The following is a 72,089-nucleotide window of genomic DNA, read 5'->3' on the forward strand; positions in this document are numbered from 1 at the left end:
CGTTGTTTTGCTTCTCTTCCCGCTCTCATTTGCGTATTTCAGCCACCATATATGCTAGTGCTTGCTGTAGCTCCACCTCACTACCCTTTCCTACCCTTTAAGCTTAAATAGTCTTGATCGCGAGGGTGTGAGATTGATGAGTCCTCGTGACACACAAATTACTTCCAAAAACAGTTGCATGTGCCGATGATAATCGTGCAAGTGACGCAACCGAGCTCAAGGAGGAGCTCGATGAAGATCTTGTTCGTTGTGTTGTTTTGTTTCCAGTCGATCATTAGTGGAGACCAGACAGGACGATTGGGGATCTATTGCATTAGGGGTTGTCTTTCTTTATTTGGTTCCGTAGTCGGACCTTGATTGTGTTCTGGATGATGTAATGCTATATTTATGTATTGTGTGAAGTGGCGATTGTAAGCCAACTCTTTATCTCTTTCTTATTCAGTACATGGGATGTGTAAAGATTACCCCTCTCGCGACATGCCTACTATGCGGTTATGCCTCTAAGTTGTGCTCCGACACGTGGGAGATATAGCCGCATCGTGGGTGTTACATCCTTTCAAGCATCAATTTCATCTGTGCATTGTTTCCTCAATTGTCTCAACCGGTGAATTATCATCAAGTTCATTGTTGTTCCTCTCGCATTCAATTAATTCGAGGTTGTCACCTCATTCCAGTCTTTCAATCGTTCCAGTGCGTCATTTCTAATTCAAACAATCCTTTCCAACGGTGTTTCTTTTTAGTGGACCCTAACCCATAGGTCATTTCCCAGGATCTTATCTGACTCTTCTAATTTTCCTGGAGTTATTCTCAAATTCTTTTCGAAGTTTGACGTAAGAATGAAATTCATTAGTCAGATGCATTTACAAGATCGATTTAAAATTGTTCTCATTGTTGGCTCAACCTCTTTGCTTTTAATTCTCCCAGAGTATCTCAACAATTTTTGGTGATGTTTCTCATCGTCATTCTCAACATTTGAAGACTGAAGAAGAGTTTTCCTCTAAATCTTGCCCGTTCTCCCAGAGATTTGTTGTGCTAGCTTGTTGCTATCCTCTTATTGTTTCTGATCGTGTGATTTTTTTCTTACCTATCCGGAGTATTTCAGGAGTTGTTTTTCATTTTCGATTATCCAGAGGCCTCTATTTCAGAATATCTTTTCGTTCCAAGTTTTTAGATTCGTTCTTTCCCATATTTGAACAGGTGCTTCATTCAAGCATTCTTTAATCAGTTTGCGATATCTTCATTCTCTTGCTTCTTGATTCACTCAAGTATCTTCGTTTGTTTTCTAATTCTTTCCGTTCATTCTCTTCTCTTCGTTCGTCTTCATTACCACAGTGGCTCGTTTAAGATTTTCACTTCGATTCTAATCATATCAATTCATTCGTTCATGCCAGTCCTACCGGTGGTTCATGAAGACCTTCCCAAATTTTGTGCTATATCTCCCCTAATATTTTCCAACGTGAATAAGTGGTATGAAATACATTGCTTCTCATCAGTTTAATTCATGAAGGATAAGCATAACATAATTCTTATTCTTCTTTCATCAAGTTGATTAATTCCTTCCTTCAGAGATTGTTCGTCATGAATAATCACTCAGTTCTAAGTTGTTCATCCTTTCTTTCCCGGAGTTCAAAGTTTCCTCGGTCGTCTCGTCGGAACCTCCATCTAAGTCACTACAAGGCTTTAATCTTATTCTTTTCATCCTTGAATTCTATCTCATCATCCTTTTGTCACCAAAGTTCTTCATGGTGGTTCAGCAGGATTTGATTCATTCTGCAAGTGTTCATCAAGGTTCTTGTTGGAGGAGCTCAAGTAACTTTTCTTCTTGCATCTCGAAGTGCAATTAATTCTCCATATTCTTTTGGATTTCTTCATTCTCAGCTATTCAATCATTTGGGTAGTAGCATAAATTCACCTCATGTTTTGAGATGTTTACATAAGCCCACGCAAATCAATTCTTTTGTTGTTGTTTTTCTCAACAACTCTGTTCAACCCTTCCCTCTAAGATTACTTTCAAATTTATTTGTGGTAGAAGTTGTTATTTTCTTCTCCGTTCTTTTCATTCCACTTTTTCAATTCTTCCAAAGGCATTGTGTTGTTCCTCTCATCAAGTATATTTCCATCTTGTCAAGTTCCTGTTCTATTCCATTCCATATTCAACCGAGATGCTATAATAATTCTTTCGTTCTTATTCCCGTCTTGTCTTCTTCTAACTCGAGTGGTTTCAGAGTCTATCTTGTTCCTTGAGCTTTTGATTCTCGTCATAATCGTCGTTCCTCTTTTCTACCTGAGTGCTCTCGACTTTGTTCACCTTATCTCTTGCATTCTTGTCTCACCTCATCCTCTTTCTCTTCTGTCTCGTTCCTAAGATCTCAGGACGAGATCTCTTGTTAGTGGAGGAGAGTTGTAACGCCCCGAGTCCGATGCGCGAGGTGTCTTCAAGTCATTCGCCATCATTGCCATGTAATTTGCTTGTGTGTTGCATTTTGCCATGTCATCATGTGCATTTCATCTGCATGTTTTTCAAAACTTGCATCCGTCTAGGTCCCCCAGTTCTCCCCGTCAGCTGTTCCGTTCCCTTTCACTCTCACATGCACCCGCCGCACCTTCCAGATCTCGTTTTGTGTGTGGGAGATAAACATTCTCAGAATGGGCCGAGATTTGTCGAGTGGCCTTGGTATATCACCGGTTGACCGCCTGTCAAATTTCAATCCATTTGGAGGTCGTTTGATGCCCCAATGGTTAACCACGTTAACCGCCCCTTTTCTCTTTGCAGCCCAGCACCCCTCCACAACAGCCCACTAGCCCATTTAAACCCCCTCCATGCTCTCCATCACGGGATCACGATCGTGTGGGCGAAAACCCATGTCATTTGGTCTCTCCTAGCTCCCTCTACCTATATAAACACCCTCTCCCCCGAAATTTGTGGGCAAACCCTAGCCTCCTCTTCCCCGCGCCACCGGACGCGTACGCCTGCACTGGACATGTTTGCCGACCACGCCGCCCGGCCAATCACGCGTCGCCACCTTAGCGCCAGCAGCCACCCCCGCCAATCGCCAGCCGCCACGCACTACTAGGAAAATGCTTATAGATAGGAGTTTAGCAATAGCGCCTGTTTAAGCACCCATGATACTGGTATTTACGGGTAGCACCTGGAACAAAACACACTACTACTACTAAATAACAGCAACGTTTGTTAGCTTGGGCCGCGCTGCTGTTACATGGGCCGCCGGGCAAAAATGGTAGCCCACTTACCTATAGCGTTTGTTTCAAATGGGCGCTACAGTTGGTGGTCTTAGCAGTAGCACCGGCCTCTACCCAGCGCTACTACTAGGGGAAAAGAAAAGCCTGAGCGCCCCCCGCACCCCCTCACTCTCACATTATCGATCCCCCTCCGCCCGATGCCGCCACCGCGGTTAGGGTTCCTCCCCGGCCGCCTCACCCCCGTCGATGGCGCCGTGTGCTGCCACCACGCGCGGTCACCTCTCGCCTCCTCCGACGATCCAGCCCCGTAAGTCCCCCTCGATCTTCTCCTCCCTGCGCGCGCCACCACCATCTAGGCTCCGATCGGTTCGCCGTAGCGGCTCGCCATGTTTTGGGATTTCGCATGGGGGAAAGGGATTTAGGGATTCGATGGTGGCTCCGCGCTTCGATGCGACATGTTCCAGGCTTGTTTCCTCGCGTGATTGGGAGAGAGTAGAGAGATGGGTTAGGTGAGAGAGGTAGAGGCTTTGTGTTGCTCATCGAAACTTGGGCTTCGATTCTTGATTAGAAGTTTAGCACGTATATGAACACCACTTGTTGTTGGAAGTAATCCAGATGCACAAGTTTGGTCAGCCAAACTTGGTCGAATCTAGGAGGCAGAAAAGGAAGCGGGTAGAGGCGGGATGGGGGGATTGAGGGCAGCAGAAGGGAGCGAGTGAATAGACCTGAGCGAGGGGGGATTAAGGGCAGTAGAAGGGCGGAGGCTTGGTTTCTTCTTTCTTGGTTGTTGTCCCTGGAGCAGTGGCGGCAGCGGCAGTGCCTAGTGTTCTAGGGTTTAGAGAGGGGTTCTCTCTCTCATCCTGCCTTGGCTTTTGTTTAGTGGTGTGCTGCTCGACGAGGGAGGGGCCGAAGAGGCGCAGACCAGGCCTCAGTTGGGCTAGAGCAGGCATATTAGATAGAGGCCAGAGCGGTTGATGCAAAGGGAAGCACCCAGCCGTTAATGGAATGATGGACCCAAACCGCTATCCATCTGATGTTGTTACTGAGCCCATTATTGGTAAATTTGAGAAAAAGAAAACACAGAGAGATAGAGAGTTGTATCTGATCTAAAAGGGGGTGTTTGCCTTTTATAGTTTTAATTATTGTGCATCGGATCCCAAAGGTGGAATGGATGTTTACTTATTATGTTTTGTAAATCTTGTGCCATGTTGTTTCGAAAGATTCTAAGCTAGTTCAACTTTTGGATGTGGGAATAGATAAAGTGTTCCCCTAGATTGAACTACTTTTGCTTGTCTTCTTGCGCAATAACGGCAATATGCCTTTTATCTTATTATTAGGCTCTGTTTGGGTTACATGATCTCTATTAGGTTATTGTCTAAACGGAACTACAATTTAGTTGTTATTTTGCTTGCCAGGTGAACCTCATGTGTATTCTCTATGATGTGAACATGATGTGTATATTTTTCAAAACCTAATGTGTATTGAAAACTTTATGTTTACCTTTTGTATCATTAATCCTTTAATCATATTGCTTTAGGGAAATGGCGCCACCACCATGTCGACGGTGCAACTCAATGTGCGCCAACAGCCTTGCAACTGGCACGTTGTTCGATATCTACTTCGAGTCTAGTTTTCTTCATGCGGCGGTAATAAATTATATGAAACTAGTAACCACTATTTTTTTTTAGTGTTATTGGCATTAATGCATTGTGTATATATCATTTTTCTTTTTGTACACAGATCGTCCCATGCAATGTGAAGTCAGAATTCAACAAGATGACCGGAGACTCTATGACCTTTGAGGCTCCTGGGGCCCCTATACTATGGAGGTCTAGAAAGGACAAAATATGACGTAGGTGGGAGGAGATGGATGGGTCCGTTTCATCGCCCACATGCGTATCACCGGTGGTGAGGTGATCAGCTTCTCCTTCAGAGCAGAAAGACCAAAGCTGGCTGTCATTTATGTCAACAAAGCAGAAGATGATGAAGATGATGAGGATGATGATGACCCACTTGATGAAGCAATCATATCTCAAAGAATGAGGTTGAGCGAGGAGGAGGTGTGCAACCTATGGGACATCATTCCGCCATGTGCTGACTTCGTCGGGGTGCCATTCGTGACCCGCCTGACCAGTACAATGGTTGATCGGCATATCATGGTATGTTGCATTTACTGTAGTAATTTGATGATATGCTTTATTGTTACACTTAGTGTAGAGTCCGATGATGTATACACTACTAGGGAAAACGTTATACACAGAACTTTAGCAGTAGTGCTTGTTAAAAACGCCCGCTACTGCTAGATAGCAGTAGCGAGTGCGAAATAAGAGCGCGATAGATGCATATATATCGCTAGCGCGTGTCGTCGAAAACTCGCTACTACTAAAATTCCAACCACTAAGCCGATGGGCTACACATAGTAGTAGCGATCTTTGGAGAACAGCGCAACCGCTAATATTCTTATAGTAGCGCGTTTATGTGTAAAGCGCTACTGCTAACTAAAAGAAAATAAAATGAAAATGAAAGAAATTAGAAAAAGGAGAGAGGAAAAATATAAAATGTAAAGAAAAATAAACGAAAAAGGGAAAAAGGATGAAGGAATAGCAGTAGCGCGTTTGCTAAAAGGCGCTGTAGCTAACTTAGCTATAGCGCGTTTTCGCAAACGCGCTACCATTATTTTTGACTTAATGCTAAAACGGTTTCCCCCCGGCCACCACTTCTGCCCCAAATCCCCTACCCCGCCACTTCCCCATCGTCTCCCCCTGTAACATCCCAAAGTTTCAATTTTGAATGTTATACATTAGATCATCATTGCATACCATATTTTATTTTGCATTTTGGTTGATCCTAGAAATTCTACGCAACTCAATGACCCACGGAGAGAGTTGGGGATTTCGTTATTTTCATATTTGAGTTTTCTCAAATTTTGAGAATATGATCATTTGATTTTATTTATTTTATTATCAATTATTTCTATTACAAAAATATGAGAGAGGGAATAAAATGACTTTCCCAAAATAAAGAAATATTGAGGATTTAATAATAAAATTAAATAGGATTTTATTTCGGAGTTTTTCGGTGTTTTATTTGAATTTAGGAAAAATGTGCGTTTTTCAAAATTGCATTTAGGTCCCAAATAAATGTTCACCTTGTGCGTCTTGATTTTAGAAGCCCGTGAAAATTTATTTCGGAATATTTGGAGTCCGTTTAGTATTTCTTTCTATTTTTTCTTCTGTGCACAATTATTTAAAAAAAATCAAACCGGCCTAGGGCCGTGTCCGACTAAGACTCCCGGCCCGTTAGGCTATTTAAGCCGGGGGGGAGGCCCAGCCAGAGCTAACCCTAGCCCGAGCCGCCCCAGCTCCCGCCGCCGCCTCGCCGCCGCACGCCGCCCGAGGTCCGCCGCCGCCTCGAAATCCGCGCAGGTTTTTTTTATTATTTTTTTTCGAAAAACCGTTCGGTCTTTCCGTCGGTTTTTTAGATTCTTTTTTTAATTAGATCGGTTTTTCTGGTTTATTTAATTTAGCGAGCGTGCGTCGTTTTTCTTTTCTCGGATTAAATCCGCGATTTTTCTGATCGCGATTCCTGATCCGATTTTCTTTTTAGTATAACTTTTCGCTCGTTTATCGGAATCAGGCGATTCAAGCGCCTAGAGTTTCGTCTCGAAACCCTCTATCCATTTAACCAACTTAAACAAGATTGTGCTACTGTTAAATTTTCCCTAGATCCAGATTAGTAGAATGAAGTTGTTTTCTTTTGCCGTTTGACTTTCGTTGCTTCGTTCGATTTCATTCTTTTGCCAACCGGAGTTCTTGAGTTGAACCTTCTGGTTAGATCTCTTATTTGAGTTTTACCTGTGCATTAGTTGAGTACTTATTGTATGCTTGTTTGTTTGTCTGCGATAGAATACCCGGAGTGCGCCGCTTGTTACTTCGATTCGCTAGGTTTCTCGGATCATCAGCAAGGCAAGTAACACTTTGATCATACCTTTTGTACTACCCAGTTTTATTGCATTAGATCAACCCTCACACATTGCATGGTTAGGATCTAATTAAATTGTGGGATGGGAAGTAGATGTGGTAGTACCTATTACCTGTTTATTATCAAACCTTTGGGAGTTACTTTTACGTTTGCTTATTATGCCATGCTATGCTAGTAGACGTGGATTGGGTGAGTGATATCCATGACAGATGTGAGTTTTGTTAATTAATGGTTATCTAAGGTGGCAACTTAAACACACATCTGGTTGGATTGAGGCACCTGAGTATTCAAGGACTTGCTTGTTTTCTTTTGGACCGCCACCCAGGCTCAAAGGGATCATGAGACTATTCATACTAGAAACTTCCGTGTGGAGCCACAAGCTATTATGGGCTCTAGCATAGTTGACTAAGTCGTGTGAACTCTTACAGTGGTAGACTAGCAGATGTAGGGGATGTATGTGGTACGGTCTACCCGATCGTAAGGTGCTAGCGCTTCTGAAAGACTATGTCTCGGTCATCCGTCTTCTCAAACACCATGTAGTGCGAGAAACCCAACAGAAGTGATCGAGTCTTTTGGGGAAAAGTGTGCAAACCTCTGCAGAGTGTACTAAACTAATCATGGTTAGCCGTGTCCCCGGTTATGGACATCTTGAGTATCTAGTACCTGAATTATCATGTGAATCTCAACATGTTACTCTAAATTAATTTTGTTGGGTTATGTGTAATGATAATGCTTAATTGGGATTGAGAATGCTGTCAACCATTCTCAATGTTTAACAACTACCATGATAGTTAAATAAATTTTATTCCTTTGAAGTAGGGAAAAATTGGCTTTACGCAAAACTATAACCATAGAGCTTTCCACCAGCCAAATATGCATATAGTATAGCTGTTTCATTCCATTACTCTCTATGTGTTACATTGCCAGCATATTCCATGTGCTGGCCCGTTTCGGGTTGCAACGTTAATGTTGCAGACTTTTCAGACAATGATTAAGGAGTTTTAGGTCGTGGTTCTATACTCAGTGATGCCGTTGGAGTTGATGGACTCACTTATCTTCCAAGCCTTCCGTTGTTATCGTTATTAGATGGCCTTAAGCCATATTTATTGTAATAAGTTCTCTTTTGAGACACTCGATGTAATAAGTGTGTGATTGCTACTCTGCTATAAATCCTCCGAGTACTATGTGGTGTCAGCATTACTGATCCAGGGATGACACCGGAGCACATAGATCAGACTGTTTGAGGTCTGGTCGCTACAGAGATGGTATCAGAGCACACGCTGACTGTAGGACACGACCACTAAGCTAAAAGACCTAGATCACTATTCACTCTCTTCTCTTCTGACTTCTCATCTTTCTACTCTTTTAGGACGGCGGATGCAAGGAACAAGTTCACGCAACTGGATGAAGATACAACCTTTGGACGTCACTTGAAGGAAGTCACTAGATACCTGAACATAGGAGTACCAAGCTTCACAGGAACCTATAACGCCACTTTACCTGAAGAAGAGCGCTGGATGATTCAAGTTCAAATTCCAGGAAGGATGTTCATGCCAGTCACTGAGCCCATAGAGTTTTCTTTTGATGCACCAACTTGGAGTCTAGGAAAGAGCATGGCAGCTCACATCGCCATGGGACGCATTTGAGAAGTCTACCGCAATAATCTCAAGGATACTATCTACCAGATTTGTGGGCGCCGAGATGAGCACTGGGAGATGATCAGCACCAGAAAGGATAGATCAATTGCAGCTTTTATCCAGGAATTAAACCAGCACATTCGACGACAGGAGAACCAGATGTGCGCCGACATGATAGATCTGAAGTAGGCTAAGACTAGAATCAAGGAACTGGAGGAAGAACTCAAGGCTGCACGTGAAGATTATGAAGAGGAAATTGAAGTATTGGTGGAGAAGAATGACGACCTGATCAAGAAGATTGGAATATTTATGGGAGGCCCTACGCCAGTAGAGGAAGATGAAGAACCCAAGGAGATTAGCCTGGAAGACTACATCATCATCGACGACACCGATTCGGATCCAGATAGTAGCGATGATGACTATGTTGATGAAGATGGAGCGGATATCATGGAGTCTACAACCGAAGAATATTTCTAGTAGACCACCTCATCAGTAGTAGTAGTCCACCATGTAAATATAGTAGTCCGAGAACTTTTCCGATAGATAGATCGATTGTATGCCCTTGTTTGATTGAATAAAGTGAATTGTTTGCTTTTGCCTCATGTGCATATGGGTAGTGTTTTCTCTTTAGACCCCCTCTATTCTTACATCTCATCTTTTCTAAACCCTCAGATGCCTCCGAGACGTGACCCCAGATTTTCCTATCCACCGGAGCTCACCCAGTTGATCCAGCAGCAGAACACATTGATGCAGTTGCTAGTCCAGAATCAGAATCAAGGGAACAACAACAACAAACCACCACCACCACCACCACCTGTTGATCACTTATCCCGTTTTCTTAGGCTGAATCCGCCGGTGTTTTCCAGTAGCACCGAGCCGATAGTAGCAGACGATTGGCTCCGCAAGACAGCTAGGGAGTTGACCACAGGAGGATGCACAGATGCGGAGAAGGTAAAGTTTGCCGCACATCAGTTAGAAGGACCCGCAACATCATGGTGGAAGAATTTCACAGCCACTTTCCCAGTCGACACTATCACATGGGACCAGTTTCAGCAGGCTTTTCGTACTGCACATGTTTCATCAGGAGCTATGGCCTTGAAGAAGCGTGAGTTTCACAACTTATGCCAAGGAGGACGAACAGTTGGCTAGTATGTAGAGGACTTTAGTAAGTTAGCATGTTATGCCCCAGATGACATCGCTATGGATGCAGCTAAGCAGGATAAGTTTCTGGAAGGACTGAATGATGAGTTGAGCATGCAGTTGATGGTAGCAACCTTCAACAACTACCAGGAGTTGGTAGATCGTGCTCTTATAATTGAAGGGAAGTAGCAGCAAATTGAGAATCACAAGAGGAAGTATGGAAAAGGGAAGTACAATTCAGGAGCTCAGCAGAAACCACATTTTACCCCTAGACCAGGAGGACATTTTCAGCACACCCATGGAGGAGGTAGCTCGCACAATCACAATGGCACCAAGAATGGTAATGGCAATGGAGGAGGCAACGGCCAAAACCGCACCAACCCATCAACCCCAGCCAAGAAGGACCTGAGCGAAGTCACTTGCTTTAAGTGTCAGAAGACCGGACATTATGCCAATGAATGTCCTGAAGGCCAAAATGGCAATGGAAGTTCTGGGAAGAAGCCGAACCATTTCAACAGGGGACAGGTGAACCACATTAGCGTGGAGGAGGTTGAAGCTCAGCCCGATGCAGTAATAGGTAAGTTTTTGGTTAAGTCATTTACTGCACTCGTTCTTTTTGATACTAGTGCATCGCATTCATATATCTCAAGGGGCTTTATGGATAAGTATAACCTATCAACCCAAGCCCTTAGGTCACCCATGTTAGTAACCTCGCCTGGAGCAGAGTATGTGGCTAGTCTATGGTGTGATCGGTTACCGTTAAGGATTGGTAACTATGTTTTTCCCTCAGACCTAATAGTATTGGAATCCCAAGAATTGGATGTGATATTAGGCATGGATTGGTTATCAAAGTATGAAGGGAATACTGAATGTGCTAGTAAGTCAATTTTGCTTACCACCCCAGAAGGGAGAAGGATCAAGTATGTATACCGGCATGTGCCAAAGAGGACTCAAGTAAATTGCCTAACAGGAGTTGTGCAGGAGGAAGTACCAGTGGTAAGGGATTTCCCTGAAGTATTTCCAGAGGAGTTGCCAGGCATGCTAGCGGATAGAGATATTGAGCTTTTGATTGAGCTATTGCCAGGCACAGGGCTAATATCAAAGAGACCATATAGGATGCCAGCAAAGGATTTGGTGGAAATTAAGAAGCAGATTAAGGAGTTACTGGATAAGGGATATATCCGCCCAAGTTCTTCGCCTTGGGGATCGCCAGTACTTCTAGTGGAGAAGAAGGATGGATCGTTAAGGATGGTTGTTGATTATCGAGGATTGAACGAAGTAACGATCAAGAACAAGTACCCACTACCAATGATTAATGATCTGTTTGATCGATTGCAAGGAGCTAAGGTATTTTCCAAGATCGATCTGCGATCAGGATACCACCAGTTGAAGATTCGAGAACAAGATATTCCGAAGACAACTTTTACCACCAGGTATGGGCTGTACGAGTATATCGTTATGTCATTTGGTCTGACTAACGCACCTGCCTATTTTATGAACATGATGAACAAAGTCTTTATGGAGTTTTTGGATAAGTTCGTCGTAGTGTTCATTGATGATATCCTGGTTTATTCGAAGAATGAGGAGGAGCATAAGGAGCATTTGCGTTTGGTACTTGGAAAGCTCAGAGAACATCAATTATATGCCAAGTTCAGAAAATGTGAGTTTTGGTTGAAGGAAATAGGATTCCTCGGACATGTTATATCTGGAGAAGGTATAGCAGTTGATCCCACTAAAGTTGATACCATGACCAAGTGGGAAGCCCCAACAACAGTTGGAGAGATCCGGAGTTTTCTTGGACTCGCAGGATACTACCGGAGATTTATTGAGAATTTCTCAAAGATTGTGAAGTCTATGACTGAGTTGTTAAAGAAATATACCAAGTTCATATGGACGGAGGAATGTGAGGCTAGTTTCCAGGAGTTGAAGAAATGCTTGGTTACCTCACCAGTGTTGATTTTGCCAGACCAGACCAAAGATTATGAGGTGTATTACGACGCTTCACGTCGAGGACTTGGAGCAGTGCTTATGCAGGAAGGGAGAGTTGTTTCATATGCCTCAAGACAACTGAAGCCTCATGAGTTAAATTATGCCACACATGATTTGGAGTTAGCAGCCGTAGTGCATGCTTTGAAAACATGGAGGCATTTCCTCATTGGAAACCATTGTGAGGTGTACACAGATCATAAGAGTTTGAAGTACATTTTCACATAGAAGGAGTTGAATCTCAGACAAAGGAGATGGTTGGAGCTCATCAAGGATTATGATATGAGATTGCATTATCATCCTGGAAAGGCTAATGTAGTAGCTGACGCATTAAGTCGTAAGAGCCATGTCAATACGTTACTGACGGGAGAAATACCCAAGGAGTTAGCAGAAAATCTTCGTGAACTATGTTTGGAAATAGTTCCGAGAGGTTATCTAGCAGTATTGGAGATTTAGTCAACTTTGATGGATAAAATCAGAGAAGCTCAGAAGACTGACAAAGAGATTGCTGCTATTAAGGGGAAACTGAGCAAAGGAAAAGCTAAAGGATTTCGTGAGGATGAGCACGATACCCTATGGTTTGAAGACTGCGTTTACGTGCCCAATGACCCGGAGATCAGGAAGTTGATTTTGCAAGAGGCATAGGACTCACCGTATTCAATTCACCCAGGAAATACCAAGATGTATTTGGATCTGAAGGATATTTTCTGGTGGACCGGAATGAAGAAGGATATTGCGGAGTATGTAGCAGTTTGTGATGTATGTCAGAGAGTAAAGGCAGAGCATCAGAAGCCAGCAGGATTGTTACAACCATTGCCGATACCCGAATGGAAGTGGGATAAGCTAGGCATGGATTTTATCACAGGATTGCCCAGGAATCGTTCCGGCTATGACTCGATTTGGGTTGTAGTTGATCGATTGACGAAGGTAGCTCATTTTATCCCGATAAAGGCCACTTACACCAGTGCTAAGTTGGCAAAGATATACATGACCAGGATCGTATGTTTGCATGGAGTTCCAAGGAGTATCGTATCAGATAGAGGAACCCAGTTTACCTCAAAGTTCTAGAAGTAGTTGCACGAAACTTTGGGTACCAGGCTATAATTTAGTACAGCTTTTCATCCACAGACAGATGGACAGACCGAGAGAGTCAATCATATTTTGGAGGATATGCTGAGAGCTTGTGCGCTAGATTATGGATCTAGTTGGGACGATAATTTGCCATATGCAGAGTTCTCTTACAACAACAGTTACCAAACCAGTTTAAAGATGGCCCCTTTCAAAGCTTTGTACGGAAGGAGGTGCAGGACACCGTTGTCATGGGACGAAGTTGGAGACCGCCAGTTGTTTGGACTTGACTTGATTAAAGAGTCTGAACAGAAGGTGAAGTTGATTCGCGATAGGCTCAAGGTAGCCCAGTCCAGACAGAAAAGTTATGCAGATTCTAAACGTAAGGAGACAGTTTACGAAGTTGGAGATAGAGCTTATCTTCGAGTATCTCTACTTCGGGGAACAAAGCGTTTTGGAGTTAAAGGGAAGTTAGCACCACGATTTGTAGGACCATATCGAGTTTTGGAGCATATGGGAGAAGTGGCCTACAAGTTGGAATTGCCTGAAGGATTGTCAGGAGTTTATGATGTGTTCCACGTTTCTCACTCAAAGGAATGCCACGCGGAGATGGCTGACATACCTTTGAGAGACACAGTGCCTTTGGAAACTATTCAGTTGGATAACGATTTGACGTACGAGGAGAAACCAATTAAGATTCTCGAGTTTTGCCAGTCGAGTTACCCGCAGCAAGGTTATCAAGTTTTGCAAAGTTTAGTGGAGCCACCACACAGAGGATGAAGCCACCTGGGAGCGAGAGGAAGATTTGTTCAAGGACCACCCTCACCTATTTTCTAGCCAACCCGAATCTCGAGGGCGAGATTCATCTTAAGGGGGGTAGGTTTGTAACATCCCAAATTTTCAATTTGGAATGTTTAGATCATTATTGCATACCATATTTTATTTTGCATTTTGGTTGATCCTAGAAATTCTACGCAACTCAATGACCCACGGAGAGAGTTGGGGATTTCGTTATTTTCATATTTGAGTTTTCTCAAAGTTTGAGAATAGGATCATTTGATTTTATTTATTTTATCATCAATTATTTCTATTACAAAAATATGAGAGAGGGAATAAAATGACTTTCCGAAAATAAAGAAATATTGAGGATTTAATAATAAAATCAAATAGGATTTTATTTCGGAGTTTTTCGGTGTTTTATTTGAATTTAGGAAAAATGTGTGTTTTTCAAAATTGCATTTAGGTCCCAAATAAATATTCACCTTGTGCGGCTTGATTTTAGAATCCCGTGAAAATTTATTTCGGAATTTTTGGAGTCCGCTTAGTATTTCTTTTTATTAAAAAAAATCAAACCGACCTAGGGTCGTGTCCGACTAGGACTCCCGGCCCGTTAGGCTATTTAAGCCGGGGGGGAGGCCCAGCCAGAGCTAACCCCAGCCCGAGCCGCCCCAGCTCCCGCCGCCACCGCCACCACCGCCTCGCCGCCGCCGCGCCGCCTCGCCGCCGGACGCCGCCGCCGCTGCACGCCGCCCGAGGTCTGCCGCCGCCTCGAAATTTGCGCCGTTTTTTTTAATTTTTTTCGAAAAACCGTTCGGTTTTTCTGTTGGTTTTTTTAGATTCATTTTTTTAAATAGATCGTTTTTTCTAGTTTATTTAATTTAGCGAGCATTCGTCGTTTTTCTTTTCTCGGATTAAATCCGCGATTTTTCTGATCGCGATTCCTGATCCGATTTTCTTTTTAGTATAACTTTTCGCTCGTTTATCGGAATCAGGCGATTCAATCGCCTTAAGTTTCGTCTCGAAACCCTCTATCCGTTTAACCAACTTAAACAAGATTTTGCTACTGTAAAATTTACCCTAGATCCATCGTTCGATTTGATTCTTTTGCCAACCGAAGTTCTTGAGTTGTACTTTCTCGTTAGATCTCTTATTTGAGTTTTACCTGTGCATTAGTTGAGTACTTATTGTATGCTTGTTTGTTTTCTGTGATAGAATACCCGGAGTACGCTGCTTGTTACTTCGAATCGCTAGGTTTCCCGGATCATCAGCAAGGCAAGTAACACTTTGATCATACCTTTTCTACTACCCATTTTTATTGCATTAGATCAACCCTCACACATTGCATGGTTAGGATCTAATTAAATTGTGGGATGGGAAGTAGATGAGGTAGTACCTATTACCTGGTTATTATCAAACCTTTGGGAGTTACTTCTAGGTTTGCTTATTATGCCATGCTATGCTAGTAGACGTGGATTGGGTGAGTGATATCCATGACAGATGTGAGTTTTGTTAATTAATGGTTATCTAAGGTGGCAACTTAAACACACATCTGGTTGGATTGAGGCACCTGGGTATTCCAGGACTTGCCTGTTTTCTTTTGGACCGGCACCCAGGCTCAAAGGGATCATGAGACTATTCATACTAGAAACTTCCGTGTGCAGCCACAAGCTATTATGGGCTCCAGCATAGTTGACTAAGTAGTGCGAACTCTTACAGTGGTAGACTAGTAGATGTAGGGGATGTAGGTGGTACGGTCTACCCGATCGTAAGGTGCTAGCACTTCTGAAAGACTATGTCTCGGTCATCCGTCTTCTCAAACACCCTGTAGTGCGAGAAACCCAACGGAGGCGATCGAGTCTTGTGGGGAAAAGTGCGCAAACCTCTGCAGAGTGTAATAAACTAATCATGGTTAGCCGTGTCCCCTGTTATGGACATCTTGAGTATCTAGTACCTGAATTATCATGTGAATCTCAACATGTTACTCTAAATTAATTTTGTTGGGTTATGTTTAATGATGATGCTTAATTGGGATTGAGAATGCTGTCAACCATTCTCAATGTTTAACAACTACCATGATAGTTAAATAAATTTTATTCCTTTGAAGTAGGGAAAAATTGGCTTTACGCAAAGCTGTAACCATAGAGCTTTCCACCAGCCAAATATGCATATAGTATAGCTGTTTCATTCCATTACTCTCTATGTGTTACATTGCCAGCATATTCCATGTGCTGACCCGTTTCGGGCTGCAACGTTAATGTTGCAGACTTTTCAGACGATGATTAAGGAGTTTTAGGTCGTGGTTCTATACTCAGTGATGCCGTTGGAGTTGATGGACTCACGTATCTTCCAAGCCTTCCGCTGTTATCGTTATTAGATGGCCTTAAGCCATATTTATTGTAATAAGTTCTCTTTTGAGACACTCAATGTAATAAGTGTGTGATTGCTACTCTGCTATAAATCCTCCGAGTACTGTGTGGTGTCAGCAATACTGATCCAGTAATGACACCGGAGCACAGAGATCAAACTGTTTGAGGTCTAGTCACTAAACCCCCACTTCGATGTCGCCTCCACTTCGCCGCCATCTCCTGCCGGCGTCCACGCCGCGCTCATCCTCACCGCCGCCGCCCGAGGCCGCCCAGCCTCACCGCCGCCGCCACCTCTCGGGCCGCCCTTGACCTCACCGTCGCTGCCCTCGACCTCACCGCCGCCGCCCTCGACCTCACCGCCCCCGAGCCCGCCCAGGACCACCGCCTCCCGATCCCAAGACCGCCCTCGCCGCCCCTACCTGCACCACCATCGTCTCTCCCCTCTCTGTAAGCCCCCCACCCTCCCCCACCCCCTCTAATCTCTTTGCTTTTTCTTCCTCCGCCATGTTAATTAGTACTATGGTTCATACATAATGATTTTTAGTAGTAGTAGTAGAAGATGTTAATTAGTAATAGTGATGGTACTAGTTAACTAGGGCAGTATGGTTAATAGTAGATGTTTTTTAGTTAGGGTAATAATAGATGTTAAGTAGTAGATAATGTAGATGTCAATTAGTTCAGTAGGGTTTAGCTTTTGAATTGAGTTTGTTTAACTAGATGTCAATTAGGGCAGTAGGGTTTAGTTTAGAGTAAAGTTTAGTTCAGTAGTTAACTAAATATAATCTATGTTTGGTTTTTGAATTGAGTTTGAGGGAGCATGATATTTGTGTAGATTTTCTTGAAGTGTCAAACGCTAGGACATGCAAATTTGAAGTGCTCGGGATATATGCAAATTCCTCAATTGTGTTCGCTCATGTTTCGATTGTGCCCAAGTGGACTTTTGTTGTTTCCAGGGAATGAAGCTGAGTGGCCTATGTTTTGTTGGAATGTTGATTCATTTCCATTCATGCAAATTTCAAGTTCTCGATTTTTCCACTTTTTAGCATAGGTCATGCCGAAATTTTCCATGAATTTCGGCATCACTTGTGCTACAAACTAGGACATATCGAGTGCCCATGATTTGCCACACCGGGAAGGAGTCAACTTCCTGCAAAAGATAGGCCTTTTTATGTCATTATTCATTTTATCAGGTCTAGAATTAATTGACTAGATTTAATCATAGGGAACATGGCTAGCAATGATGAAGGACATGGTTCTGTTTATTGCGACGATGTCTACCTGGCGACAGATGATTTGTTGAGCCTTGCCGATGATCAACCGATGTTTTTGTTGGGCCCATGGTCGCATCAGGGACTAAGACCAACAAGAAGACCGGTGCTAAGACTGAGACCGCCACTGAGACTGAGATCGGCGCTGAGACTCAGACTGGCATCGAGATTGGCGCTGCCTCGGGGAGCGGAGCCGGTGTATAACCGAAAGCAAAGAAGCCATAACTTCCTAACAAACTCAGGACTACTAGACTGGTGGTCACAAAGGTGGACGATGGCAATTTTGAGCCAATCGCGCCTGATGAAGCGCGCGCGTGCTATGGCAATCAAATAGGCTGCATCGTACGGACAACCTCCACCATCAATGATGAGAAACTGCAGAAGATAGATAATATGAGGCCCTCCCCCCTAAAGAAGTTGCACCAGCTATTCTTGTTGTCGGGCCGGAATGAAAAGGATTATAAAGATCTAGATAAGGACCCGACAATGAAGAAGATAAACAAACACGCCATGTCCAAGTTTAGCGACGCGTTGGCCACTTGGAAAGAAAGGGTAAGCAAAGATCGACAAAAAGGAACCCTACTCCGAGATTATAAAGGATAATCTGATAATCACGACAGAGCACTTTGAAATATTCAAGGCGGCTTGCAAGGCCGAAGTTGCCAAAAAAAGTTGAAGTACATGAAGGGGCTTCATCAGAGGAACAATGGGTCCCACCACCTCGGAAGTCGTGGTTCCAGCGGGAACAGGTCCATATGGGCCAAGGAGGACGTGGAAGCCGCGAGTCTAGGCATCCCAGACTCTTTGGCGGAGTTCACCGTCTAGCAGGAGCGTGACGTCCTCAGGGCCCGGAAACATTGGGACCCAGTGAAGAAGGTTTTCGAGACGAACGCGCTCATGACGGAGTTCATGAGACTACTGGTAATTTTAGTTTTTGATCAATTCCACTACACGTTAGTCATATTTGTAAACAATCCTTGTGCCTTTTGCAGAGCGAGCAGCACAAGATTGCGGCCGAAAGCGACTAGCCGTCTGAGGCAATGGCGAGGCCGAAGTGGGACACTCCATTCAACCGAGCATTGAACATATTGAAACGACTCCTGGTGGAGACTCGACCGTCGTATGGACGCGTGCATGGTGTCGGAGATGGCACCACATGGAAGAAGTACTACCATGAGACCACGGAGGAGAGAAAGGATAGACGGAGGTTAACTGAAGAAAACATCGACAAGAAGGTTGAGATTGCGGTTGAGAAGAAATCATCTCAGACAGTCGCAACAGCGGTAGCTGCTGTAAAACAGGCGGTTGTAGATATGTCTACTTGGTTCTGGCCGTTTTCAATTGGACCAGGAAAAATCCAGAAAAAAATGCAGCGGACTTTCCCCTTGCTTACTTCTTGGGGAGCAGCTCGACTAGCAGCGCACCAGCACCTACAGCTGCACCTGCTCCCGCACCGGCTCCCGCACCTGCTCCCGCACTGGACGTGCTCGGCGGTGCTTTGTCTTTGGCTGAGCTTGACGCCCTCATGGTATTTGTCACACCAGCCCCCTTCAATAAATGTATAATCTCCCGTTTTCATTGCCTTTCGGATGTCTCACGTCACAGACTTTTCTTTGCAGGCCGACGAAACCATGTGCACCATATTGTCCACCATCGGCGACTAGAAGGTGGACGTGGGGAAGGCGACAATAATGAAGCTGAAGGAACCATTGTTCCATAGCCGGCCGATCCCCTCGAACGTCTTCAAGGTTTCCGTGGCCAGTGTCAAACCAGGCCACGAGAATTTTCCTCCTCTGGTACTAGTGGGGGATGACAACGAGACCCCGCAGTGGCTTGGTGATTGTTGCAATGGGTGGGTCCTGTTGTGTCTAAAGAGTCTTCTTCGTCTGGAGGCAGCCGGGAGCACAGCCATGAGCACGCAGCCTCAGCAAGGTATGAACATCAACACCCCAACTACCCAATTAGCGTCGGGTGTCGGGTTGGTTGATAGCAGACGGTGTAAGGAAGAGGCTCCATTAGTAACTGATGACATCGCCATGGATGAGGATGAGGATGATGATGGCACACAACAGTATGTCTATACTAGTGCCTACTCAGAGTTTGAGCGTCATGAGTCTGTGCCTGAATTGCCGCCTCCGGAGGCTCAACGTATTATAGACGACCTTCCGGCAAAGAAGCCTAGGAAGGTACCGAGGAAAGGCAAGAAAGTTGATTCTATGATCCAGCCGCCTCAGCAGCCTTGGGTTCAAGACCGTATAAATATCCCCGGTGCGGAAAAATGGCATATCCCCGGTCAACCAATCCTACCTGCAATAGCGCTAGGGGCCAGATTCAGTGATCTAAGGAGACTTCATGACGATGTGCTGCGGATAGAGAAAGGCCTCATCGCCTCGAAAGGCCTCAAAGCCTCAGCAAGGTTTGAACATCAACACCCCACCTACCCAATTAACGTTCCGCGGCAATTGTCGTGCGTCGACTTCTTCCCCGCGGATAAGTTCTTCCTTCGATTTGATTACATATTCGACATGTTTCACATGAAGAAGCTGGATTTTATGTTTGTTCGCCTTTATGCCTTGCACATGCACTACATCATCGGGGTTGAGCAGATAGCTTAGATCTGTGTCATTGACCCATACGTCATGCACGAGGGCTTCTTTGGAGTCTTTACAAAGCCCCGTGAATACGCGAGGGAATACATCATCAATTTCATGCTCGCCAATAAGGACAATGAGGCAATTCTCGTGCCTTATCATCCCCTGTAAGTCATCCGCGCAGATATCCTTCCTTCAATTTCAATCACTCATTTGCACGGTGGAGGCTAATTAATTTGAGGTGTACTTATTTTGCGCAGCGGCGGGCGCGCCGTCCTCATCATCCTCTATCCCCGATACTCCCACGCTCTTTACTTGGACTCGTCGAAGAACATTAACAAAAAGGATTACACCCACATCAAGGATGTTCTCGACAATGCTATGTTTTACTACGACGCACAGGGTGGAGAGGTCAAGGACAAGAAGAGAAGGGGCGGTAGGCCCGCCTTTGGCCATAAGACCAACTTCTGCTGCATCCAGCAACCGAGTGATTCTCTTAATGATGGATTCTATGTCCTATACCACATGCTGGAGTACAGATGGGATCACTAGAACCATCGCATGTCACCTACATCCGGTGATGCCCATATTCTGCAATGGGCAAAGAACATAGGAGATATTGAGGATCATCGACTTAGAGCTGAGTTCTATCACATCCAGCGCGAACTTGCCCAACTCATCATGAAGGAGGTCGTCGGAAAAATAGGGATGTTCTATGAAGAAGTAGAAATGTCACGGGAAGACGTCTGAACACGGGTAGCCTCTCAGTGTCTCGACCTGAAGCCTTTCACTAGGCTCGGGGGCTATCTCCCTGACTTGGATGGATGGCACGACATGTTGGCGTGATTGTCGATATATGACAATGTGTCCGTTTAGTCCATACGTTTTGTATGACGAAACTTTGAGTTATGCACGACGAAACTTTATTTGTGATGTAATTAAACCGTCCTCCTCAACTGGCGACGATCACTCTAGTTAGGGCATTTTGGGTACGATCAACTTTGTTATTTATGCTTATGATATGTTGCTTCTATTTTTGCCAAGTGTGTCTCTTTCTGTTGCTCAACTATGTATGTTGCACATCATCGACTCATGTGACGATGCAGGTGCGTAGATCATCGATGGGGAAGAAGTGCTATGCCAGGAGTATATATACGACGAGTGGCCGGAGTGTCAGGCCCAGGTGTACCACTTTCCGGTTTCCGAGCGACAGGAGTAGTTAGTTTAGGTTCACGCTAATGCGAGAGAGGGATAGTTCCACTCTCACACAAAGTGATAGCTCTTCTCACGTATATCATTGTTTAGATATGGATGATGATGTAGTTGCAAGTAATAGAGACTTGTATCGCTATTTTCGAGATGATAACGAGAGACCACTTTGTGTTGGATGATTATTATGATGATGACATGATTTGATGAGACTAGTTGTATGTATATGCTATGGTTACATTTGTATGTGTATGATATGCTAAAGATTATTGTATAAAGCCTATTCAAATACAAAACAAATATGCAGAAGAAAAAAAACTAATAAAACTAGAAGTAGCAAGTGGAACAAAGTTAGTAGTAGCGCTTCCTTCTAAAAAGCACTGCAGATATTGGCAGCAGTGCTCTTCACCAAAGGGCGCTACTGCTATCCATGTATTGCAGTAGCATGGGACGACAGGCGCTACTGCTACACGTTAGCTGTAGCGCCTTATCAGTAGGGCAACATCCCGCGCTACTGATAGGCAAAATACCCGCGCTATTTCTAGGGTTTTGCCTAGTAGTGATATGCTCAGCGAATCTTATATGCTTAGTGAATCTTATATGCTTTATTGTTATACTTAGTGTAGAGTCCGATGATATATATGATTAGTGAATCTTATATACTTAGTGAAACCGATGATATATATGCTTTATTGTTATACTTAGTGTAGAGTCCAATGATATAGATGCTTAGTGAATCTTATATTCTTAGTGAATCCAATGATCTATATGCTTGGTGAATCCGATGATATATATGCTTCGTGTAGAATCCAAAGAACTGTTAATAGTGTAGAATCCATATATACTTATTAGTAGAATTCATGTTTAGTAGAAATGTAGTACTGTCTTTTGATAGTGTAGAATGTGTGAGGCCTCATATACTCCTGTGTTAGCCACCATACTTTGCTTAGCCACTGCTGCAACCTCACCACTTACCCTTTTCCTACCCTTTAAGCTTTGCTAGTCTTGATACCCATGGTAATGGGATTGCTGAGTCCTCGTGGCTCACAGTTTACTACAGCAACAATTGCAGGTACAGGTAATGCAATGATCATGACGTGAGAGCGATGTTTACTTGTTTTGGAGTCTTCTTCGTCTTCTTATTCTTCTACGTCAATATTGGGTTAGGTTCCTGGTTGGCAGCCTAGGCTCGCAGGGTGGATGTCGTTCGAGTTTTTGTTCGTGTTTTCATCCGTAGTCAGATGTTGTTCTCATGTATGATGTTTGATGTATTCTTGTGGCATTTGTATGCTCTTTGTATGTATCCCTGAACTATTATGTAATGGTACGATGTAATGATATCCACCTTACAAAATCATCTCCGATATGCGCCTCTATGCTTGGTGGGACCATCGAGTTCCTTTAGGTTAGAGTCGTATACTAGGCGTGACAATTATGGATGAGGAGGGTGAGCATGGGACTATCCCTTCAACCAAGGTGGCGATAGGAGTTGAGCATGGATACTTTTGCACCTACATCTCTCTGACTCCTACATATGATGAGACGACCCAATTCCCATGCAAGGAGAGCCACCACCACATGAGTGACATGAGTGACTCCATGATATGTGACATTGAGTGCATTTCCTATGAGGATGAGCGTGACCACAACTAGCCCCACATGGCATGTGAGGCCACTATGCTTTCTAACGACTTAACCTCTACTCCTAGTGTGTTTTCCTTTTTGGTGCTAGATCTCTAACAAGACGAAGCGCCAATCCTCGACGAGTCCAAACCTCCAATGGGAGAACCGATGGCCATGGTGGACGATGATGTACCCCCCACATGGTTGAAGGAAATATGCCCTAGAGGCAATAATAAAGTTGTTATTTATATTTCCTTATATACTGATAAATGTTTGTTATTCATGCTAGAATTGTATTAACCGAAAACTTAGTATATGTGTGAATACATAGACAAACAGAGTGTCCCTAATATGCCTCTACTTGACTAGCTCGTTAATCAAAGATGGTTAAGTTTCCTGACCATAGACATGTGTTGTCATTTGATGAATTGGATCACATCATTAGAGAATGATGTGATGGACAAGACCCATCCGTTAGCTTAGCAATATGATCGTTTAGTTTATTGCTACTGATTTCTTCATGACTTATACATGTTCTTATGACTATGAGATTATACAACTCCCGAATACCGGAGGAACACTTACTGTGCTATCAAAGGTCACAACGTAACTGGGTGATTATAAAGATGCTCTACAGGTGTCTCAGATGGTGTTTGTTGAGTTGGCACAGATCGAGATTAGGATTTGTCACTCCGATTGTCGGAGAGGTATCTCTAGGCCCTCCCAGTAATGCACATCACTACAAGCTTTGCAAGCAATGTGACTAATGAGTTAGTTACGGGATGATGCATTACGGAACGAGTAATGAGACTTGCTGGTAACGAGATTGAACTAGGTATAATGATACCGATGATCGAATCTCGGGCAAGTAACATACTGATGACAAAGGGAACAATGTATGTTGTTATGCGGTTTGACCGATAAAGATCCTCATAGAATATGTAGGAGCCAATATGAGCATCCAGGTTCCGCTATTGGTTATTGTTCGGAGATATGTCTCGGTCATGTCTACATAGTTCTCGAACCCGTAGGGTCCGCACGCTTAATGTTTGGTGATGATTTGTATTATGAGTTATGTGATTTGATGACCGAAGTTAGTTCTAAGTCCCGGATGAGATCACGAACATGACGAGGAGGCTCGAAATGGTCGAGACGTAAAGATTGATATATTGGAAGGCTATATTTGGACATCAGAAAGGTTCTGAGTGGTTCGGGTATTTTTCGGAGTACCAGAAAGTTATAGGAATTCGTCGGGGGAAGTATTGGGCATTCAAGGGCCTTAGTGGAAAGGAGAGAAGGGCCACAAGGGGAGGCCGCGCGCCCCCATGGGAAGGTCCGAATTGGTCTAGGGAGGGGGCGGTGCCCCCCTCTTTCCTTCTCCCTCTCCTCTCCTTCCTTCTTCTCCTACCTGGACTAGGAAAGGGGGAAACCTACTCCTACTAGGAGTAGGAATCCCCCCTTTGGGCGCGCCCCTTATGTCCGGCCCTCCTCCTCCTCCCCTCCTTTATATATGTGAGAGGGCGGCACCCCATAGACACACAAGTTGATCTTTAGCCGTGTGTGGTGCCCTCGTCCATAGTTTTCCACCTCGGTCATATTGTCGTAGTGCTTAGGCAAAGCCCTGCATCGTTAACTTCATCGTCACCATCACCACGCCATTGTGCTGATGAAACTCTCCCTCGGCCTCAGCTGGATCTAGAGTTCGAGGGACGTCACTGAGCTGAACGTGTGCAGATCGCGGAGGTGCCGTGCGTTCGGTACTTGATCGGTTGGATCACGAAGACGTACGACTACAACAACCGCGTTACTAAACTCTTCCTCTTTCGGTCTATGAGGGTACGTGGACACACTCTCCCTGCTCATTTCTATGCTTCTCCTAGATAGGTCTTGCATGATCGTAGGATTTTTTTTGAAATACTACATTCCCCAACAATGGCATCCGAGCCAGGTCTATGCATAGATGTTATATGCACGAGTAGAACACAAAGGAGTTGTGGGCATGGGTATATACATATTTCTTGCCGTCACTAGTTGTTACTTGATTCGGCGGTATTGTTGGATGAAGCGGCCTAGACCGACATTACATGATGGTGTTCATGAGACTGGTTCTACCGATGTGCTTTGCACACAGGTCGCTGGCGGGTGTCTATTTCTCCAACTTTAGTTGAATCGGATTCAATGAACAGGGTTCTTTGTGAAGATCAAAATGCAATCACTATACCATGTTGTGGTTTTTATGCAATAGGTAAGAACGGTTCTTGCTAAGCCTGTAGCACCCATGTAAAACTTGCAACAACAAAGTAGAGGATGTCTAACTTGTTTTTGCAGGGTATGTTGTGATATGATATGGTCAAGACGTGATGAGATATAAATTGTTGTATGAGATGATCATGTTTTGTTAAAGTTATCGGCAACTGGCAAGAGCCTTATGGTTGTCTCTTTATTGCATAAGATGCAAGCGCCATATAATTGCTTTACTTTATCGCTATGTGATAGCAATAGTTGCAAAAGCAATAGTTGGCGAGACGACCATGTGATTATACATTGATAAAGATCAAGATGATGGAGATCATGGTGTCATGCCGGTGACGATAGAGATCATGACGGTACTTTGGAGATGGAGATCAATTGTGCAAGATCATGATGGCCATATCATGTGACATATTTTGATTGCATGGTATGTTTATCTTTTATGCATATTATTTTGCTTAGTATGATGGTAACATTATGAGATGATCCCTTACTAAAGTTTCAAGGTATAAGTGTTCTCCCTGAGTATGTCCCGTTGGGACAGTTCTTCGTGCTGAGACACCACGTGATGATCGGGTGTGATAAGCTCTACATTCACATACAACGGGTGCAAGCTAGTTTTGCACATGCAGAATACTCGGGTTAAACTTGATGAGCCTAGCATATGTAGATATGGCCTCGGAACACTGAGACCGAAAGGTCGAATGTGAATCATATAGTAGATATGATCAACATAGTGATGTTCACCATTGAATGCTCCTCCATCTCACGTGATGATCGGTCATGGTTTACTTGATATGGATCACATGATCATTTAGATGACTAGAGGGATGTCTATCTAAGTGGGAGTTCTTAAGTAACATGATTAATTGAACTTAAATTTATCATGAACTTAGTCCTGATAGTATTTGCATATCTATGTTGTAGATCAATTGCTCGCATATAGCCTTCCCGTTTATTTATGATATGTTCCTAGAAAAAAACTAAATTGAAAGTTGATAGTAGCAATGATGCGGACTAGGTCCGTGATCTGAGGATTATCCTCATTGCCGCACAGAAGAATTATGTCCTTGATGCAGCGCTAGGTGACAGACCTATTGTAGGAGCAGATGCAGACGTTATGAACGTTTGGCAAGCTCGGCATGATGCCTACTTGATAGTTTAGTGCGCCAAGCTTTACGGCTCAGAACCGGGACTTCAAAAATGGTTTGAATGCCATGGAGCATAGAAGATTTTCGAAGAGTTGAAATTGGAATTTCAGACTCATGCCCGAGTTGAGAGGTATGACACCTCTGACAAGTATTTTTGCCTACAAGATGGAGGAGAATAGCTCAACCAGTGGGCATGTGTTCAGATTGTCTGAGTACTACAATCTCTTAAATCAAGTGGGAGTTAATCTTCTAGATAAAATAGTGATTGACAGAGTTCTCTAGTCACTGTCACCAAGTTACTAGAACTTCGTGATGAACTACAATATGCAAGGGATGACAAAAACGATTCCTGAGCTCTTCGTGATGCTAAAATCGACGAAGGTAGAAATTAAGAAAAGAATCAAATGTTGATGGTTGACAAGACCACTAGTTTCTAGTAAAAGGGCAAGGGAAAGAAAAGGAACTTCAAGAAGAATGTCAAGCAAGTTTCCACTCCCATTAAGAAGCCCAAAGCTAGACCAAAGCCTGAAATTGAGTGCTTCTACTATGAAGGAAATGGTCACTAGAAGCGGAACTGCCCCAAATACTTGGCCGATAAGAAGGATGGCAAAGTGAACAAAAGTATATATGATATACATGTTATTGATGTGTACTTTACTAGTGTCCATAGTAGCCCCTGGGTATTTGATACTAGTTCAGTTGCTATGATTAGTAACTCGAAACAAGAGTTACAAAATGAACAAAGACTAGTTGAGGGCATGGTAACGATGTGTGTTGGAAGTGATTCCAAGGTTGATAAGATCACCATCGCAGACTCCCTTTACCTTCGAGATTAGTGTTGAACGTAAAATAAATGTTATTTGGTGTTTGCCTTGAGCATAAAATGATTGGATCATGTTTATTGCAATACGGTTATTCATTTAAGTCAAAGAATAATTGTTATTCTGTTTGCATGAATAATACCTTTTGAGGTCATACACCCAAGGTGAATGGTTCGTTGAATCTCGATCATAGTGATACACATATTCATAATATTGACGCCAAAAGATGCAAAGTTGATAACGATAGTGCAACATATTGGTGCCACTACCGTTTAGGTCATATTGGTGTAAAGCGCATGAAGAAACTCCATGTTGATGGGCTTTTGGAATCACTTGATTATGAATCATTGATGCTTGCGAACCATGCCTCATGGGCAAGATGACTAAGACTCCGTTCTCCGGAACAATGGAGCGAGCAACTGACTTATTGGAAATAATATATACTGATGTATGCGATCCAATGAGTGTTGAGGCTCGCCGCGGGTATCGTTATTTTCTGACCTTCACAGATGATTTGAGCAGATATGGGTATATCTACTTGACGAAACATAAGTCTGAAACATTTGAAAAGTTCAAAGAACTTTAGAGTGAAGTGGAAAATCATCATAACAAGGAAATAAAGATTCTACGATCTGATAGTGGAGGTGAATATTTGAGTTACGAGTTTGGTCTTCATTTGAAACAATGTGGAATAGTTTCATAACTCACGCCACCCAGAACACCACATCGTAATGGTGTGTCCAAACGTCATAACCGTACTTTATTAGATATGGTGCGATTTATGATGACTCTTACCGATTTACCACTATCGATTTGGGTTATGCATTAGAGACATCTGCATTCATGTTAAATAGGGCAACATCTAAAAATCTGTTGATACAATACCATATGAACTACGGTTTGGCAAGAATCCTAAGCTGTCGTTTCTTAAAATTTGGGGTTGCAATGCTTATGAATTTTCAGCCTGATAAGCTCAAACCCAAATCGGAGAAGTGCGTCTTCATAGTATACTCAAAAGAAACTGTTGGGTACACCTTCTATCACAGATTCGAAGGCAAGTTCTTTTTTTTGCTAAGAGTGGATCCTTTCTACAGAAGGAGTTTCTCTCAAAAGAAGTGAGTGGGAGGAAAGTAGAACTTGATAAGGAATTGTACCTTCTCTCGAATTGGAAAGTAGCTCATCATTGAAATAATTTCCAATGATGCCTAGACCATGTAGTGACGAAGTTAATGATGCTGATCATGAAACTTCAGATCAAGTTACTACCAAACCTTGTAGGTCAACCAGAGTAAGATCTGCACCAGAGTGGTACGATAATCCTGTTATGGAGGTCATGTTACTTGACCATGACAAACCTATGAACTATGAAGAAGCGATGATGAGCCCAGATTCCGACAGATGGCTTCAGGCCATGAAATTAGAGATAAAATCCATGTATGAGAACAAAGTGTGGACTTTGGTGAACTTGCCCGATGATCAGCAAGCCATTGAGAATAAATGGATCTTCAAGAGGAAGACGGACGCTGATAGTAGTGTTACTATCTCCAAAGCTCGACTTGTCGAAAAGGGTTTTTGACAAATTCAAGATGTTGACTACGATGAGATTTTCTCACTCGTATCGATGCTTAAAGTCTGTCTGAATCATGTTAGTAATTGCCACATTTTATGAAATCTGGCAAATGGATGTCAAAACTACATTCCTTAATGGTTTTCTTAAAGAAGAGTTGTATATGATGCAACAAGGTTTTGTCAATCCTAAAGGTGCTAACAAAATGTGCAAGCTCCAGTGATCCATCCATGGACTGGTGCAAGCATCTCGGAGTTGGAATATATGCTTTGATAAGTTGATCAAAGCATATAGTTTTATACAGACTTGTGGTGAAGCCTGTATTTGCAAGAAAGTGAGTGGGAGCACTACAGCCTTTCTGATAAGTATATGTGAATGACATATTGTTGATCGGAAATGATGTAGAATTTTCTGGAAAGAATAAGGGAGTGTTTGAAAGGAGTTTTTCAAAGAAAGACCTCGGTGAAGTTGCTTACATGTTGAGCATCAAGATCTGTAGAGATAGATCAAGACGCTTGATAATTTTTTCAATGAGTACATACCTTGACAAGTTCTTTGAAGTAGCTCAAAATGGGACAGTCAAAGAAGGAGTTCTTGCCTGTGTTGCGAGGTGTGAAGTTGAGTAAAGACTTAAAACCCGACCACGGTAGAAAATAGAAAGAGAACGAAAAGGCATTCCCTATGCCTCAGTCAGAGGTTCTATAAAGTATGCTATGCTGTGTACCAGACCTATTGTGTACCTCACCATGAGTTTGGAAAGAGGGTACAATAGTGATCTAGGAGTGGATCACTGAACAATGTTCAAAATTATCCTTAGTGGAAAGATTTCTCGGTTATGGAGGTGACAAAGAGTTCGTCGTAAACATTTATGTCGATGCATGCTTTGACACCGCTCTGGATGACTCTAAGTCTTGATCTCGATACATACTGAAAGTGGGAGAAATTAGCGAGAGTAGCTCCGAGTAGAGCATTGTAGACATAGAAAATTTGCAAAATATATACGGCTCCGAATGTGGCAGACCCGTTGACTAAACTTCTCTCAAAAGAAAAATATGATCACTCTTTGTGTGTTAATCACATAGCGATGTGAACTAGATTATTGACTCTAGTAAACCCTTTGGCTATTAGGCACATGGAGATGTGAACTAATGACATAAAGATGTGAAGTATTGGTGTGAAATCACATGATGATGTGAACTAGATTGTTGACTCAAGTGGGAGACTAGAGGAAATATGCCCTAGAGGCAATAATAAAGCTGTTATTTATATTTCCTTATATCATGATAATTTTATTATTCATTCTAGAATTGTATTAACCGGAAACTTAGTACATGTGTTAATACATAGACAAACAGAGTGTCCCTAGTATGCGTCTACTTGACTAGCTCGTTAATCAAACATGGTTAAGTTTCCTGACCATAGTCGCGTGTTGTCATTTGATGAATGGGATCACATCATTAGAGAATGATGTGCTAGAGAAGACCCATCCGTTAGGTTAGCACTATGTTCGTGTAGTTTACTGCTATTGCTTTCTTCATGACTTATACATGTTCCTATGACTATGAGATTATACAACTCCCGAATACTGGAGGAACACTTAGTGTGCTATCAAACAACACAACATAATTGGGTGATTATAAAGATGCTCTACAGGTGTACCCAATGGTGTTTGTTGAGTTGGCATAGATCGAGATTAGGATTTCTCACTTCGATTGTCGGAGAGGTATCTCTGGGCCCTCTCGGTAATGCACATCACTATAAGCCTTGCAAGCAATGTGACTAATGAGCTAGTTATGGGATGATGTGTTACGAAACGAGTAAAGAGACTTGCCGGTAACGAGATTGAACTACGTATGATGATACCGATGATCGAATCTCGGGCAAGTAACATACCGATGACAAAGGGAACAACACATGTTGTTATGCGGTTTGACCGATAAAGATCTTTGTAGAATATGTAGGAGACAATATGTGCATCCAGGTTCCGCTATTAGTTATTGACCGGAGATATGTCTCGGTCATGTTTACATAGTTCTTGAACCCGTAGGGTCCACACGCGTAACGTTCGATGACGATTTGTATTATGAGTTATGTGATTTGATGACCAAAGTTTGTTGGGAATCCCAGATGAGATCACAGACATGACAAGGTGTCTCAACACGGTCGAGACGTAAAGATCTATATATTGGAAGGCTATATTCGGACATCGGAAAGGTTCTGAGTGGTTCGGGTATTTTTCGGAGTAGCTTAGAGTTATAGGAATTCGACGGGGGAAGTATTGGGCCTTCATGGGCCTTAGTGTAAAGGAGAGAAGGGCCACAAGGGGAGGCCCCCCCCCCATGGGCTGGTCCGAATTGGACTAGGTAGGGGGCGGCGCCCCTCTCTTTCCTTCTCCCTCTCCTCTAATTCCTTCTCCTACCTGGACTAGGAAAGGGGGAAACCTACTCCTGCTAGGAGTAGGAATCCCCCCTTTGGGCGCACCCCTTGTGGCCGGCCCTCCTCCTCCTCCCCTCCTTTATATACGGGGAGGGGGCACTCCATAGACACACAAGCTGATCTTTAGCCGTGTGCGGTGCCCCCTCCACAGTTTTCCACCTCGGTCATATTGTCGTAGTGCTTAGGCAAAGCCATGCGTCGGTAACTTCATCATCACCGTCACCACGATGTCGTGCTGACGAAACTCTCCCTCGGCCTCAGCTGGATCTAGAGTTCGAAGGGTGTCACCGAGCTGAAGTGTGCATATCGCGGAGGTGCCGTGCATTTGGTACTTGATCGGTTGGATCGCAAATATGTTTGACAACATTAACCGTGTTACTAAACGCTTCCAGTTTCGGTCTACAAGGGTATGTGGACACACTCTCCCCGCTCGTTGCTATGCTTCTCCTAGATAGATCTTGCATGATCATACGAATTTTTTTGAAATACTACGTCCCCCAGTAATGGTTCCATCAAGATGAAGATGACAATGACTTGGTCTTCGACACCTCACCTACAACACATGAGCGGCGCTCGAAAGGTAACATAGGTGATGGTGCTTCTCTTGTCCCACTAGTGGACTATCTTACCAATGATTGCTTGCATGATGATGATCACCTTATGGATTCATCACATACTATGTCTTCTACATGCTTAGATATGCCACCCATTTATGATGAATATGATGATGAGCATGTTGAATTGCCTACTTGTGATGCTATGCTCCATAGGATATCATGTGATAATTCTATTGCTCATGTCATGTTTGATAATCCATTGAACTTGTCATATGCTATGAGTGAGATCTCCCGTATTGCATCATTACAATCTCAACATAGTAAGTATGCATGCCCCATTAAAAATCCCATTTGCACTTTGGCATAGATGACGAGATGATGGTCATTGGCTTTTGTTTTTCATGTGATGATATTCCTATGCCCTTTACATGATTTGCGCAATTCATCTACTATGACATGCCATGATCACATTGCTTCGGATATGCATTGTTTTGGATGTTGTCAATATTCTCCATGTGATGTTTCCACTAAAGCTCATGAGGATACCCCCATAGTTTCCTCATACATATTAGGAGATTTTTATGGATACCATACATTGCATGATTCTCATAATTGCTTGCACCATATGCATTCCATGAATAACAATGCTCTACATTTTCTCATGATGCATTACACAATTTGAGTCTCCATTATGCCATACATAACAACAAACCTCTCATGATGAATGCCATGTTTCTATATCACACATCTCATTTATTTGAGCATTGGATATTTGGTGCTAACCAATACAAGCATGTGCACATCATAATGGATGATTTGTACATATACCATGCACACACAGTTTTCCCTTTGTCTTTGTTTTGTGTAGGTACTCATGTATACTCGTCAACCTCTCAATGCCAGGAGTTGATGAAATGAGCTCTTGAGAGCAACGGTGACTTGGGATCCCGTGGACTATTCTTACCACTGTTCTCTTCGTGCAACGACTTCGCGCATTCCTTTTACTTGGCTCTCACACAGCTATGGTCTATTTACCATTTGTCACCTTATGCCCATTATTTCGTGTTCACTTTGCATGGTATGCCTATTTATATGTCTTTGCCATGCAATTGTGACCCTTGTTTGCATTTACCCATGAGCCACCATTTTACTACTATGTGTATTTGCATGCTTGGTGGAGATACTTGTTGCTATTGCCATGTTTACCATGTTCCACATGCTATTGTGGATTCTTGTGTAGGACTTCTTGCCAATACAATGATGACACTTACCTCATATCTTACTTTTGTGCTTGTGCTATGTCATGTGAATTATTCATGCCCACTATTTGCACACATGAAACGTTCACCATAATTCCTCCTAGTATGTTGCATCTTCACAATACTAGCTTGCATGACTTGTTTACTATCATTGCTTACTTTGTCGCATCACCCATGTTCCATTCTTACTGTCTTTCTTCGGTTCATGACATATATGTTCATGCCTCTCACATGATGTATCTTGTTCATTGTCACTTGCCTCCAGTAGTTGCATCTATGCTTATTGATCTTGGAGACTTGGACACTTTACTTATGATGCATGCTTGTTTGATTGAGCCTATTATATTTGGTTGTTCTCCCATCTTATGCCTTCATACTATGAAATACTCCCTTGTCCTTTCTTGTGATGAGCATGATCCCATGGAGTCCCATTTTGCGGTACACCATACCCCTCCCGATGAGCAGGACCCCCGTTTCAACCGTAGCGCTCCAACACAAGTCTGTTTCCTCTGTTTTGCGGTACACCAGGACTCGTTTCGACCGTAGCGCTCCAACACAAGTTTGTTTCCACTGTTCTGCGGTACGCCAGGCCTCATTTCGATCAGCTGTTCCATCTAAGCTAGTTGGCTCCCGATGAACACGACGTATTCCGACCCAGTCGGTTGCCTCCCGATGAACACGATGGTGTTTCTCCGTTCCAACCCAGCCGGTTCGCTGCCCGATGAACGGGACGCCCTTGCTGCCGTCCGTTGCCTCTCCATGTACACAATCCCTGGCCGTCCATATATATATATATATATATATATATAAATATATATATGTATATATATATGTATGTATATATATATGTATGTATGTATGTATATGCGCGAGTATGCGCTCGAGACCCCGCCCGCATGTACATATGTGGCCGTATTTTTTGCCCTGTGGCTGTATGTACATGTACATGCCTTAGACAGGACTGCGTGAACTGCTATGTCAGGTGCTCTACAACGACATGTGCCGCTACTTACTCGGCCGCGGTTCATACTTGTAGAGAGACCGATCAACCGGTATGTACATACATGTTCGCGACCAGATAGACAACGCTACATACGCTTTGATCGGGTGGGTCCCAGGCGTCAGGGTGATAAGGACACACTTCCTTGCATGCAAAGATATAGCTGCTCGGTCCTAGCTGTCAGGGGGAGGAATCATTTTTATTTTGCGAGTAATAAGGAGGCACTTCCTTGTGTTTGAAGATTTAGTTGGCGGGTCCAGCTATGAGCCTCACCTCCTAAAGCCCTCTTCCGATGGTTGTCCTCCGTTGACCACGTTGACCACGCCGCACCGAGAGCACCAAGGCGGTGGACGACGGTGAGGCCTAGGAAGGGTGCGACGCGAAGGTGGGGAAGACGTGGCAGTGGATGCCTGCGCGGAGGGAAGTATGTGGGTTGACTGCTTCGACTGCGGTGTGATGTTGCCGTCGCCGGAGAATAACAGGAGATGTGGCTGAGTATAGAGGGATGGCATGGCTAGCAGTGGCAGCACAGCCGGACATGGGAGGCAGGAGCAGGCGGCACGTCCAGCGGTAGTTTGGGCAGCTGGAGCAAGAAGACCAGAAGTTGAAGAAGCACAACGGCCGTTGGATGGACATCCTACGGTAACTGTAGCTAGAATCGTTTATATTGACTAAGTTGACAAAGCCCTTGGTATGCATCAACTTAGTAGGCCCACAGGTCAGCCTCCGATACGGTGCACCCCAGATGTTAGGGGGAGGAATCATTTTTTGGGCAGCTGAAGCAAGAATATCCGAGATTAAAGAAGAAGCACGACATCCGTTGAATGGACAACCAATGGCCACTGCTGCTAGAACCGTGTGTTGACTATAAGTTGACAAAGCCTTGCATACGCGTCAACTTAGTTTTTGTTTTTAGGGGACACGTCAACTTAGTAGTCCCAAAAGTGTGTGGCAGAGAACATATAGCCCATTTGTGATTTGTAATTATGTACATCCCATTTTTGAATTCTAATGGAATTTATTAGAACCCATTTCCTGTTTGTTAAAAGTAGAACCCATTTTCTATCTAGGACAATGATTAATAATTTGAACCAACGGCTCAAAAGAGAATTCAATAAAATTTCCCACATTTTGATGGGATCCGAAATATTATTATCCCGAAATTTTAGTCAGATTAAATATAATTTCAAAAAAAATTGTATTACATAAAAATCCAATGAAATATTGTGCGTGCAACAAGTAATGACATTAAAATTTCCAAATTCCAAAAATAATATATTTTTTAAACTAATTACATGTTTGGTGCATTTTTTTAGTTACTCTCCAGTTTTTATAATTACATCCCATTTATTATTTCATAAACCCAATTTCTTGTTAAGCCTAATGCATCCCTGCTAGGAAAGATTTCTAGACGAGTGGGGCGGAGAATAACAAGTTGACCCAGATATTATGTACAACTATCATCCTAGTTGAATCGCTAATGTTGGAAAAAAGGCATGTGTAGTACAGTACAACCTTACATGGCTACTCGGCCCACATTCAGCGACACCGGAAAGGCCCAAACAAGGCTTCTGTACAACTTTTTGAAGTCACTGAGCTCAATTAATAACTTAAGAAAAAAGTTGTCACGAGCGAAGAAATAATTCAACGGGTCCCACTTGTGCGTGGGTGTGAGACCCATCGGTCGATGCCCGTAAATACATCTTTCATCCATATGCATTGCTGATGCTCAGTAAAAACCTATATAGTTGACACAATCATATAGAACATCATAGCACACTGAACTTGCATACAAAAATTTCACGCAGCCGGCACAATCAGGGTGGAAGCAGTGGATCGCTATGAGTAGGGCTATGTTGAAACCAACGAACTCGTACATAACGGTTCATCGTATTTATCAATGATGGGGAAATATCTTGAATGCTCTGCAAAGAAAACAGACAGACAACACAATATATAAGTTCTGCTAGAACATTAACTTGACCTACAACCCTTTCTAAAAAAAAGTTCAGGTAAAAAATAGAACATGTCACAATCAAATGTATTGTTACACTAGTGCTTCACACCCATAGCTCAGATTTACCTAGTATCTGACAAGATTCAGTTGTTACCTCAAATTAGAGTACATCCAGGAAGCCAGCTCTGCCTCTTCTCCCAAAGAAGTAGTGGCCTCTGCCGCGGGATGGAGTAGGCCCTATGCTATCCATCATTCCAAGCAACACGAGGAAAGTCTGACGTTGACTCCTATAATGGACTTCGTCGACGGACCCGCGCACCAGCGGCGGCGGGAGGACTTCGATTGATGGATTGACCACTTCTTCGACATGCATGAACACTCGATACAGGTACATCCCTAACGTGGTCTGCGACGGTCCCCCCACCACACGGCACCCCCATTTCCTCTCCCCTCCTGCAAGTACCACTAACTCCACAACACCAGAGCATCTTACATCACACTGTTCGTACTTCATCGTCCTTTCTACCCCTCCCCTCTCAAAACCCTAGACTGCTCATCCACCGGCGTACCCGAGCTCATTCACTGCCAGCGGCGTCCACCTCGTTGGATCTGCTTGTGCGGCCGCATCTACCCCTCCCACCTCCCCTAGAAACAAGTAGACTACTCATCCACCACTGCACCATAGCCCATTCAGTGCCGGACTTGTCAACAGCGCCGGATCTTCTTTGCTGGTACTCTCGTCAAGTGCAACACATCTGCAGCGGCTCCTTCGTACTCCCCATCAGAGACGCTTCGTCCACACCCCCCCAGAGCCGCCCCACCAACGTCCCCGTCGACGACCTCTGATCCTCTTCACCAACACATTCCTCAACCCTACTGGAGCCGCTTCGCAGACACCGTCATCAATCCTACCGGAGTAGCTACGCCCATACCATTCTGAACCCTACCAGGCCCGCTTTGCCAACTCACAAGTCCACGACCTCAGATCCGCTTCCTTGCACCCTCATCCAACCTACTGGAGCAGCTTCTGATGCCTCGTCCACGGCCGCAGATCCACATCATCCAGACCATCCTAAACCCAACCACCGGAGCAGCTTCACCTATGCCTTCGTCGACGACCACAAATCCGCTTCGCCCACACCGTAGTCCACTCTACAAGTGCCTCTGCACAAACACCCTACTCGACGGTTCTAGATCTCCTTAGCGGACCCCGACAGCTAGCACAACGTCATCACCCTTGACGTTTATAACCTGATTCCCACCGCCTGGCAAGATGCCAAGTAACCACCACTACCTAGGTACTTGTCACCTTTTAACCCGTCCAGCATCACCTACCCGATATACTTCAAATATACTAACAAGTTGCTGTTACATGATATGCAGCTGGCAAACCTACAAGGACGATGTTTCTTCTGTATCTAACAGCTTGGCCAACTAAGATCCTAGACTGAGGCATTGGTATGATCTTGTAAGTGCGTCTCCGTGTCTTGTATTGTTGTGTGCTAGGAGTTTCAACCAGTAATCCCTTTGTGCATGTCGGCGTTCTAGGACTGGAGGTGCCTAGACTTGCCTGCCTGCGGCTCGTGAGTGTGAATCCACAAACGGCCTGGTACGGCTCATCTTCAGCAGCAACAACATAAGACCCTCGTTAGGGGCCAAGCCTCGCGAGGCGGACGACACCAAGACCTCCTTGGGGACAGCCTCACTAGGCTGGCTCCTGAGGAGCGGAGATATCTATGCAAGGGGGACCTCGCGAGGTTCACGTGATGTGAGCCATGATGACCAAGGCCAGGCGGGTGCCAGCGGGCGCAGTGTACCAGTTTCCTTTTTGGTGCTAAGTAGGCAAGCGCAGGCGCGGGGTCCCGAGGCATCACGCAGAGGTTTCCATATTGGGGCAACAAGACCAAGACAAACATGACGGCAGGACAAATGTTATCACAGAGCGCACAACAGCATCACCACCAGAGCCTTTGGCAGGCGAAGACCAACTTTTGTTAGGATAGCTTGTACTAGTTGCCCCCCTTCAAACTTGGCCGTTGTGGGATCCCTTCCCGTCTAATATTTGGGAATAGGACCAAGGCCAACAAAAATAGGACCTAGCCACCACCATAGGAAAGGGGAGAGGGTGTTCAGATCCATTCCACCCGAGTGAGCTCGCTAGTACACCTAGCTCAAGAACACCTCACCTCCCGAGGCTATTCATCCATTGTACTAGTTCATCCTCAGCCCCTTGAGGCAATCCACCCACAAACTGGAGTAGGGTATTACACCGCAAGGTGGCCCGAACAAGTATAAACCCTCGTGTCTCTTGTTCTTTGGGTCCGTCGAGCTAGGTCGTGGAATCGTCGGGCGAGCGAGCGAGGAAGAGAGTGTTCTTCGTGCGCACCCCACAGTTCGAACCTCACAAGGGTTTGCTAGAACCCGTAATCTGACATTTGGTGCGCCTGGTAGGGGGTGCGCTAAAGCCTTTCTTCCATCGATCGACGTACTATTGCTCCACAACATCCATGGATGACGCTCGCCGGGCCCGCACTGAGCGCCGGGCCGCCCATGCCGCCCGTGTTGCGTAGACGGCGCTGATACGTCTTTGTCGTATCTACTTTTCCAAACACTTTTGCCCTTGTTTTGGACTCTAACTTGTATGATTTGAATGGAACAAACCCGGACTGACGCTGTTTTCAGCAGAATTGCCATGATGTTGTTTTATGTGCAGAAAACAAAAGTTCTAGGAATGACCTGAAACTCCACGAAATATCTTACAATAAATAATGAAAAATCCTCGCCAAAGATGAAGACCAGGGGGCCCACACCCTTCTCACGAGGGGGGGGCACCCCCCCAAGGGCGCACCCCCTACCTCGTGGGCCCCCTGGAAACCCCCCGACTCCAAATCCAACTCTACATAACTGCTTTTGGGGAGAAAAAAATAGGAGAGAAGAAATCATCGCGTTTTACGATACGGAGCCGCCGCCAAGCCCTAAAACCTCTCGGGAGGACTGATCTAGAGTCCGTTCGGGGCTCTGGAGAGGGGGGTTCGTCGCCGTCGTCACCATCAACCATCCTCCATCACCAATTTCATGATACTCACCATCGTGCGTGAGTAATTCCATCGTAGGCTTGCTAGACGGTGATGGGTTGGATGAGATTCACCATGTAATCGAGTTAGTTTTGTTAGGATTTGATCCCTAGTATCCACTATGTTCTGAGATTGATGTTGCTATGACTTTGCTATGCTTAATGCTTGTCACTAGGGCCCGAGTGCCATGATTTCAGATCTGAACCTATTATGTTTTCATCAATATATGAGAGTTCTAGATCCTATCTTGCAAGTCTATAGTCACCTATTATGTGTTATGATCCGTTAACCCCGAAGTGACAATAATCGGGATACTTACCGGTGATGACCGTAGTTTGAGGAGTTCATGTATTCACTATGTGCTAATGCTTTGTTCCGGCTCTCTATTAAAAGGAGGCCTTAGTATACCTTAGTTTCCATTAGGACCCCACTGCCACAGGAGGGTAGGACAAAAGATGTCATGCAAGTTCTTTTCCATAAGCACGTATGACTATATTCGGAATATGTGCCTACATTACATTGACGAATTGGTGCTAGTTCTGTGTCACTCTATGTTATGACTCTTACATGATGAACCACATCCGGCATAATTATCCATCATTGATCCAATGCCTACGAGCTTTCCATATACTGGTTTATGCTTATTTAGTTTCCCGTTGCTATTGTTACAATCACTACAAAACACCAAAAACATTACTTTGCTTTCATTACTCTTTTGTTACCGCTACCATCACTATCATATTACTTTGCTACTAAACACTTTGGTGCAAATACTAAGTTTCCAGGTGTGGTTGAATTGACAACTCAGCTGCTAATACTTGAGAATATTCTTTGGCTCCTCTTGTGTCGAATCAATAAATTTGGGTTAAATACTCTACCCTCGAAAGTTGTTGCGATCCCCTATACTTGTGGGTTATAAGGCGCCCGTCGGTGGACCTCCCTATTGCTCTCCTTGACCCGTTGCCAATGCCTCCACCGGCCCGGCGGGAAATGAGCAGCAAGCTTCATCGCTACACCCATCTGTGCGGCGGGGCGGACGCACCGCCACCCCGTCGTTGACTCCAGCTGACTCGTCGTCCCACGCTCGCCGCGGGACACACAGGACGTGCTGCTCAAGGCGCGCGACTTCCTGTGTTACTGCCCCGTCGACGACCTCTACGAGGACTGGCTAGACCGCATCGCTGTGCTCGTTAGCGCTGCTGGTGCTCTTCTGCGTTGTCCCTTTCACTGCCTCATCCCCCCTACAGCGGGTGCCCGCACGTGAAGAACAACGCTGCCGGGAAATCCCACGGCCGCAAGAAGATGCTCCTGCACTCCCAGCACCACCACGTCAAGACCGTGCGCCGCCTGCAATAGCGGTGCGTGGGTACCAGGACCAGGCTCCACCTCCACGACGGGCTCCAGTAACCACGGAGGGTTGCCGCGCCTTCACCCCCGAGCTGCGCAGCGTGGTCTGGCCGGGCAAGTTCAAGACCGACCAGCCTCCGTGCTACGACGACACCCCCGACCCTGCTGAGTTTTTGCAGCTCTACGAGATGAGCATTGAGGCGGCCAATGGCGACAAGAAAGTTATGGCAAACTGGTTCCCCATGGCTCTCAAACACGGCGCGTGCTCGTGGCTGTTGAACTTGCCCTTGGGATCGATCTCCTCCTGGGAGAGATGCGCGAGCACTTCGTCACCAACTTCCAAGGCACTCGCGACCGCCCTCCTACCACTAGTGACCTATAGTGCATCAAGGAGCAGCCAGGGGAGACCCTGCAGAAGTACATCCAGCGTTTCAATAGCGTTGGCCTCAAGACCCCTAAGGTGACGTACAAGGCCATCATCTCACCATTTTCCGATGGCGTCTGTGATGTCAAGATGAAGGAGGAGCTCACCATACACGAGGTCCTGTGCACAGCTTTGGACATGTTCAACATGGCGACCAGGTGTGTGAGAGCTGAGGAGGGACGCCTTTCCCTCCTTGAGCTCCCGGCTGCCGACCCAGAAGACAAGAAGGCCAAGACCAAGGACGTGAAACGCAAGGGGGCTGTCGTGCTCGTGGCGGAGCTGGAGATGAAGCGCGGCTGTGACTACCCCGAGTCACCAAGGCCAACCGCCCATTCTGTGCTTTCCACAACGTGCACAAGGACAACACTAACGACTGTCAGGAGCTCAGGGCCATCCGCGACGAGCGCTTCGATCGATGCCCCGAGCGCAACTACCAAGGCTACGGCCGTGGAGGAGGCCGAAGTGGAGGACGCTGGGACGACCACGGCCCCTGCCAAGAGTGGCGCGACCAGCATCGCGAGGATTGCTGGCAGGACCAGCCTCGCGAGGGCGCCTGGAGGGACCAACCTAGAAAGGACCGCCCTCAGGGCAACACTGGCCTCCTTCCGCTGCCGCCACCACCATGGAGGAACAATGACCATCACCAGGACGAGGGGGCTGGGGGCTTCCAGGAGCCTCGCGCAGTCGCTTGCATCTTGGGCGGCGCTGAGGCCCCAGCCTCTTAGTGCATCTTCAAGCAGTTTGCTGATGAGGTGAACGCAGCCCTCCCAAGGCTTGAGGCCACCCGCCCGCTCAGGTGGTCCAAGTGCACCATCACCTTCAGCTCATCCGAACAACTCAAGTGTGCGGCAATGTCACACCCTAGCTAGTCATGCATCAGAGTGTGTGCATCATGTTTAAAATTCCATTTAATTTGAAATGGGGATTTGTGAAACCCTCAGAATCATTTTTGAAAATGACCTAAATAAAAATTTCTCCAAAAGGGTCCAAGAAAATGCTCATGTTGCTCTCTGAAAATATTGGATAGAGATAAAAATCAAATCAATATTTTTAAGAGCTCATAGGTATTTATTTTGGGCATTTGGATTTAATGCATAAATATTTGCTTTGGAAATATATTAGTTATATATATATTAATATATGTCCAAATATTATGCCATTTATAAAGGAGCTCTGGAATAATATATCGAGCTCCTGCAAAAATTGGCATAAGGTAAATAAATGATTTAATATTTTATTTAAATCAAAACAAATGTCAGAAAAATTAAAAAAAGAAATAAAAGAAGGAGAAGCTTACCTGGGCTCCTCCCTGTGCAGCCCAGCAGTAGCTGGCCGGCCCAGCCAGCAGGCGGCCCAGCCCGCCTCCTCCTCTGTCGTCTTCGTCCTCGACAGAGGGAGGGGAGTGTGCCCGGCGCGCGCGCGCGCCACCGCGCCACGCCACCTGCTCGCCTGCCTGCCTACCCCTCCCCTCCTCGTCTGGATGGCCTGGAACGACGCCACGCCCTCCCCTGCTCTCTCTCACTCTCCCTCGGTTCTTCCTCTCCTCTCCCTCGCTCTCTCTCTCCCGTGTCCGAACGCACCCCTCGCCGCCGTTCGCCATAGCAGCCGTCACCGGCCACCCCTCGCCCCTCCGCTGAGCTCAGGAGCTCTGCCGCGACCCCCTCTTCCTCCCCACCAAGCCAAGCCCCTCGGGAAGCTCTGCATCGCCTCCACGCCATCGTCTTCGTCCTCGACCGCCGCCGATGGTCGCCCTTGATTCGCCGCCGTTCGTGCTTCCCCGAGCTCGCTGACCCTCCCTGCATGATCCCCGTGAGCCCCTGATTCGTTTCCCCCTAACCCCATGTTCGATTTCGAGCTCTAGCCGCCCCTCTACCGGAGCCGAGACGCTCCGCCGCACGGGCTCGTCGCCGGCGAAGCCCCGGTGACCATTTGGTCACGGGCGTGCACCCGTTGTGCTTGCCGCGACCCGTAGAGCCCCTCCAGCGCCTCAGCTCCCTCAATTGCGAGCAGCAGCACCGATCCCGACCGCACCCGAACTCCGGCCGCCGCTCACGAGCTCGCCGTCGTCGGTACCGGCCACCACAGGCATGGCCACCACCACCGTTCGACGCGCGGGAGCAAGGGCTCTCCAACGAGCCCAAGCACGGCCTCGCCCGTGCCCTGTAGCGCGTTTCCGTATCGCGCCGCCGTCTCGGGCCTCGCCGGCGTCATGTCGCCGGTGGGTTTGACCTGTTTGACCTGGGGTTTGACCCCCCCAGAGTCACTGACGCGTGGGCCCCGTCGGCCAGGTGGTTAGATTAGTGCTAATCACCGCTTAATTAACCCCCCTGACACTGAAAGTGGGCCCCAGCGCCACTAATTCCTAATTAGGATTAATCTAACCTCTGTTAACCCCCCCTGTCACTGACGTGTGGACCCCACACGTCAGGTTTGACCCCAGCCAGCCGCAGTTGACCACTGACGTCATGCTGACGTCATGCTGGCGCAATATATATATATATTTATAGATTTAATTTAAATCAGGAAATTCCAGAATATTATTTAAACTTCAAAAATTCATAACTTTTATTCTGTAACTCCAAATCAGACAAATTATATATGAAAAATGATCAGAAAAATCCAATCTATCCATCTGTACTACTTTCATGCATGACTAAACAAGTTAACTTGATGTTTCATGCAGAACAAGGAAAAGCACTTTAAAAGGCCATGGTTGAGTTTGAAATTTGAATCCTTGATTCAAATTTGTTCAAACCCTTCTGGTTTTAGTTGCATTAGCCCAACACACTCATATTGCCATGTTCATGCATGCATCATATTGTTGCACATTGTTTGGTGATGGTTGTGTATCGGTGTCCTTTGCGACAGGTTCTGCCTCCGAGGAGTACCGTGATTACCCTAACGAAGAACCGTATCAGTGCATCGAACCATCAGGCAAGCAACCAACCATTTGATCATATCGATACAATCCCATGTTCTCGCTCCTGCTCTCTTTTACTGCATTAAGACAACGCGTTTCAAACTGCTGTGTGCTACGGTAGTTGAACCCATTTCCTCTGCATGACCTGTCATTGCCACAGTAACTAGATGAAACCCACTAGCATGTGTAGGAGTTGATTGAGCCATATGTATGTGTTGTTCCTACCTTGCTATGCCTGCTATGCTTAGAGTCGGGTCAGGTCTGGTTCATCCGGGTGATGGGCTAGAGTGAAATGATTATGTCGGTAATGAGAGTGGTGTGGTGAATACGATTTGGTAAAGGTATCGATGAGAGGCCATGGTGGGTTGTTTCATTGAAGCCGACCTTAAGCACTGAGATCTGTATGTGTGATTTAAGAATCAGCTACTACCATGCATTGGGCCCGAAACCAATGGACCCTCTCGGCTTCTTATTCACCCTAGTTCTCCGTCCAGGAGTTGCAAGTAGTTTCTGGTGTTTGTAGCCTACTGGAGGCCGTGGACAGCGCTGACCGTAGGGGTGGGCTGTGATGCGGTAGGTACGTGGCCGGGTGTACCGAATACCCGTTAGGTATCTCGGGAACCCTGTTCACATCGTTCGGGGCCGTATGGGAAACCTCGGCCGGACTCCCTGCGGATGGAACCTGAATTGGCGATAAACCTGGACTGGAGGCTTAGGTGATTAGGTAGGTCGTGGCCGACACCCACGTTGGGCTTCCTCTTGAAGGTTGTCGAGTACATGTCGTGTAAACGACGGTAAGTGGTGAGAGCGTGTATGAAGAAGTACACCCCTGCAGGGTTAACATGATCTATTCGAATAGCCACGTCCGCGGTAAAGGACTACTTGGTTGCCTATACAGTTCATAGACAAGTAAATGGAAACTGCTAAAAGCCTCAAGATAAGTGTGAGTGCCGAGGATGGCTCTTCCATAGGGAGACGGAGGTGGATCCTCGGTAGTGTATTGAAGTGGTGAGTAGTGGACTCGTGTGCGCAAAATCATTTCAAGTTGAAGTATCGTAGGATAGTCTAGCCAAGAGTCAAAGCTGGCTTGCTACAATAACTCCACCAACCCTTCTTGATAATATGCATGTATATAGGGTCTGATGTAAGTCTTGCTGAGTACCTTTGTACACATGTTGCTATAATTTACATTTTTTTACAGAAGATGCTGCAACCCCTTCTGATGGGTTCTACGTAGACGTTGACATCAACGAGTAGGCTAAAGGCCCAGGTGGTGATCCTGAGCTTGTGAAGGACCATGTAGTATAGCTAGGCTTTCCAAGCCTCTTTTATTTTACTAGTTGTCTGTACTCAGACAAGTTACTTCCGCTGCTGGTTTGTATGACTGTATGACTTGAATGTTGGGTCGTGAGACCCGTACCTTTGTGTATGTTATGTATGGCTCCCTGAGCCTTAAATAAAGTAATTGTGTCGTAGAGTCATGTTGTGATGCTTCGTTGTATTTGCACATATCGAGCATATTGTGTGTATGATTGAAATGCTTGGTATGTGTGGGATCTGACTACCTAGTTGTTTATCTTTAGTAGCCTCTCTTACCGGGAAATGTCTCCTAGTGTTACCGCTGAGCCATGGTAGCTTGCTACTGCTCTGGAACACTTAGACTGGCCGGCATGTGTCCTTCTTCGTTCCTCTGTCTGTCCCTTCGGGGAAATGTCACGCATTGAGTACCGGAGTCCTGTTAGCCCGCTACAGCCCGGTTTACCGGAGTCCTGCTAGCCCAGTGCTACAGCCCGGACCCACTTGCTGATGACCGACACGTTCGAAGCTGGGTCATGGATGCTTGTCCCTATAAGTCTGTGCCACTTTGGGTTTACGACTAGTCATGTCAGCCCGGGCTCCTTATCATATGGATGCTAGCGACACTATCATATACGTGAGCCAAAAGGCACAAACGGTCCCGGGCAAAGCTAAGGCGACACCCGTGGGGATACCGTGCGTGAGGCCGCAAAGTGATATGAGGTGTTACCGGCTAGATCGATGTGACATCGAGTCGGGGTCCTGACAGCGTTGGCATCAGAGCCGGACTGCCTGTAGGTTCTCCAAGCCAAACTGGTCGATGTTGAGTCTAGAAATTCTTTAGTTATATGTAGGGGAATTGTTTGTGGGTTGGAACGTAAGGCTCTTTTTACTCCTTTATCTTATGACATTCTGATCTGAGTCAGTCCATTCTTCCACCGGGGGTTAAGGAATTAGGATCTGTTCTCTCTATCAGGATCATGTGTTACTAATCAGTAGTACCTTATAGGTTTGATGGATACAAGCCTAGTTCAATCCTATTACCACATTATGTTGCTAGGATGGATTCAGAACTTGATATGATGATGTTGAGTGTGTACGAAATCCTTTGTCAAATGTCTCAAAATCCTTCTTGAGCATTTACAGCTGTTATGCTGCCGAAATTTTGCTAGAAATTCTAATGCCTTTGCATTATGATTGTGCTTTCAGATGGCCACTCGCGACCTCAATCAAGTGGTTCGCCTGACTCGATGCCTAGATGTACCCGGCCATACTGCCAAGTTGGTCAGGGTAATGACTGAGGCTGGATACCGCTGGTATCCTGAGTACACGGTCGAAGAGCAATTTCGGGACTTCAATCAAAGCCAGTATCTCTGCACTGTCAGGATATTTCCATCTTATCCTGGATCCACCGAGCCCCTTTACTGCTCCTATGGACTCGGGGTTACTATTGAGATGGCTGTGCAGGACGCCGCCTACTCTATGATGACCATCATGCGAGTCAGATCTGGACTATTTTGGGACTCTGATTTCCGGTATATGCCAGGATCACTTCCGGGAGCACAAGGGTATCTCCAGGCTATCTATGCTGACCCCACCCAGGAGGATTCACGGACTCGCACCACTGCTGAGATGCTCGAGGATAAGGACCGTGAAAATCGGGCCTTAAGGTTAGAGCTCTTCAATACCCGTGCTGACCACTGGGCCACTTTGACTCGGTTCGCACCGGCGGTGCAAGCTGGATATTCAGATATGCGCGATCTCTATCCTGTGAGATCTGCTCTGCCAGACGTGATGGGATGGCGTGATGTAGGAGGCATCACCCCACCTCGCGGTCCCCGCAGGCCACCGTCTGTTGGTTCAAGACCTCATCCTAGCCCCTATGGTCCACAAGCTCCGCGAGATGGTCTGTTTCCGGATGATCATGTTGAGCTTCCAGGCTATGGAGGTGACTTCTACGAGGACTACTACGGATCGGTCTGAGCTAGTGGTAGTATCGCTAGTTTGCACTAGCTGTGTCGTCTATCGTCCCGCGTGACCGTGGGATATGACTTAGTTTGTACTCCTTCCGGAGGTGTAGAAAAATAATGTATAGGAGCTTGGAATGCCTTCGATGAGATGTAATCCTCTTTTCACCGTAATAGTACTTTGTTTGGTCTTGTACTAAACCCTGTATGGTGTGTATGACGATGGAATAAAGAAGCAGTTTCTGTATTTACCATGTCATACGGATGATCATCTTGCATTTCGAGTTATTCCTTACATTTTATATCCTATGTCGGAATTTTATCATCCTGACTAAATCATTGTCTTGTTTACCTAGGATGGTCAACACGCGCACTAACCCTGCTCCTCAAGAGCAGGCCGAAGGCAGTGAAGTCAGGGATGCAAATCTGCCTCATCCTCCTTCCCTAGCCGAGGTTATGATGGAAGCTGAGAGAAACAAGCGGGAGACCAACCGTTTGTTGGAGCGTATTGAACAGAACACAACACACCATCAGAGGACTAACGTGGTGTCACTCAGTGATTTTATCAAATTACATCCACCCATGTTCCACCACTCCGTCGAGCCTCTCGACGCTGATGACTGGCTTCGCAGTATCTCTCACAAACTGCGTTCCGCGCTGGTAGCGGAGGCTGACAAGGTCACCTTTGCTGCATATCATCTTGAAGGCCCCGCCAGTCTATGGTGGGAGAATTATGTAGCTATGCGCCCAGCGGGCCATGTCACTACTTGGGCTGAATTCAGTGAGGCTTTCCGTGAACATCACATTCCGGAGGGTCTCATGGACCGTAAACGTGAGGAATTTTGCAGTTTCACCCAAGGCCGACTTTCTGTGGATGCTTACAGCAGGGAGTTTGGTAACCTCGCACAATATGCAACCGAGGAAGTTTCTACTGATGCCAAGAAGCAAGCAAGGTTCCGTAAGGGACTTAGTCCTGAGCTTCGCCGTGACCTCCGTCTGCATGAGTGCACATCTTTTCAGAAACTTGTCAACAAAGCCATCAGTGCTGAAACTAGTCAGACTGACTATGACGCAACACGCAAGCATGGCCGTGACATGGGTTCCTCATCCGGTGCTGGTCCTCAGAAGCGCCGCGTATGGGTGCCCAACACCGCCCTGCCACCCAGGTTCACACCGAGGCCATCTTTCCAGGCGCCTCGCCCTGTTCAACAGTCTGCACCGGCCAAGCCCTATGGGGGTCCAACCAACAATGCTCCTCCACGTACCAGTTCCGTGACTTGTTTCAAGTGTGGGGAATCTGGCCACTATATGCGTGAGTGTCCCCAGACCAACCCCAACCAGTCTGCTAAAGCTGTTGGCCGTGGCAAGCCGACAGGGAAAGTGTTCCACGCCAAGCCGGCCACCGCCTCACGTGGCCATGTCAACTGTATCTCTGTCGAAGAAGCTCAAGAGGATCCCAACGTCGTTCTCGGTACGCTTCTTGTTAACTGCCACCCGGCATCTGTTCTTTTCGATACAGGAGCCTCTCATTCATTTATATCCGGGAACTATGCTCGTTTGCATAACACCGCATTCTGTGACATGCCATCCACTATGGAAATTTCTACTCCTGGTTCTAGATGGCAGACCTCTAGGGTAAGTTATGGAAATGAAATCCAAGTCGACAGACTTGTTTTTCTTGCATCTTTGATAGCTCTCAAATCTTCAGATATTAATATCATTTTGGGTATGGACTGGATGTCAGCTCATCATGCCAAAATTGATTGCTTCTCTAGGACTGTTCAACTCACTCATCCTTCGGGGAAGATAGTCAATGTCTTGACCCGATTAGCCAAGCGACAGTTATATTCTCTTAACGCCAGCCCTTTGCCAGACCTTGAGGACGTTCCGGTAGTCCGTGACTTCTCGGATGTCTTCCCAGAGGAATTGCCATGTGTTCCACCTGACAGGGATGTTGAGTTCGTAATAGACCTCATCCCAGGAACCGTTCCGATTGCTAGAAGACCTTATAAGATGGCACCACTAGAACTAGCCGAGCTTAAGAAACAACTCGATGAGTCCTTGAAAAGGGGTTTCATCCGCCCTAGTTCATCTCCGTGGGCTTGCCCCGTCCTATTCGTCAAGAAGAAGGATGGTACGGACCGGATGGTTGTAGATTATCGACCTGTCAATTTGGTCACAATCAAGAACAAATATCCGCTCCCCAGGATCAACGACCTGTATGATCAGCTCGCTGGATCCTCAGTCTTCTCCAAGATGGATTTGAGGTTGGGCTACCATCAAATCAAAATCAGAAACGGGGACATTCCTAAAACGGCCTTTGTTACTCGTTATGGCCAATACGAGTACACCGTCATGTCCTTCGGATTAACCAACGCTCCAGCCACCTTTTCTCGGTTAATGAACTCAATCTTCATGGAGTATTTGGATAAATTCGTCGTAGTTTATCTCGATGATATACTCATCTACTCCAAGAACGAGGAAGAACATGCCGAACATCTAAGGCTAGTGTTGCAGAAACTTCGAGAGCATCGCCTTTATGCCAAATTTTCTAAATGTGAATTCTGGTTGTCAGAAGTGACTTATCTGGGTCATGTAATATCTGGTAAAGGTATTGCTGTTAACCCTGAGCGAGTTCAAGCCGTCCTTAATTGGACTCCACCTGAATCGGTCAAGCAAGTTCGTAGTTTTCTGGGCTTAGCGAGCTATTGTCGTCGCTTTGTCGAGAACTTCTCCAAAGTTGCCAAACCTCTAACCGAACTCCTCAAGAAAGATAAGAAGTTCGAATGGACTCCACAATGTTAGCACAGCTTTCAGGAACTGAAAAGACGCCTGACCTCTGCTCCCGTACTGGTACCGCCAGACTTCTCCAAGGACTTTGTTATCTACTGTGACGCCTCGCGACAAGGACTAGGTTGCATTCTCATGCAAGATCGACACGTAATTGCTTACGCTTCACGGCAATTGCACCCACATGAGGAGAATTATCCTACTCATGATCTAGAGCTTGCAGCCGTAGTCTATGCACTTAAAACCTGGCGACATTACCTCCTCGGTAATCGTTGCGAAATATTCACTGATCACCAAAGTCTGAAGTACATTTTCACCCAACCGGATCTGAATCTCAGGCAAAGACGTTGGGTTGAGTTGATCACAGACTTCGACTTAGGAATAACCTACACCCCAGGGAAAGCCAACGTCATGGCTGATGCGCTAAGTCGTAATCTTATTGTAACAACCTGATGTTACAACAAAGTCAACCGCTTCTCCATGAGGAATTTCGGAAGCTTAACCTTCACATTGTTCCTCAAGGTTTTCTTTCCACCTTGGTGGCAAAACCTACCCTTACGGATCAGATTATCAAAGCACAGAAGGTAGATCCGGGAATCTCCCGCATCAAGAGAAACATCAAGAAAGGAATTGCGAATTGTTTCTCCATTAATGATCAAGGGGTCGTATACTTCGGGAATCGACTAGTGGTTCCCAAAGTGCGAAACCTGAGGCGATTGATTCTTAAGGAAGCTCATGAATCTCCTCTCACCATTCATCCCGGTAGTACTAAGATGTATCAGGACCTACGCCAGAGGTTCTGGTGGACTAGGATGAAGAGAGAAATTGCTCAGTATATTGCTAATTGCGACGTCTGTCGTCGTGTAAAAGCAGAGCATCAACGGCCTGCTGGCACCCTTCAACCCTTAGCTATTCCTGAATGGAAATGGGATAAAATTGGTATGGATTTCATTACCGGTTTTCCCAGGACCAAGAGAGGGAATAATGCTATTTTCGTCGTTGTCGATCGTCTTTCCAAAGTAGCCCATTTCTTACCTGTTCGTGAGAGTATAACCGCTAGTCAGCTGGCCGACTTATACATCTCCCGAATAGTGTCCCTCCATGGTGTTCCTTTGGAAATTAACTCGGATCGAGGAAGTCTTTTCACCTCTCGATTTTGGGAAAGTTTCCAAAATGCTATGGGAACCCGTCTCTCCTTTAGCACCGCCTTCCACCCTCAGTCGAGTGGTCAAGTGGAACGCGTCAACCAGATTCTAGAAGACATGCTTCGAGCCTCTGTTATCTCATTCGGAATGGACTGGGAGAAGTGCCTTCCATTTGCTGAATTCGCTTACAACAACAGCTATCAATCTAGCTTGGGTAAAGCCCCTTTTTGAAGTTCTCTATGGACGACGGTGTCGAACACCCCTTAACTGGTCAGAGACCGGGGAAAGACAATTCTTTGGCCCGGATATGATTCAGGAAGCAGAAGAACAAGTTCGTATCGTTCGTGAAAAGTTGAAAACAGCCCAATCTCGTCAAAAGAGTCAATATGACCGAAAACATAAGGCTATGACTTTCGAGGTTGACGAGAAGGCTTATCTTCGGGTCACCCCTATGAAGGGAACCCATCGTTTCGGTATCAAAGGCAAATTGGCTCCTTTTTACATTGGACCTTTTCGCATTCTCACCAAACGAGGAGAAGTTGCCTACCAGTTGGAACTACCTCCGCACCTCTCCAGAGTCCACGATGTCTTCCACGTTTCTCAACTCAGGCGTTGCTTCTCGGATCCTATCCGTGGAGTGGACCACGAAACGCTTGATCTCCAAGATAATCTTACATATCGAGAGTACCCCATTCGTATCCTCGATCAGGCCGAACGTACCACCCGCACCATTCTGAGGATGAAGCAACTTGGGAAAGGGAGGATCGTCTTCGACTTGAGTATCCCCCCTTCTTCCCGGAGGAACCCAAATCTCGGGACGAGATTCTTTTGAGTGGGGGTGAGTTGTCACACCCTAGCTAGTCATGCATCAGAGTGTGTGCATCATGTTTAAAATTCCATTTAATTTGAAATGGGGATTTGTGAAACCCTCAGAATCATTTTTGAAAATGACCCAAATAAAAATTTCTCCAAAAGGGTCCAAGAAAATGCTCATGTTGCTCTCTGAAAATATTGGACAGAGATAAAAATCAAATCAATATTTTTAAGAGCTCATAGGTATTTATTTTGGGCATTTGGATTTAATGCATAAATATTTGCTTTGGAAATATATTAGTTATATATATTAATATATGTCCAAATATTATGCCATTTATAAAGGAGCTCTGGAATAATATATCTAGCTCCTGCAAAAATTGGCATAAGGTAAATAAATGATTTAATATTTTATTTAAATCAAAACAAATGTCAGAAAAATTAAAAAACAGAAATAAAAGAAGGAGAAGCTTACCTGGGCTCCTCCCTGTGCAGCCCAGCAGTAGCTGGCCGGCCCAGCCAGCAGGCGGCCCAGCCCGCCTCCTCCTCTGTCGTCTTCGTCCTCAACAGAGGGAGGGGAGTGTGCCCGGCGCGCGCGTGCGCCACCGCGCCATGCCACCTGCTCGCCTGCCTGCCTGCCCCTCCCCTCCTCGTCTGGATGGCCTGGAACGACGCCACGCCCTCCCCTGCTCTCTCTCACTCTCCCTCGGTTCTTCCTCTCCTCTCCCTCGCTCTCTCTCTCCCATGTCCGAACGCACCCCTCGCCGTCGTTCGCCATAGCAGCCGTCACCGGCCACCCCTCGCCCCTCCGCTGAGCTCAGGAGCTCCGCCGCGACCCCCTCTTCCTCCCCACCAAGCCAAGCCCCTCGGGAACCTCTGCATCGCATCCACGCCATCGTCTTCGTCCTCGACCGCCGCCGATGGTCGCCGTCGATTCGCCGCCGTTCGTGCTTCCCCGAGCTCGCTGACCCTCCCTGCATGATCCCCGTGAGCCCCTGATTCGTTTCCCCCTAACCCCATGTTCGATTTCGAGCTCTAGCCGCCCCTCTACCGGAGCCGAGACGCTCCGCCGCACGGGCTCGTCGCCGGCGAAGCCCCGGTGACCATTTGGTCACGGGCGTGCACCCGTTGTGCTTGCCGCGACCCGTAGAGCCCCTCCAGCGCCTCAGCTCCCTCGCTTGCGAGCAGCAGCACCGATCCCGACCGCACCCGAACTCCGGCCGCCGCTCACGAGCTCGCCGTCGTCGGTACCGGCCACCACAGGCATGGCCACCACCACCGTTCGACGCGCGGGAGCAAGGGCTCTCCAACGAGCCCAAGCACGGCCTCGCCCGTGCCCTGTAGCGCGTTTCCGTATCGCGCCGCCGTCTCGGGCCTCGCCGGCGTCATGTCGCCAGTGGGTTTGACCTGTTTGACCTGGGGTTTGACCCCCCCAGAGTCACTGACGCGTGGGCCCCGTCGGCCAGGTGGTTAGATTAGTGCTAATCACCGCTTAATTAACCCCCCTGACACTGACAGTGGGCCCCAGCGCCACTAATTCCTAATTAGGATTAATCTAACCTCTGTTAACCCCCCTGTCACTGACGTGTGGACCCCACACGTCAGGTTTGACCCCAGCCAGCCGCAGTTGACCACTGACGTCATGCTGACGTCATGCTGGCGCAATATATATATATATATTTCTGGATTTAATTTAAATCAGGAAATTCCAGAATATTATTTAAACTTCAAAAATTCATAACTTTTATTCTGTAACTCCAAATCAGACAAATTATATATGAAAAATGATCAGAAAAATCCAATCTATCCATCTATAGTACTTTCATGCATGACTAAACAAGTTAACTTGATGTTTAATGCAGAACAAGGAAAAGCACTTTAAAAGGCCATGGTTGAGTTTGAAATTTGAATCCTTGATGCAAATTTGTTCAAACCCTTCTGGTTTTAGTTGAATTAGCCCAACACACTCATATTGCCATGTTCATGCATGCATCATATTGTTGCACATTGTTTGGTGATGGTTGTGTATCGGTGTCCTTTGCGACAGGTTCTGCCTCCGAGGAGTACCGTGATTACCCTAACGAAGAACCGTATCAGTGCATCGAACCATCAGGCAAGCAACCAACCATTTGATCATATCGATACAATCCCATGTTCTCGCTCCTGCTCTCTTTTACTGCATTAAGACAACGCGTTTCAAACTGCTGTGTGCTACGGTAGTTGAACCCATTTCCTCTGCATGACCTGTCATTGCCACAGTAACTAGATGAAACCCACTAGCATGTGTAGGAGTTGATTGAGCCATATGTATGTGTTGTTCCTACCTTGCTATGCCTGCTATGCTTAGAGTCGGGTCAGGTCTGGTTCATCCGGGTGATGGGCTAGAGTGAAATGATTATGTCGGTAATGAGAGTGGTGTGGTGAACACGATTTGGTAAAGGTATCGATGAGAGGCCATGTAGGAGTACATGGTGGGTTGTTTCATTGAAGCCGACCTTAAGCACTGAGATCTGTATGTGTGATTTAAGAATCAGCTACTACCATGCATTGGGCCCGAAACCAATGGACCCTCTCGGCTTCTTATTCACCCTAGTTCTCCGTCCAGGAGTTGCAAGTAGTTTCTGGTGTTTGTAGCCTACTGGAGGCCGTGGACAGCACTGACCGTAGGGGTGGGCTGTGATGCGGTAGGTACGTGGCACGGTGTACCGAATACCCGTTAGGTATCTCGGGAACCCTGTTCACATCGTTCGGGGCCGTATGGGAAACCTCGGCCGGACTCCCTGCGGATGGAACCTGGATAGGCGATAAACCTGGACTGGAGACTTAGGTGATTAGGTAGGTCGTGGCCGACACCCACGTTGGGCTTCCGCTTGAAGGTTGCCGAGTACATGTCGTGTAAACGACGGTAAGTGGTGAGAGCGTGTATGAAGAAGTACACCCCTGCAGGGTTAACATGATCTATTCGAATAGCCGCGTCCGCGGTAAAGGACTACTTGGTTGCCTATACAGTTCATAGACAAGTAAATGGAAACTGCTAAAAGCCTCAAGATAAGTGTGAGTGCCGAGGATGGCTCTTCCGTAGGGAGACGGAGGTGGATCCTCGGTAGTGTATTGAAGTGGTGAGTAGTGGACTCGTGTGCGCAAAATCATTTCAAGTTGAAGTATCGTAGGATAGTCTAGCCAAGAGTCAAAGCTGGCTTGCTGCAATAACTCCACCAACCCTTCTTGATAATATGCATGTATATAGGGTCTGATGTAAGTCTTGCTGAGTACCTTTGTACTCATGTTGCTATAATTTACATTTTTTTACAGAAGACGCTGCAACCCCTTCTGATGGGTTCTACGTAGACGTTGACATCAACGAGTAGGCTAAAGGCCCAGGTGGTGATCCTGAGCTTGTGAAGGACCATGTAGTATAGCTAGGCTTTCCAAGCCTCTTTTATTTTACTAGTTGTCTGTACTCAGACAAGTTACTTCCGCCGCTGGTTTGTATGACTGTATGACTTGAATGTTGGGTCGTGAGACCCGTACCTTTGTGTATGTTATGTATGGCTCCCTGAGCCTTAAATAAAGTAATTGTGTCGTAGAGTCATGTTGTGATGCTTCGTTGTATTTGCACATATCGAGCATATTGTGTGTATGATTGAAATGCTTGGTATGTGTGGGATCTGACTACCTAGTTGTTTATCTTTAGTAGCCTCTCTTACCGGGAAATGTCTCCTAGTGTTACCGCTGAGCCATGGTAGCTTGCTATTGCTCTGGAACACTTAGGCTGGCCGGCATGTATCCTTCTTCGTTCCTGTGTCTGTCCCTTCGGGGAAATGTCACGCATTGAGTACCGGAGTCCTGTTAGCCCGCTACAGCCCGGTTTACCGGAGTCCTGCTAGCCCAGTGCTACAGCCCGAACCCACTTGCTGATGACCGACACGTTCGAAGCTGGGTCATGGATGCCTGTCCCTGTAAGTCTGTGCCACTTTGGGTTTATGACTAGTCATGTCAGCCCGGGCTCCTTATCATATGGATGCTAGCGACACTATCATATACGTGAGACAAAAGGCGCAAACGGTCCCGGGCAAAGGTAATGCGACACCCGTGGGGATACCGTGCGTGAGGCCGCAAAGTGATATGAGGTGTTACCGGCTAGATCGATGTGACATCGAGTCGGGGTCCTGACAGGCAACTGCCGGCGCCCTCCCGATGCACTGCTCACGCATCATCAGCAAGGTCCTCGTCACCAAGACCCTTATCGACGGTGGCGCAGGGCTCATTGTCCTTTCCGTCAAAACGTTCTACCACCTCCAAGTGTCGCATGATCAGCTGCAGCCAACCAAGCCCTTCTCAGGAGTGACCGACGGCTCCACCACCCCGATAGGGCAGGTCCACCTCCCTGTCACCTTCGGCAAGCGCGACAATTACTGCACCGAGCTCATTGACTTCGACGTCGCCCACATCCGCCTGCCGTACAATGCCATCCTTGGATATCTAGCCCTGGCCAAGTTTATGGCGGTGACTCATCACGGCTACAATGTCCTCAAGATGCCAGGAAGCTGCGGTGTCATCATGGTCGCCTGCAAGGAAAATGACACAATGTGCTCTCTCAAGCGCGCCTACGAGGCTGCGACAGCTGAAGACCCAGATAACGAAGGCGTCGTCTACCCTCCTGAGGCTATCCCCAAGAAGAAGAAGCAGTTGCGCAGCCAGGAGCTTCAAGAGAGCGGTGTCTCCAGCGGCACCACCTCAGGACCTGCGCCCACGGATGGGGCGCCTCCCTCCCTTGCATAGGAAGGCATGCCCGGCGCCCTCCTCAGGATGGGCTCGGGGGATCTTTTTTGGTGGGCCTCTGACCTAGCCAATGTCATGAGGGAGGTGCTCGGGCACCACGCGGAGGCATGCTTCACCGCATGATTCCCTCACAAGGGCACAAGGCGTGGAGTTCCTGGCACTCAGGAGTTCATCACCAAGGCGATCGAGGAGCTTCAAGAGGCGAGAATCATGCGCAGTGGCCGCCGCCCACCACCTGGCATAGCTCCTGTCCTAGCGAGGACGACGAGCTGCGCGTCTGTGTCGACATCCCAGGAATCAACAGGGTGGCATCTCAAGAGCATTTCTGGCCTTCGCACGTTGGTCACTGCGAGGTTCACCCTCACAGCTATGTTCGCATGCCTTTCGGCCTGCCGAACGTGGCTGTCACCTCCCAGTGCCACCTGAGGAGCATTATGGCGGCTCAGGAGGCCAGGCATCAGTCTTGGCAGAGATGGGGACGGTTCTTCATGAGCCTCCTGGGCCCTCAAGTCCTCCCAAGGCTCTGGAAACAGGCGGCTCGTGAGGAGCAACTCCTTCGACATGCGTCTTCAGGTGCTTCAACATCCCTTCAGCAAAGGTGCTAGGTGACTCTTTCTGATTCATTCAGTTGGGGGCGCCCCTCGGGCAGCATTAGCCCCAAGTTGCATGGGCCTGTCCCTGCGACGTGTATCCCTTTTGCATCTCTAGCTTACTCTATTGGGGGCGCCCCTTGGGCTGCATCATCCCCAGGCCGCATGGGCCCGTCCCTGCAGCATATATCGTCCTTGCATTTATCCAGGCTAGCTTGCCTCCTTGCATGAGTTACCTTAAGATTATGCCTGTCCGGTACTTCGATACCATGAATGTCGTATGCCCTCACAAACCCACCCACGACCGCCTCATGATTAAGGACTGGCACGGCGTCTGTGCTCGGGCCTGTCCTTGCAGCATCGCTAAACCCAAGAGGCTGAGCTTTGGCTCGCGGGCCAGCTCCCGTGTACGTCTCCTCCCATGGACCTTGGTGCCTTGTTCGCGCATGAGCTAATCGCGAGAGAACGAGCTAGGGCGCACGACCCGGTGCCTTGCCACCATGGGAGCCGCGCGTCGGTTGTCTTTCTTCAGGATATTTCACATGAGAAGACTGGGCACGACATCTGTGCTCGGGTCCGTCCCTGCAACATCAATAAACCCAACGACTGAGCTCCGTCTGGCGGGCCAGTCCCGTTCACGTCACCTGTTAGGGTCGTTGGTGTTTGGCCTTCTCATGTGATCACCTCAGTAGATTCATTCGGTGCAGGTTGTCTAACCATCTCGCAGGTCCACTATAGCTATCAAGAATCAAGTCAGGCGCAACCCGCCTTGAGGTTCAAACTCGTGAGTCCCGCGCTGGCTCATGAGTGCCCAGACACACCTCGTCTAGCCCTACCGTGCAAGCCACGTGTCCGGGCTGGGCTGTACATGCCCCGGGGGCTCCACTCAGAGGGAGCCCTCACACACGTACCAGTGGAAGCACCATACTCCGTGCTGGCAGTCGACACGGTCAAGGAGCGGCTATGCCCGTGCAAGTGTGGAAGCGCTATGCTCCGCGCTGGTGATAAACAACTGAGGGTAGCTCCATGGCCGCATCAACATCAGGGAGCCACCTGACTCGGTGGCCAGCCTCATCGCAACGCTTTCCCCTCGGGAGAGTCGCGCGAGGGGGGTGCGCTTAGGTCACGCCTGGCGTACGCCACCCTGCCAGGTCCCCCGGACCTAGTAGTCGCGCCCCCCTCCCGAGAGAGACCTTAGCGAGGATAGTTATGGACTTCTGTTTGTACGTCAAGGAGGACTCCTGAGCATCGCGACTCAGGAGCCTAACTGGTCACATAGCCCCTCACCACTTGGTCTCATCTTGGTGATTTGGACGATCCAGTGGAGGCTGAGGTATGCGCGGGGCCATGCCCTACCGACACAGAACACTAAAGCCTACTTTCGTATCTCCTTCCCGCAGGCTGTTTGTGCGTCAAGGGGGACTCCTGAGCATCGCAACTAACGAGCCTAACTGGTCACGTAGCCCCTCACCCCTTGGTCTCGTCCTGGTGATCCGGACGACCCAACGGCGGCTGAGGTATGCGCGGGTCGGGCCCTGCCGACGTAGCACATCAAGCAAATAGGAATGAAATCACGGAATCCTAACAAATTATTACAAGACATACTGTTCATCAAATATCAAACACAAGTTTTAACACATCCACGAGGCACGGTGAATATCACAGGGAAGTAAAAATGGGAATGAGCATCTCCAGCAAGCCTCCTCTTGAGCCTTGGGCGCTGCCGTCGGGGAGCGCCCCGTCGTCGGCAGCGTCGCCGTCGCCCATGTAGTTGGCCGTGGTCGTGGGATCGGCGGCGCCATTGGCCAGAGGTGCTGGGTCGATGGCGAGGAACTTCTCCAACAGGACCTCCACCAAGTCCTTCACGGCGTCGGCAGCAGATGCACAGTGCTTCTCGTCCACAGGTTCAACCAGAGTTCCAAGGTCGGTGCTCGGGTCACAAAGATGGAGGTGGCTGAAGACGCACGTCACAGCTGGGGAGGAGAGTGCGCGAGCTTCCCCCTCCACCATGGGGCCGATCCCATTAAGGATGTCCTCGAGTGCCCTGACGAGTTGAGGGAGTAGCTCGGCATGGCCTTCCTCGTCGGTCACCAACAGCTTCTTCAAGCCCTTCCCGTAGAGCTCCTATAGTGCTTCGTGGGACTTTAGCTCAAGGGATTTGAAGGCCTCACGATCTTCAACAAGAACCTTCGCCTTGGCTTCTAGCTGGGCCTTCTCTGCCTCCACCTTCTTCTCCAGCTCCTCCAGACGGCTGCGGTCCATGGCCTGCACCCGTGCCAGCTGCTCCAGCTCGGTGTCATGGCCCGCCACTGCTTCTTCTCGAGCCTTCAGCTTCTCCTCCCGTGCCTCATGCTGACGAGCATTGGTAGCACATTCACTATGCAGGGTCTCCAGCTCGGCCTCCGCCACCCGGCAACGCTCTCTGGCGTCCTCGACATCCTTCAACGCAACCTCGCGGGTGGCGGCAACCAGGTCGACGGCCCGCTTACCCTCCTTAGAGGCTGCCATGGCTTGGCCCCACACCTCCCTCATAGACGCGTCGGACCGCAGCCACCCCGAGATCAGCTCCAGGCGACGGTCGGTGCCGTGAAGGTCATCTCAAAGCCGAGTAAGCATGGAAAAAGCCTCCTCCAGAGTCTCAGGCGAGGCAGAAGGATCACGGCCCTATGGCATGATGTGAAGAGGAGGAGGCAACATCGGTGCTAAGGCCTGTAGGTCGGCGGCAGCAGAAGAGGTGATAACCCACAAGTATAGGGGATCGCAACAACTTTCGAGGGTAGAGTATTCAACCCAAATTTATTGATCCGACACAAGGGGAGCCAAAGAATATTCTCAAGTATTAGCAGCTGAGTTGTCAATTCAGGAGCTAGCTCAGGAGGTGCCCAATTATATTCATTTGTCAACATATTATTCAATAGAATTTCAGCTTCATCCGGTGTTCTTTCCCTGAAAAGAGAACCAGCACAACTATCCAGGTAATCTCTGGAAGCATCGGTTAGTCCATTATAAAAGATATCAAGTATTTCAGGTTTCTTAAGAGGATGATCAGGCAAAGCATTAAGTAACTTGAGAAGCCTCCCCCAAGCTTGTGGGAGACTCTCTTCTTTAATTTGCACAAAGTTGTATATTTCCCTCAAAGCAGCTTGTTTCTTATGAGCAGGGAAATATTTAGCAGAGAAGTAATAAATCATATCATGGGGACTACGCAGACAACTAGGATCAAGAGAATTACACCATATCTTAGCATCACGCTTTAATGAGAACGAAAATATTTTGAGTAACGCGATCTCTCATCATTAGTAAACATGGTAGCTATATCATTTAACTTAGTAAGATGTGCCACAACAGTTTCAGATTCATAGCCATAAAACGGACCAGATTCAACCAAAGTAATTATATCAGGATCAACAGAGAATTCATAATCCTTATCAGGAACACAGATAGGTAAAGTAGCAAAAGCAGGGTCGGGTTTCATTTTATCTCTAAGTGATTCTTTGTTCCATTTAACTAATAAGTTCTTGAGCTCATATCTATCTTTGCAAGCTAAAATAGCGGCAGAAGATTCCATATCAAAAAGATAGCCCTCGGGGATTACAGTCATATTTTCATCATCACTATCATCATCGTATTCAGATTCAATAATTTCTTTTTCTCTAGCCCTAGCAATTTGTTCATCAAGAAATTCACCAAGGGGCACTATAGTATGAGGCATAGAAGTAGTTCCATCATAAGTATCATGCATAGCAGAAGTGGCATCATCAATAACATGCGACATATCGGAACGAATAGAAGAAGCAGGTTTAGGTGTCGCTAGCCTACTCATAACAGAAGGTGAATCAAGTGCAGAGCTAGATGGCAGTTCCTTACCTCCCCTCATAGTTGAGGGATAAATTGTTGTCTTAGCGTCTTTCAAGTTCTACATAGTGTCCAGCAGATATAAGTTGCCGCTACCAGGGGAGGTAAGGAACTATGAAGAACTTGAAAGTAAATAAGCGTAAACCAGTATAGGGAAAACTTGTAGGCACCGGATCAGTGATGGATAATTATGCCGGATGCGGTTCATCATGTATCAGTCATAACATAAGGTGACACAGAACTAGCTCCAATTCATCAATGTAATGTAGGCATGTATTCCATATATAGTCATGCGTGCTTATGGAAAAGAACTTGCATGACATCTTTTGTCCTACCCTCCCGTGGCAGCGGGGTCCTATTGGAAACTAAGGGATATTAAGGCCTCCTTTTAATAGAGAACTGGAACAAAGCATTAGCACATAGTGAATACATGAACTCCTCAAACTACGGTCATCATCGGGAGTGGTCCCAATTATTGTCACTTCGGGGTTGCCGGATCATAACACATAGTAGGTGACTATAGATTTGCAACATAGGATAAAGAACTCACATATATTCATGAAAACATAATAGGTTTAGATCTGAAATCATGGCACTCGGGCCCTAGTGACAAGCATTAAGCATAGCAAAGTCATAGCAACATCAATCTCAGAACATAGTGGATACTAGGGATCAAACCCTAACAAAACTAACTTGATTACATTATAAATCTCATCCAACCCATCACCGTCCAGCAAGCCTACGATGGAATTACTCACGCACAACGGCGAGCATCATGAAATTGGTGATGGAGGATGGTTGATGATGACGACGGCGACGAATCCCCCTCTCCAGAGCCCCGAACGGACTCCAGATCAGCCCTCCCGAGAGGTTTTAGGGCTTGGCGGTGGCTCCGTATCGTAAAACGCGATGATTTCTTCTCTCTAATTTTTTTCTCTCCGAAAGCAAATATATAGAGTTGGAGTTGGCGTCGGAGGGCATCCAGGGGGCCCACAAGGTAGGGAGCGCACCCTAGAGGGGGGGGCACCCCCACCTTCATGGACAGGGTGTGGGCCCCTGGTCTTCATCTTTGGCGAGGATTTTTTATTATTTTTTCTAAGATGTTCCGTGGAGTTTTCGGTCATTCCGAGAATATTTGTTTTCTGCACATAAAACAACACCATGGCAAATCTGCTGAAAACAGCGTCAGTCCGGGTTAGTTTCATTCAAATCATACAAGTTAGAGGCCAAAACAAGGGCAAAAGTGTTTGGAAAAGTAGATACGACGGAGACGTATCAAGAGGCTGGGGGCTCCTGAGCCTTCGGAGCTCAACAGACAAGCTGGGGCCAGGCGCCTCTGGAGCTGGCTTGACCATGGAGATCGCTTTCTCCTGAGGTCGGGCCTCTGAATCAAGTGAGGACGACCTGGACACTGAGCCTCAGGAGGCATCGTCATCCCTCTGCACCGGAGGAGGCGCGGCAGCAGCTGGCTGCGGGGCCTCAGAGGTTGTGGTTGCCCGCTTCTTCTTCTTCACCATCGGCATTGGCCTATCAGTGCAAAGGGAGACATTAAGAAACTACGACAAGGACAGGAGCGAAGGATCAGGACGAAGCACTTACTGGTCTACAGCGGCGTACTCCCTCCCCCTCTTCAGGAGCGCCAGGCCCGAAGGCTTCGCAGCCTGGGACACTGGCACGCGAGCCCCAGGGGCAGGCAAGGGCGCAGCGGACGGACCTGCTGTCGGTGTCAAAATCGGCAAATCTTGTGTAGGGGGTCTCGAACTGTGCGTCTAGGGTAGATTGTAACATGAGACAGGGGACACGATGTTTACCCAGGTTCGGGCCCTCTCTACGGAGGTAATACCCTACTTCCTGCTTGATTGATCTTGATGAATATGACTATTACAAGAGTTGATCTACCTCGAGATCGTAATGGCTAAAGCCCTAGAAGTCTAGCCTATATGATTATGATTGTCTCTACGGACTAACCCCTCCGGTTTATATAGACACCAGAGGGGACTAGGGTTATACAAAGTTGGTTACAAAGAAAGGAATCTTCATATCCGAATGCCAAGCTTGCCATCCACGCCAAGGAGAGTCCCATCTGGATACGGGTGAGAGTCTTCGGTCTTGTATCTTCATAGCCCATCAGTCCGGCCGATGTCCAACAGGTCGGACGCTCGAGGACCCCTTTGTCCAGGACTCCCTCAGTAGCCCCTGAACCAGGCTTCAATGACGAGGTGTCAGGCACGCAGATTGTCTTCGACATTGCAAGGCGGGTTCCTCCTCCGAATACTCCAACACAGTCTTCGAACACAACAACATGTCCAGATCTGCAAAACAAGTACCACACACCACCACAGAGAGTATAATATTTCACGAGTCCAATCAGCGACAACTTTTTTGTAATGTGACGTCACGTCCCTGCCCGATTATTATTTCGAAACGTTTTTTAGCATGTCGCTCCATGTTTCGAGACGCGGTTTTATTGCATGTCTCGTCGAAGTAGAGATCGTGTCCCCCTATTGCGGGATTCTCATCAATACGGGCGTGGGTATCCCAACCACTTTGTTGGCATGATTCCTTAGGAATAGGAAGTTTATAAGGCCTAGGAGGAGGCGTTAGATATTCATCACCTTTATAAACGGGCTACAACCCTTCTTTCTCCTTTACGCCAATCCTTTCCTCAACCTTTCCAACCTCGAGTTTCAGCACACAAGGTTCAATCCAATTTCTTCGAGCTCCCCAGTCATGTCCGGACCTAGCCCTCAAGGCTGGTGGGTGGCTTCCTCTGTCACAGAGGAGGGCATTGCGAAGCTTCGGGTGGCAAGGTACCTGACCGCGGAAATCCCCCACAGGCTCCCTGCTCAAGGGTAGGTTCTTCCTACTCCTAGATCTGGCGAGAGGGTCGTATTCATCTTCCACTTCCTTCAAGGGCTATGGTTCGCTCTTCACCCCTTCAGTCGAGGGCTCGTGTTCTATTATGGGCTAGATTTTCATGATCTAGCCCCGAATTCTATTCTCCTCACCTCGGCGTTCATCGTCATGTGCGTGGCCTTTCTCCGTATTCCCCCACACTTCTGCTTATGGCTCAAGACCTTTTATGTGAAGCCAAAGGTGATCGAGGGGAAGCAAACGGAGTGTGGCGGTGCCACGGTCAGCAAGCTCACCAACGCCCTTTGGCTAAAATGATCCTTCACAGAATCTTCCAACTTATGGCAGCAGGAGTGGTTTTACATCACTGAACCCCGTGGTACCAAGTGGGAAGCTACACCTGCGTTCCGATCCGGCCCTCCAATTCTACTTGCATCACAGATCAACAAGGGGCTGGACTGGGAATCAATCGATGAAGTGCAGACTATACAGAGTCTCCTTGAGAAGGATACCGATCTCATCAGGTGATCCAAGTAATGTTAGTCCGCCGGGTCCTAACGTGCCAGCGACGGCCTCTCCGTATGTGGGAATTTAATCCAGAAGGACCACGAACCCTTCAACACTTCTTCATCATAAGCCATAGAGTAATGTGGAAGTTATTTTTTGGGACACGAAAATAGTGGCCGGACACTACCGAGGACATCGGCCTTGACTGCAACCATCCGGATACGTCGGTAAGCACTTGACATCCGAACACAGCTTAATAAAATATCCCATGATAAGATACTAGGAAAACCATCTTTTTCCATGGCTGGATGGAGAAGGCGGAGCGGACTAGGTGTTCGGCCCCTCTTCCTGAAGACTTAGCTAGTCCTATGCTAACAAGGATGCTGGTCCCAGCACCATTCCAGGTGCCGGTGAAAGAGGACAATGGGGAGAGCAGGAAGGCCAAAGGTGGCCCCCATTCCAAAGGTACACCAAGCACTGTGTCCGAGGAGATTAAGGTTCCCTCTTCCGAAGATAAAAGAGAAGGAGAAGTTGACATCCTTTCTCCCCATGGTAAGAAAAGGGCTGCCTCCGAAGGTCGGGAGGTAAAGGCTCCTAACCGAGGTAAGACACTCCTATCAGGCGGTTCGGGCTCAGAAGATGGCGTTGTTGCACAGTTCCTCCATCAGGACGAGCCTTTAGCCGAATAGTAAGTGAACAAGGTTGTTTTAAACATATCCCATTCCTTTTCCTGTTACAAGGGTAACATCTAGAATACATGTTTTTGCAGTCCGGCACGCAGTATTCCTCAACAATCCTCTTCGGGGGATCTTCTTCCAGAGATGATGGAAAGCGGGACGCCTCCACGGGATTCCTTGCCCAATAGGGCGGATGACTTCGAGGTGTCGTCCCGGAGGATCTCTCCCGATGAAGAAGTGGTGCAGAGAATAATGAAGACAACGCCCCAAGGTGAAACTTTGGTCGCCCATGGTCCGGGGAGTCCGGTCCCTATGGGGACCAACAATAGAGGCCCCCGGCTATCCGATTTACAGCCGAAGACGACTCTAGGTTCGGGCAAACATATCCCTTCAAAGGGAGTCCGTACTCCCAGAGCTGCTTCCCTGGGTCCGGAGGTACCAGATACATTGATGGACATGTTGCGATATTCATCCATCTCAGAGGAACATTGTACCTTGATGGGTACGGTGGTTGAGAGAATTATGTCCGCGAAAAGCGGATTGAATGAGGCTTTCATGGGCCTACTAAGAGGCTTCGAGGTACGTAATTTAATATTTTCGATTGTGCTCTATACACAAAGTGCTCTTGTGTATAGATAGTAGCCCCTGAGACTCTGGTTGACATCCCAAGTGAGGCAATCAGAGGTCGAAAAAGATATGCTCAGGAAATAATCAAATTAATAGGAACACAGGCTGTTACATCCACGACGACTGCCGACGCTACAGAGGTTGCAGGTCTGGAGCAGAAACTTGAGGTGGCGAATGACGACATCATGCTTATTAACATGCGGCTCGACGAGGCGCAAGGTATGTTTTGAGGTGGTCAGTGTATGTATGTATAATAACATGAGCATGAAGCTAAGAATTGTATACTGAGACATGGATAACTGCAGATAGTGCTGCCGCGGTGGAGGCCCTTCGGGCTGAACTTGCCATAGGCAATGAGCAAGCACGGATGAGTAGTGTGGCTGCCAAGAAGGCAGCTGATGAGTTAAAAGCCGAATAGGCTGCTTGGCGCCAGTGCGAGGAGAGAATGTCTACCATGGCTCGCGAGCTAAAGGAAGCCACTGTCCGGTGCCTCGAGAGGGATAACAAAGCCAAAACGGCCGATCTCGACAATGCCTTACAAGAGGCGAGGGAAGCACGATCCGTGTGTAGGGCGGCTCGGGAGGAGATCCGGCAAGCTGGGGAGATAGCGGCCGGCAAGCCCTTCTTATTACAGACTAAATTTAGCGATCCGAAATATGCCCCGCTTAATCAAATGTGGAGTTTTCCAGATGCATGCTTGGACTTGCCGAAGAGCGCCTCCGATGCAGCGCAATTTTACTAAGTGCAAGAGGGGTATGCAACGGAGAAGCTTTTCTAGACACAATTTGGCACACCAAAGTGCTCGCTGTTGCTTAACGAACAGATGGCCCATCGGGTGGAGCTCCACAAGATATCCAATTCCGCCATGAAGGATGTCGTGGTCCGGCTATGGCCGAGTGAGCCTATTGCGAATAGTTATTTTGGTTTGGTGTAGCGACTTATGGATGTGGTGCCGCATATGAACGCCGTGAAGCGATCGGTGTGCATTGAAGGTGCACGGATGGCCTTTGCCCGTGTCAAGACATATTGGTCGAAGATGAAGGCCACCGATATTGCAGCGAAGAGTCCACCCAGTGGCAAGGACAAACACACGTCAGAGCATTATTTTGAAGATGTCCTAGTGGGCGCCCGCTTAATAGAGGTTCAGTGCTCAAAGGATATGGTCTTCTAGTGAATGTGCAGAAATTGTAAAAAACAATATTATGATATTTCAAGGCTATGCCTAATAGTTTTGGCTCCTCCTATGTGGCCGTTTTTGTATAATCTGAAAGTTTTCCAGTCGTCAGCTTCAGCCCCCTAGCATAAAATACGGGGGTGTTCGGAAAAGCACTTGATCAATCCTGACCCAACGCCTTGGTCCGTGAAGGAGGTGTCAATGCGGCAAACTAGGAAATCGGACTATAGGGCTTTAACACTTTCACTTAGCCATAGGAGTTTGATGGTGGGTCTACAATATAGCCCCTGGTATGTACGCAGCTATCCGAATACGGTGCATTACATAGGTGATCGGAAGAACGATCCTTCGTGTAATACGGGAGGAGTCGCGAAAGATTCTGATAAGTCATCGAGTGGTTGACCAACTCTCGCCGCATCATGATAGTCAGTTTCCGGCTTTCTCTACTGAGGTACTAATCCGGATAAACCAGGACACAATTGCAGTAGTTCTCCCTTTACTACCCTAGCCGATAGAGCGGAACGTAAGGTAGTAAGCACAGGTGCCGGGAAACCCAACTATTGACCAAAGACATGATTCGGAGCTGATGCATATAAGGCCGAATTCATGACACCGAAGTGTGCTATAAAGTTGTTCGGATTTGCCGGCAATTTATTTGTTCCCATATTGAACCCCTGGCAGTTTATGCCGAGGTGCGTGTGTGAAACAACCTCAGAATAAAAATTCAGTTCTTTTAGAAAAAGTGAATACCGAATACGCATTATGTTCGCTGGAACCTGATTGATATGTCAATTGCCATTTTACAGATAATAACGCCATGACCCAGGCTATTTGACATGCCGGTGGTCGAAGGCTAAGGGAGAAGGCACTTTACAGGCTCTAAATATAGAGTGTGGTCTACTAAGAATTACTTGGACCTCCTGTCGCACGTCTGCGCCACCTTGCCTTGGTGAAAGGACTCCTTAACAGGAATAGCCTTTGGGTAGGTGAACGAAGCCAAACTTAGAAAGAGTCTGTGAGATACCAGTCTTTGAGCCACCTACGGTAAAAGATAAAAAATAGTTAGAAGAAAAAAAAGGAAAAGGAGGTTATGGGAGAGCTTGTAGGCATGTCCGTCTTTTTCCTTTGCCGATCACCATGTTTTTCTAAGTACATCATTATCTATGCAGTACGAGCTTCGTAGGTATATGAGGTGCACGACGGAGGCCGAACTGCTAATCCAGCTCTGAGATTGATCGGCCCCATTTAATAGAGGCCCGTGGCTTAATGACCGATGAAATATGCGGCTTGATGAGGCCGCTTGGTACTTCAACCGTAGTAGCCGTAGTATGACCCTCCGTATGGAGGGAGTGTTCCATATTTCCATTTATTATCATGATGCCGCGTGCACCAGGCATCTTAAGTTTTGCGCGGGCGTTGAGTGGGACAACATTAAAACGAGCAAAAGCGGTACGCCCCACAAGTGTGTGGTAGCTACTATGGAACGGGGCAATATCAAAGGTCAAGCCTTCACTTCGGAAGTTGTTGGCGAACTGAAAACGACTTCCAGTGTGACGGAGCCCCTAGAGTCAGCTTCTACGCCGAATACTACTCCCTTGAGGGTAGTTGTGGTGGTCTTGATTCTTGAAGGATCGATGCCCATTTTGCGGATAGTGTCTTGGTAGAGTAGATTAAGGCTACTATCGCTACTATAGCCACTGTCGATGATCAAAGCCGTCGAACCTTCGGGACGGATATGGGGAAATTTTGGGGGAAACGGCTCTATGGAGTATGCGTCCCGTAGTGCGCGAGTGCGCTCCCCTATAGGGGTGGGCGTCACGTATACCATGTTTACGGTTTTTACTTCAGGGGAAATTTTTTTCTGACCGCCGGTATTCCGGTGGCGAGTCTCTTCGTCATTGCTGTCACTAGGCGGCCCCTTCCCCTTGTGTTCGGCATTAAGCTTGCCGGCTTGTTTGAAGACCCAACGGCTTCTGTTGGTGTGAGTAGCTGGTTTATCGGGGGTGCCATGAATCTGGCAGGGCCGATCCAGTATTTTGTCTAGATTGGATGGTTCGTCTCTATTTTCCTTGAATGCCTTTTCCGTTGACCAGGTTTGCAGCCGCTGAATCCGACATTGACCGCCGTGTCTTGCGTTCTTTCGTTATAATTGCGACGTGTGTGTTTATTGTGTCGTGGCTTGCGGTTGCCGTCTCGGACTTCGGAAGTGCCTAGATCGCTGGTGTTGTTGCTTCTACGAGCGAGCCAGTTGTCTTCTCCTGCGCAAAAGTGGGCCATTAGGGCGGTAAGGGCTGCCATGGACTATGGTATTTCATGACCGAGGTGGCGGGCGATCCACTCATCTCGGACGATGTGTTTAAAGGCCGTGAGGGATTCGGCGCCTGGAAACAATTTGGTTCTTTTTAATTAGGAATCTAGTCCATAGCTTCCTGGCGGACTCTCCGGTCTATTGGATGATGTGACTTAAGTCATCGGCATCTGGTGGCCGGACATATTTACCTTGGAAGTTATTGCAAAAGGCGTCTACCAAGTCTTCCCAGCTGCCAACGGAGTTCTCTGGAAGGTGGTTTAGCCAGTGCCGTGCTGGTCCCTTTAGTTTTAATGGGAGGTATTTGATGGCGTGGAGATCATCACCGCGGACCATGTGGATATGGAGAAGAAGATCTTCAATCCATACCGTGGGATCTGTTGTTCCATCGTATGATTCGATATTCATGGGTTTAAACCCTTCTGGGAATTCGTGCTCCATTACTTCATCAGTGAAGCAAAGAGGGTGTGCGGCGCCTCTTTATCGGGCCACATCACGATGTAGCTCAGATGGAGTCCGTCTGCGGCATTCGGCCCGTGCGTGATTAAGCTTGTCACGTCCGAATAGATAGCCATCGTTGCGTGTCGGGGCACACCCCCACGGTCTTTAGATCGATCTGGTATGTCCTGCTCTACTGGCCAGGTCCTGCCGAAGGTCATATGTATATGCCCGAGCTATTTTATCAATGCCTTTATAGCAAGGTAGTATGGGCTGGTGTTCGGCTTGAGTTGTTGCTTTGTCCCGGCCACATAGTGGTTGGTCAGCCGCATTGTGTTCTGATGGCACGGGCTCCAGCGCCTCGTCAACGAATTGGGGTAGTGATTTGCGCTTCGGGTAACTATTGAGTGGTTGCTCGAGGCCGTATTCCTCGGCCACCAGGACGTTACTCCATCTATCCTTCAGCAGATCTTGATCAGCTTGAAGCTGTTGCTGCTTCATTTTCAGGCTCCTTGCAATGGCTATTAGCCGGCGCTTAAAGCACTCCTGCTCGAGAGGTTCCTCAGGAATGATAAAATCCTCGTCGCCGAGACTCACCTCATCCTCGGAGAGTGGATGAGTGTTACTACCCTCCGAGTCTTCATGTTCGGCCTGTTCATCAGGGCTAACTCGCCCATCTTCCCGTTCGTCTTGTTCGGAAGTTGGCTCAACGGGGTATTCATTGTCTTTGGCATCGTCTAGAGTATTGTTTTCTCCTATGCAGTGTTTCTATCTTTTTCACGGCGTGACTAAGAGCGGCGCCGCTGTCGTCGGTGCTTTGGCTGTATCTCAGGAGGTTTATCTTCCACTGGGTCTTCTTTGTCATCGCCGTTAACTTCTTTGGGTGTGTCCACCATGTATACTTCATAGGAGGAGGTGGTCGTCCAGCACCCGGTAAATGGCGGGTTTTGGGGCTGCTCCTCTTGGGCATCGTCATCCATACCATTGATATCTTCGGAGTCGTAGTCGAGCATGTCGGTTAGATCTTCGACAGTGGCTATTAAGTGGGAGGTGGGTGGGAAACAAAATTCCCCATCATCAGTCCCCAGTTCAAACCGGATATAATTCGGTTGTGAGTCCTCTGCTAAAGAGAGGGTTTTTAACGAGTTTAGCACATCGCCTAAAGGTGAGTGCCGGAAGATGTCCGTCGAACTAAATTTGACGATGGGCGCCTGGTAAGGCTCAACGGACGCGGATGCATGCAGTTCGGAACCAGTGACCGGAGATGAATCCGGGGGTCCGGTGACGCAGACCCCGCTCGAAGCTGAGTCTGTCTGCGGCTCCAACACCGATGAATCTGCGGCTTCCGTGGCGGGGTTAAGTTTCCCGTCTTCGAATGGCACAAGCTGCTCCGGATCTAGGGCCAGAGCACTTACACACGCAATCTCATGGGTATGGTCCGATGACAGATTTTGGTCATGTTCATCACAGTGGCAGGGAGCGGCTGCCATGGGCTCAAATCCGTCGAAGATTAAGTCTCCGCGGATATCAGTGACGTAGTTCAAGCTTCCAAACCTGACCTAGCCGCCATGGGCGTAGCTGTCGATCTGCTCTAGATGGCCAAGCGAGTTGGCCCGCAGTGCGAAGCCGCCAAATATGAAGATCTGGCCAAGGAGAAAGACATCCCCCCGGGCAGCATTGTTGTAGCTGACAGATGAAGCCATCGAACCTTCTGATGATGACATAGTGGAACTCTCAATGAAAGCACCAATGTCGGTGTCAAAACCGGCAAATTTCGGGTAGGAGGTCCTGAACTGTGCGTCTAGGGTCGATGGTAACAGGAGACAGGGGACACGATGTTTACCCAGGTTTGGGCCCTCTCTATGAAGGTAATACCCTACTTCCTGCTTGATTGATCTTCATTAATATGAGTATTACAAGAGTTGATCTACCTCTAGATCATAATGGCTAAAACCCTAGAAGTCTAGCCTATATGATTATGATTGTCTCTACGGACTAACCCCTTCGGTTTATATAGACACCGGAGGGGACTAGGGTTATACAAAGTCGGTTATAGAGAAAGGAATCTTCGTATCTGAATGCCAAGCTTGCCATCCATGCCAAGGAGAGTCCCATCCGGACACGGGTGAGAGTCTTCGGTCTTGTATCTTCATAGCCCATCAGTCCGGCCAATGTCCAACAGGCCAGACGCCCGAGGACCCCTTAGTCCAGGACTCCCTCACCTGTAGCAGCACTGGCTGGCAACAGAGCAGAAGCGTCGTTGAGGGAGATCAGCGCCGATTTGCTCTAATTCGGGACCACGACCGATGGCTTCTTCGGAGGGGTGCCCCTGGCGGGGTTCGGAGACTCCCTCATCGGGTACTCGCTGGCCTTGTCGTCGTCAGGGAAGGTGCGGAGAAGGTCTGCCATGCGGAGAGGAGAAGTCTCCCCCGCTCCCTCCCGGGTCACCTACGAGTCAGACCTCTCCTCCTCACAGGACTCGCCGGAGGACACAATCACCGGGGCCGCACCACTGGGGGCCCGGTAGGTGCCGAAGGCTCGAGCCCGCGCTCGTTGAAGACGGGCATGGCGGCAGCGATCTTTGCCCAATCTGGGCGATGGTACAGTGGAAGATGGGTATCAGGCGGGCACCCATGATCCTCCACAACCAGGAG

The sequence above is a fragment of the Triticum dicoccoides genome, chromosome 2A (genome assembly GCF_002162155.2).
Source record: "Triticum dicoccoides isolate Atlit2015 ecotype Zavitan chromosome 2A, WEW_v2.0, whole genome shotgun sequence".
Taxonomy (NCBI): Eukaryota; Viridiplantae; Streptophyta; class Magnoliopsida; order Poales; family Poaceae; genus Triticum; species Triticum dicoccoides.